The sequence below is a fragment of the Budorcas taxicolor genome, chromosome 3 (assembly GCF_023091745.1).
Source record: "Budorcas taxicolor isolate Tak-1 chromosome 3, Takin1.1, whole genome shotgun sequence".
NCBI lineage: Eukaryota > Metazoa > Chordata > Mammalia > Artiodactyla > Bovidae > Budorcas > Budorcas taxicolor.
This window is the reverse complement of record NC_068912.1, coordinates 50393861-50465949: the sequence shown is the minus strand read 5'-3', so window position 1 is coordinate 50465949 and position 72089 is coordinate 50393861. Positions and strand designations below refer to the sequence as shown.

The 72089-nt window shown below is 38.9% G+C and overlaps 1 protein-coding gene across 1 annotated transcript; it reads left to right on the top strand.

Annotated features, from left to right (window-relative positions):
* Positions 1 to 50970: 50970 nt before the first annotated feature.
* DR1 (down-regulator of transcription 1) lies at positions 50971 to 71167 on the top strand. Its single transcript, XM_052637348.1, has 3 exons — positions 50971 to 51880; positions 61121 to 61284; positions 69302 to 71167. Exons 1-3 carry the CDS (start codon positions 51661 to 51663, stop codon positions 69446 to 69448), a joined length of 531 nt encoding a protein of 176 aa, XP_052493308.1. The 5' UTR covers positions 50971 to 51660; the 3' UTR covers positions 69449 to 71167.
* The last annotated feature ends 922 nt before the right edge of the window (positions 71168 to 72089 follow it).

Sequence of the window (72089 nt, the reverse complement as noted above, 5' to 3'; positions counted from 1 at the left end):
ATAGGGGAAAAAGACCCAGCAAACCCTCCATTTCCACCAGCTTATTACCTGGAGAGTTTCTAGGCAGTGCACAAGGAGCCCTGGGGAATCAAAGCAGAAGTTATCGGTTATCCTGAATTGAAGGGACAGGATAGGAATCAGGAGAGTCTTGGAAGCTAGAGTTAACGGGGAAGAGTACTAGAGAGGAGGGAGCTGCACAGAGACAGCTCTTGAAATCTACAAACAGTTCCCATCAAGTTTAGTAGTAAGTAATGATCGGTGAACGTATATGAGAAAACTACACAAATCCAAGGAAAGAACCACCTGAACTAATTGGAGAGAGCTCAGACAAATCTGAGAATAATTTCTCTTCCCACGAGTGAGGGTGGAAAATCTCATCATTTTCAGGGCATCAGGTTGAATTCTCAGAAGTTTTGCTCCAGTAGTGGAGAAGTAAATCCTAAACTAAATGCTGCCCTGGTACCACACAGATACTAAAATTGAGACCTTAAAGAATAGAAATTGTTTCTGAATAGCTTAATCATGTTAAAAAACAAATATCAAGAATAAACAGTATTTATAGGAATAAACAATAGTCATCATTCAATAAAGTAAAAAAGAAGTAAACAGAACTGGACCTGAAAAATACAATGTTAGAACTGAAAATTTTAATAGCTTCAAAAACAGATCAGCAAACTCCTTTGAAATTAGCTAATTACAAGAAGAAAGTGAAGGTCGCTCAGTTGTGTCTGACTCTTTGCAACCCCATGGACTGTACAGTTCATGGAATTCTCCAGGCCGGAATACTGGAGTAGCCTTTCCCTTCTCCAGGGGATCTTCCCAACCCAGAGAACAATAAGAAAGAGTGAGGTAAAAAAGAGTGAAGAAAGCCTACGTGAATTGTGTGATAATCTCAAGCAAATGAAAATAAACATCATTGAGTTTCAGAAGAAGAGAGCCAGAAAGGGGCAGAAAGTTAATTCAAAATCTAATGGCTGAAAACTTCCCAAATTTTGAGAAAGATCTAGACATCCAGGTACATGAAACTTGAAGGACCAAAAGCAAGATCAACTCAAAGAATATTACCCTGAAACACATTATAATAAAGTTAAAATTCAAAGACAGGAGAATTTTGAAAGCAGTATGAGAAAACCAACTCCTTATATACTAGGGAACCACCATAAGGATATCAGCAGATGTCTCCACAGAAACCTAGCAGACCAGAAGGGAGAAGGATGATATATTCAAAGTACTGAAAGAAAAAAAAAAACAACTAATACTATACTCAGCAAAACTGTCCTTCAGAAGACATACAGATGGACAGTAGACACATGAAAAAAAATGTTCAATATTGCTCATTATTAGAGAAATGGAAATCAAAACTACAGTGAGGTATTACCTCACACCAGTCAGAATAGCCATCATCATAAAATTTACAAACAATAAATGCTAGAGAGGACGTGGAGAAAATGGAACACTCTTGCACAACAATACAACTTGAAAGTTGGTAGGAATGTAAATCGATACATCCACTTTGGAGAACAGTATGGAGACTTCTTTAAAAACTAGGAATAAAACCACCATATGACCCAACTATTTCACTGCTGGGCAGCTACCCTGAGAAAGCCATAATTCAAAGTGATACATGTACCCAAATATTCATGGCAGCACTATTTACAATAATTAGGACATGGAAGCAATCTAGATGTCCATCAACAGATGAATGGATAAAGAAGTTGTGGTATAGATACACAATGGAATATTACTCAGCCATAAAAGGAACAGATTTGAGTCAATTTTAATGAGATGGATGAACCTAGAGCCTGATATAGGGACTGAAGTAAGTCAGAAAGAGGAAAACAAATGTCATATATTAATGCATATATATAGGATCTAGAAAAATGGTACTAATGAACCTATTTGCAGGGTAGCAGTAGAGACACAGACATTGAGAACAGAATTGTGGACACAATGGGAAAGGAGAAGGTGGGACGAATTGAGAGTAGCATTGAAATGTATACATTACCATATGTAAAATAGATAGTGGGGATTTGCTATATGATGCAGAGAGCTCAACCCAGTGCTCTCTGACAACCTAAACGGGTGGATGGGTTGGGGAATGGGAAGTGAGTATAAGAGGGAGGGGACATATGGATAGCCATGGCTGATTCGTGTTGATGTATAGCAGGGATCAATACAACATTGTAAAGCACTTATCCTCCAATTTAAAAAACAAAAACAAAAAACTGTTCTTCAGAAAAGAAGGCGACATAAAGATTTTCCCAGACAAAATCTGAGAGAGTTCTTCACCACTGCCTTACAAGAAATGCTGAAGGAAGTTCTTCAAGTTGAAACAAAAGGCTACTAATTAGTAACATAAAAACTTACTAAAAGGAAAAGTAAATATGTAGTCAAATTCAGAATAATACTGTAGTGACGATGCTTTTAACTTCAGGTATAAAAGTTAAAAGACAATAGTATTAAAAAGAATTATAGCTGCAATAACTTGTTAATGGATTACTATATAAACTAAAGTGTGACATCAGTGGCATAAAATATGAGGAGAAGTAAGTGTAGAGTTTTTGTATATGACTGTAAGTAAGTTGTTATTGCCTCACAATAGACTGTTCTAACTATAAGATGTTTTATGTAACCCTTGTGGTAACCACAAAGAAAAATCTCTAGTAGGTTCACAAAAGATAAAGAGAAAAAGCTTAAAGTATAGCACTATTTTTTTTTTTTTGCTATTAAAAAAAAAAAATAGCAAAGGAAGACCAGAGGGCAACAAAGGAAGCAATTAACAAAAGGGTAATATTTCTTGCCTTGGCTTTTGTTGTCAAATCCAAATAATCATTGCCAAGACCAGTGTCAAGAAGCATTTCTCTATGTTGTCTTCCAGGAATTTTATGATTTCAAGACTTTTAAATCTTTATGGTGTAAGACGGGGGTCCAGTTTCATTCTTTATCATGTGACTATCTGGATTTCCCAACACTATTTTTTGAAGATACTATCTTTTCCTCATTGTGTATTCTTAGTGCCTTTGTTGAAAACTAACTGACCATATATGAACGAGTTTCTATCTGGGCTCATTATACTGTTCCAGAATTATGTGTCTATTTTTAGGCCAGTCCTGTACTGTTTTGATTTCTATAGCTTTATAGTGTAATTTGAAATCAGAAGGTGAGATGCTTTCAGCTTTGCTCTCCTTGCTTAAGATTCTTTGGCTCTTTGGAATCTTTTGTGGGTCCATTTAAATTTGGGGATTGTTTTTCCTATTTCTGCAAAAGTGCAATTGGAATTTTAATAGGGATTGCGTTGAATCTGTAGATCATTTTGGGCAGTAAGGACATTTTCACAGTACTAATTTTTCCAGTCACAAGCTGGAATATCTTTCCTTTTATTTGTGCCTTTTTCAATTTCTTTCATCAGTGTTTTGCAGTTCAGTGTTTTGCAGTTTTCAGTGTATAGATCTTTCACTTTCCTGGTTAGATTTATCCCTAAGCATTTTATTCTTTTTGGTGCTATTATAAATAAGTTCCCTTAATTTCTTTTTCAGAGAGTTTCTCTTATTACCTGCCTCTTCAGCTTCTCAGGTTAGGCTAATTAGAAGCCTGATCTTCAGGCTGCAGCTGGGAAAGTCAGGATTTTAGATATGCAGTTTAGGTTCTTTCAGGGCAAAATCAGGAGCTGGTTGTTTTTGCCTAACTAATCTGTGATGAGCCAGAGGGAATATCCGCTAGAAGTTCTTGTGAACCCATATAGAACTACGCCTTTGTTCTCTGTGGTCCCCGAGAACTTGTGAACGCTAAACACCATCCTGTCCCACAGGTAGGTGATCTAGGAGCCATTTCCTCAGCTGGCAGACACAGAAAGTAGACTGCTAGATATTCTTGCAGATTCTGTTAAGGAGAAGCTACAGACTTGGTTTCATTGCTGGGCTTAATGGATTTGGGGTGGGGAGGTGCCAGAAGTTCCCACGCACCCTTTCAGTCTCGCAGATGACTACTAAGTGCAAGCCCCATTAGCTCCCAGGTGCAAGCTAATCCGAAGCCTGCCCCCCTCAACCCTTGGAAAGCAATTGGGAAAGTATGCAGTCAAAGCTCTTCCAGGCAGAAATTATTTTTGCCTGTTTCCTCTGTGCTGAGCCTAGGGGTAATAACTATGAGAAATGCTTGCATTTCTGTATAAAACTGCCTATTAGTTTAGCATAGTCCCATGACATTTGTGAATGCTGAGCCCTTTTGGCTCTCAGAGCTAACTGATTTGGGAGCCAGTTCCGCAGGTGGCAGCTGTAAAAGTTGGGATGTTAGATATGTGGACAAGCTCCTTACAGGGAATAGCTGGGGACTTGGTTTTGCTCTTGGGAGTAAGCTAGGGGCAGAAGGAAGGAGATGTGCCCTAAAGGTCTTTCAGGCTCCTGAGAATTTCCCACCCAGATGCAGTCTGATTAAAAGCCAGACCCTTGGACAGCAGCTGGGAAAGATGAAGTTTAACCCTTCTAGAGGAAGACTAGGTGCTGGGTGTTTTGCCTGCTACCTCTGAATTGAGCCCAGGGGGACAGCTGTGGCAATGAGGATTATTCTTGAGTCCTAAGGTCTAAATGAATTTGTCTTCATAGGTTTAGGACTTTCTTGGGACCTGTGACGTTTTTCTTTTTCCCAGTTTCTCCTTTTCGGAATGGGAACGTTTATCCTATGCCTGTCCCACTATTGTATTTTAAAACCACCTAACTTGTCTGGTTTCATAAGTTTGCTGCTAGATGGAAATTATGCCTTAGGACGTATCATAGCTTAAGATTCCTACTTATCTGATTTAGATGTTAGTTAGATGAGACTTGGATGATGGAGTTGGTAATGGAATGGGTTGAGACTTTTGAGGCTGTTGATATGGGGTGAATGTATTTTGATTTCAAGAAGGAAATTAATTTTGGGGGGCAAGGGCAGAGAGCAGAATATTATGCACTGATTTATATTCTCCCAAAATTCATAGGTTAATGCTCTAACTCCAATATAACTGTATTTAGAGATAGGGCCTTTAAGGAGCGTAAGACGCTCATCCAGTAGGACTAGTGTGTCCTTGTAAGATGAAGAGATACCAGGAGTGCACACAGATAGAAAAAAGGCCATCTGAGGATACCACACAGTGACAGCCATCTGGATTTCCAGCCTCCAGAATTGTGAGAAAATAAATTTCTGTTGTTTAAGCCACCAACTCTGTGGTTTTTTGTTATGACAGTTAATTAATATGGTAGCTGATTAGTACAGATGGAAATAGGAGTGACTACTATTAGATACAGGGTTTCTTTTTGGAAAAATGAAATGTTCTAAAAGTGATTGTGATAATGGCTGTATTATATACACTCTTAAAAACAGGTGATATGAATTATGTCTCAACAAAGCATTTTTTAAAAGTCAGTAAAATTCATCATATTAACAAAGTAAAAACTTTAAAAACATCATCAACAGACACACAAAGCTTTTGACAAAATCTAACCTCCATTTCTAACTAGAAAAAGAACTCTAGGAGAAAGTATTTTCAAATCATATATTTAACAAGAGATTAATATCCAGCATATAGGAAGAACTTTTAAAACTCACAGCAACAACTATGATAATCATGCAATTTAAAAATGGGCAAAGGACTTGTGAGTAGATATTTCTCCAGAAAAGATATACAAATGGCCAACAAGCACATGAAAAGATGCTAATCGTTAGAATAATGCAGATCAAAATCACAGAGATAACAATTCACATCCATTAGGATGGCTATTACTGAAAACAAACAATAGAAAATAACAAGTGTTCGTGAGGATGTAAAGAAGTTAGAAACCTTGTGTGTTAGTGAAGTGAATGTAAATGGAATGGAAAATAGTATGGCAGTTCCTCAAAAAATTAAAGCTAGAGTTACTCTATTATCCAGCAATTCCACTTCTGAGTATATATCAAGAAGAATTGAAAGCAGAGATTTGAAGAGTTATTTGTACACCAGTGTTCCTAACAGCATTATTCACAATAGCCAAAAGATGGAAACAGCCCAAGTGTCCATTGATGGATAACTGGATAAAGAAAATGTAATATATGCATACAAAAATGGAATAATTTGAACCTTAATAAGGGAGGAAATTCTGATTTATGCTACAGTTGGATGAACCTAGAAATATTTATGCTAAGTGAAATAAGCCAGATATAAAAGGACAAAAATTGTATGATTTCATTTATATGTGTTACTTAGGCAGATTCATGCAAATGATGATTCTTGTGAGCTGGAAGAAGGGAATGGAGATTTATTGTTTAATAGCCACAGAGTTTTAGTTTAGGATGATGAAAAAATTCTGGAGATGGATAGTGGCTATGGTTGCACAACAATGTGAATATACCTAATGCCACTAAACTATATACTTCAAATGTTGAACTGTATTCTTCAAAATGGCTAAAATGGGGAAAATTTTTTGTTATGTATACCTTACTACAATAAAAAAGAAACTTTCAGCAGTCTAAGAATAGAAGATTAACTTAATCTGACAAAGTACATCTATGAGAAACCTATAACTAAAACCAAACTTAATGGCAGAAGACTGAATGATATCCTCCTAAGATTATAAATAAGGTAAAGATCACCACTCTCACCATTTCTTTTCCACTGTTTTCGTTTTTGTACTTATTTATTTACTTGGCTGCGTCTTAGTTGCGGCACATGGGGTCTTTGTGGCATCGTGTTTTGTTGTGGCGCCCATGCTTAGTGGTTGCAGCGCATGGACTCCAGAGTGCATGGGGTAAAGTACTTGCAACATGCGGGCCTGGTCACTTCACAGCACGTGGGATCCTAGTTCCCCAGTCGGGAATCTAATCCACTGGACCACCAAGGAAGTCCCTCTTTTCAACTTTTAATGGGGGTTTCAGATGATGCAATATGGAGCAGAAATAAAGGCTTCCAGAGTTGAAGGGATGACAATCCCAATCAAAATCACAGCAGGATTTTTTTTTCTTTTTAGAAATTCACAAACTTTATGTTCAAAACAAGGAAAGCTAAAAATGTGTTATTTAGGTAAGCATAGCCAATAGCTATAAAGAAAAGCAAGAGAATGTTTAACACAAAAATCAGGATAGTGGTTATCTCTGGAAGTAGTGAAGGAATTTAACTAGGGAGGAGCATGCAGAGAATTTGGGGGATATAGGATGACCTGGATAGTGGGTAAACACATTAGTCACTTTATTATTATTTAAACTACACATGAAAATTTCCATATAATTTTACATTACACTGTGTATCCTAGCCTATTTTTTAAAAGTCACATTCCTCAAATGTCTTCAAATTAAAGGAATATAAGGCAAGTAAACAGGATTTAAAGAGGCTTGGGTCTGCACCAGCCTTGTAGGTTTAAATTCTAGCTTCTTTCCCCAAAGAGAATTGTTTGTGAAATAAGGGGCACCACTGTGAATTTGATTGAATATAGGACCCAATGTTAAGATCCTACATAGTAAATGGACATGAGTTTGAGCAAACTCCAGAGATAGTGAAGGACAGGGAAGCCTGGTGTGCTGCTGTTCATGGTGTTGCAAAGAGTCGGACACGACTTAGCGACCAAACAGCAACGTCGTAAAAAAATCATGTTTATTTGATTTTTGCATTACTTTTCTATTGCCCCAAATTTAGAGGTTTAAAACAATGTCCATTTATCATCTCATATTTCTGCAGGTAAGGTTCTTGGCTCAGGACCTTATGGTCAAAATTCAGGTGTTGATAGGGCTTGTGACCCTTTGTGGAGGCTTTGGGGAGGAATTTACTTCCCAGGCTTCTTCAGGTTGTCAGAATTTAGTTCCTTGTGGGTCTAGGACTAAATCTGTTTTCTTGATCTATGTGTCTCTTTATCTCCAAGCCAGCAACTGGGAGTCAAATCCTCCTGATGCTTCAAAGTGACGTCCTCTTCTACCTTTTTTCCCTGCAGCATCTGGTGAATATTCTCTGCCTTTAATAGTTTGTATGGTTAGGTTAGATCTGCCTAGGTAATTATGGATACTTTTTGTAAGGTCACCCTTTTGTAAGGTCAACTAATAACCTTAATTGCATCTGCAAAGTCCCTTCTCTGCAGTACTTAGAGTAGTGTTTGATCGAATAACCAGGGGCAGAAATCTTACAGTAGGGGGGACATCGTTAGAATCCTGCCTGTCACAGTTATCATCTATGGCAAGAAACATTTCAGTAATTGAGCATTACTGTTCTTACGGCACTGTGCTGGGACATGAAGATTTTAAATGTACAGTCAACTTACTTCAAGGTATATATAATCTAGTTGTGTGGCCATTAATATAAAGGAAATGTTTGTATCGAATGTGGTTTTGTGGAGAATTTGTCTTAAAATACTTTCTCAATTGTATCATCTTGAGTTCAGCCAATTCTTCAAAATTATTCCATTCACTTTCATTTTTAAAAATAAACCCAGTACATTGACTGAGTTTATTCACTTGTCCATATTAACAGTTAAAAAAAACTTTTTAGTAAGTAAAATTATTCTTCTCTTGTTTTATGGTCTCAATAATTTGGGAGGAAGGGGATGAAAACCTAAAAAACAAAACTTACCTGAGATCTGAAACCTGAACCAGATCTTAGATGCCAAGTATTATTGCAGTGGAAGCATTTCAGTAGCTTCCCGTACAACATGCTAGTTCTCTCTTCTTTAAATGGACTAAATAGAAGTGGTACGACAGTAGGATCATTTTAACCGAATAACCAAATCAGGGAAATGTTTAGTGCTTTAAATATATTTCTCAATAATAATTTTGTAGTCTAGCCATACTTCTATTTACCTCATTAAATTTGGATATCCTCATGTATTATGATTCATTTGAGAAGTTAATAGCATCAGCATTTTACAACAGACACTGTCTAAAGTAGTTAGGAGAAGACAGAAAGCTTTTTGTTCAAGTCATTTCCCCTTGACTAGAGAGCTCAATAAGCCATTTCCTCATGTTGAAATAAAAGATGTTTAATGAGAATCCAGATCAAATTCTTTTACCGGAAAAGTGTGTATGTGTGTGTAATGAGGCCATGCAAACAGTATTTGATATATCTAAATTCTAGTAAGATAAACAAAAGATTGACACACTTTAAAGTTTCATTTTAGCTATGTTGTATTACCCTGATCAGTATTGCTTACCTATTTTGAATGGTACTTGCTTTAACCTTTGAATTCACTGCACAAAGGCTGTTTGTTTTTCTGTCACCCAAAGATCACATTTAGTGTGTTGTTTTATATCCTTCTAGCCTTTTCTGAGCATAGAAATTCTAAATAATTATTAATGAAATATAGTTGATGTACAATATCATGTTATTTCAGGTGTCAAATCACTATGACACTTGCATACATTATGGAATGATCACCACAGTAGATCTAGTAACCATCTGTCCCCAAACAGAGTTATTGTAATATTGTGACCATATTCCTTATGCTGCATATTGTATCCCTGTGGCTTATTTACTTTCTAACTGGAGGTTTGTAGTTCACCAGTATTCTCCCACATACCCGCCTTTGCCCTGCCACCCATTATGCTCTGTATCTATGAGTCTGTTTTCACTTCGTATGTTTGCTTTGTTTTTTTAGATTCTCACATATTCATGAGAATGTAAGGTATATGTCTTTCTCTGACTTATTTCACTGAGCATAGTACTCTCTAGATCTATCATGTTGTCAAAAATGGCAAGATTTCATTCTTTTTTTTGGTTTGACTGAGTAATATTTCATTGTACATAAGAGATACATATATATGTAATATTATATATACAACATATTTTTATGCATCATCTTATCAGTGGACATTTAGGTTGTTTCCATATGTTGGCTATTGTAAAAACTGCTGCAATGAATATTGGGGTACATGTGTCTTTTCTAATTAATGTTTTCTATTTCTTTTGATAAAAATACAGGAGTGAAATTCCTGGGTCATATGGCAATTCTATTTTTATATTTTTAAGAAACTTCTATACTGTTTTCCATATCAGTTGCACTAATTTACAATCCCACCAACAGTACATGGGTTCTCTTTTCCCACATCATCGCTCAGTTCAGTCAGTTCAGTCACTCAGTTGTGTCCGACTCTCTGCAACCCCTTGGACTGCAGCACACCGGGCTTCCCTGTCTGTCACCAACTTCCGGAGCCTACTCAAACTCATGTCCATCGCGTCGGTGATACCATACAACCATCTCATCCTCTGTCGTCCCCTTCTCCTCCTGCCTTCAATCTTTCCCAGCATCAGGGTCTTTTCCAATGAGTCTGTTCTTCGCATCAGGTGGCCAAACATCATCCCTAACACTTGTTATTTGCTGTCTTTTTGATGATAGCTATTCTGACCGGTATGAGATGATATCTCACTGTGTTTTGATTTGCATTTCTCTGACGATTAGTGATGTTGGCATCTTTTTATGTGTCTGTTGGCCACCTTCTTTGGAAAAATGTCTATTCAGGTCCTCTGCCTATTTTTAAGTCAGGTTGTTTGTTTTTTCTTTGATGTTGAGTTGTATGAGTTCTTTGTATGCTTTCAACATTAACCCGTATCAGATACAGTGATTGCAAATATCCTTTTGCTTTGTTGATAGTTTCTTTTGCTATGCAAAAGATTTTTAGTTATATTTAGTTCCATCTGTTTATTTTTGCTCATTTCTCTTTCCTGGTTTTCAAAGCCAGACATTCTGAGGGCTTATCTTCTCAGTACTTGACCTCCATGATAGGGATCCTAAAGTGGGGCTTCGACTTATTTCTCCTTGGAGAGGACCTCTATGATTGTGAAATTCCTTCCACGTGGGGCGTTGTTGACTTGGAGGTGTGGTCCTGAATATACTACATCTCTACCTCTCCTACCCATCTCATTGTAGTTCCTTCTTAATATCTTTAGTTGTACTCATCTTTTCTGGCAGTCTTCATATTGTTCTCATAGATAGTTGCTCTGTAAGTAGTTGTGATTTTGGTTTGCCCAGGGGAAGAGGTGATTTCAGGGTCTTTCTACTCTAACATTTTGCCTGCAGTCCCCACAATAGCTAATTTTTAATCACAGTCTGCTTTTTTTTTCTTTCCCATTTAACACTACCGTGGCTTGAGGGTCTCTTGTCTCTGATCTTCTCCAACACCATTGTCTAAGGACCTCTGGTTTCTTTGATAATTCATCTTGGGCTCCCTCACAGCTTAGTTGTTGTCATTTCCTTGGACCTGTTCTTTATGATGTGCTTATCTGAATGCCTCATCCATTCTCATGGCTTCATTTATAGATGTGTAGAAACCCTCCCTGGAAAGGACTAATTGCTATTGTTTTGTTCACTGCCATTTCATTTTTGTCAAAGACTTAGATTATTTTCAATAATTTGTTTCACAGAAAAATATTGCATCTTCCTCAATTTTAGTTTTGCTGTCAGAGCACCTTCAATAAAATTCTGTGTCAAGCCATTAAAACAAAGTGTTTTTGTTTTCTCCTAAAATTTCTAGTTATTGTTTCCTTTAGTCTTTTCTGATAAGTGGTTTTTAGGATCCACATACAGGGAATCTCAGCAGCCACTAGAGGGAGCCAGCCACTTACACAATGACTGATAAATGGGCCCTCCTCCTTCCCTGTTCTAATCAATTTCTAAGTCAGAAAAGTCTTCTTGGTAAAGGTCTTAGTTGGTTATAGTATCTGTCCTTTGTGATTTGTACTGATGTATAAACATGAAGGCAGAGACAGTTATAGCACACTTGTATTTCTCCCCAGCATAAAAATACCTTCTGTGTCCCTCACTACTGGGCAAAATGACCAGTTCAGAGTTGGATTTCTTTCTCAACTTTTCTTTGTCTTCCCCTCTGCCATGATTTTCCCCCTCAGCTGTAAAGTTTATCATATTATTGTGTTGCTCAACTGAATGGCTGTAATTATAATAACTGACTTTAAAGTGGTCCAATTTCTTTCCCCCCTTTCTCTGTTTCTATTTTTCTACCTTTCCTCTCCTTCCCTCATATATGCCCAATTCTATTTTCCTGTTTATGTTTAATTTTTCGAACACCTTACCCCTGAAAGCAATGTTACAAGAAATGGGGAAGTTGTGCTGTACAACGCTCTAGGAGTAAGAACAGTTTAACACGGGGGTAAAGTGGAGCCACATTCTGCCTGATTGGTGGAACTTCCTCTGGGCCTGGTCTTCCATAGCAGGTGCAGGTGACTGTGGTACCTCATCATCCGGACAGAAAAGAAATCTCCCCAGGTCTTTCTAGAGAGGAAGAGTAAGCAAGATGGGTGGCTCTGAAGCATCTGGGCATGTGGTTCACAACAGTGCACAATGTTAGCTAAATAAGACAATATCCATTTCCGTTACAGAGAAAAGATCAAAGAGCCTATAAACTCAAGCAAATATGAGAGTTACCACATTGATGAGACCAAAAATCCATTTAGATCAGTTTTTATCTTTGAAATAATGTCACAAAGAAAGTTTTGTGGGAAAGTATATTTCATATTGAGGCTCTCTCAAAATATCCCTGAAACATCCATTTGTTTTTATAATCCAGTGCGACTTTTCATCCCTAAAGTATTTAAATTCTTTCAGGTAGTCTTCCATTTCAGTTTACAAATCCTCTTGGAATTAGAAGCTCCTTGTGTTAGTAGTCATTTATTTATTTTTAAAAAACATTATTGTGTACTTCACGCCAGGCACTGTCTTATATATGTCCTGAGAATACAAAGATGAAAAGACAGAATCCCTTCACCCTTGAAAAGATTAGCATAGTGGGAAAGATTTCTAATAAATAAAGTGTAAAGTAGTAATCTTATCCTAAATCACCTTTTAAAATGATGCTTTCTTCTTCTAATTTATAGATTTATAGAATAAATTCAAGCAGACTCTATACCATTTGTAAGTGAAAGTACTCTACAAACACATCACTTCTATTATTGAGATGTAGGTTTTTAATGCATATAATAGTTCTTCCTTTCTTTTCTGATGTGCTGGGCACTATGCTAGGAATCAGATATGAATATGACATTGCCTCTGACTCTCCAAGTTGTTTATTTTACATCTCCTCTCTCCTTAAACCTCCTACACTTCATCTTCCCCCTTGGCTGGTGATCTCATTTTACACTGCACTGAAGGAACAGAAGTTATCAGGCAATAATCAACTTCATCTTCTCACCACCAGACACTTGCACTCCCTCCCTTCACAGTGAAGAAGCATACCCTGCCGTCTCTAGGGTGCTGGATTGCATGCCTGCCTAGTTGAAGATTAACTCCTGCCATGATCTGTTTTACTTCATGCCTTAGTAATCTCCTGAAGTAAACTCACCAGCTTATGCCCTTTTTTTCACAGTGAAAGTTATCAACAGTTGCTTATACTTGCTGTCTTCACTTCTTCGATTCTCTTTCTCTGTTCAATTCGTTCCAATCATATGCTCGTTGCATTTGTGGAAATGACCGTTGTCAAATCTGTCACCAGTGACTTTACCTTGCCAATTTCAGTGTTAGTCCTCAGTCCTCTCTAGTTTGACCTCACTGCTGGATTTGGCAGATACAACCATTTCCTTCTGTTTGACACACAGTCTACTGTTAGCTTCAACCACATGCTCTGTTTTCTTTCTGTATCACTGGAGTTGTTTCTGGGTCACCTCTTCCTTTACTCACCTCCAAAATTAAAGTGTCCTGGGTCTCTATTCTAGAGCCTCTTTTCTTCTGGACTTAAACTCACTCCATAAGTAGGTATATCTAGTCTCACTGCTCTAAATACAGTCTTTATGCTGATGAATTAGAATTACATGTCTGACTCTGTTCTCTCTTTAGATCTCCATACCTGAATGTCTAGCTGCCTTCTCACATCTCCACTTGTGTCTCTTAGCACATCTGAACTATAACAAGACCAGAACAGAATTGTTAATCTCCCTCCAGAGTTTATTTCTATCACAATCTTCTCCATCTTGGATAAAACATCCCCACTCACCCAGTTGCTTCTTCTCACCACCCCCATCCAATCCATCAGCAATTCTTAGTCTTATCTGCAAAGTGGAACCTGACTCAAAATTCTCACCACCATGACTGCTACCACCTTGATCCAAGCCACCCTCATCTCTTGCCTAGATGACTGCAATGGCCATCTGTTCTTCCTCCGAGTTTACCGTGTTGCCCACCACTAGAGAAGCCAGAGAGGCTTTAAAAGTTAATCACATCACTGGCCTTTTCACCACCAAACACTTGTACCCCCTCCCTATGTTTCACTGTGAAAAAAAAAGGGCATAGGCTGGCGAGGATGTGGGTTCTAGGGAGAGTTTACTTGAGGATGATACTAAGGCATGGAGTAGAACAGACCATGGCAGGAGTTAATCTTCAACTAGACAGGCATGCAATCCAGAGACCTAGAGGTGGCATGGCATGCTGCTTCATTGTGAAAGGAGGGAGTACAGGTGTCTGGTGGTGAGAAGATGAAGTGAGAGAAAACCCTCTGATAACTTCCCATTACCATTAGAATAAAACTGAAGTTCTTTCCAAGGTCTCTGAGACCTGCAAACATTTCTGGACTCCTCTGCTCCCACTCTTACCTTGTTCATGCACTCTGGCCACGTGGGCCTGCTCTATAGCCCTTGTGTAATGCCAAATGCATTTCTGTCTCAAGCTTTAGTTCTTGCTGTTCCCTATGCCTGGAACACTCTCCCACAGCTCTCTTACCGTGACTGACTCCCTCTGATTACTCACTTCCTAGAGTTGTCAGTGCAGATGTTGTCTCCTCATATCTCTTCACTACTCTGTCCAAAGTATTCTGCCCACCCACTGCCTATCCCCAAAGTAATTCTATACCTATCACCATTTTATTTTTTCACAAGACTTACCATAACCTGAAAGTATTTATTTGTCCACATCGTTTTGGTTTCTCTTCTCACCAGAATGTAAGACAAACAGGACTCTGAAGTGTTTTACTCACCCTACATCCCCAGTGTCTGGCATATAGAGATGCTTAATAGACAGTTACTAAATGACTCAATGAATGAATGGGAAGACACGCAAGCCAGCATATGATAACCTTCAGTGATGTGAACTGTGACAGAGATGATGAACCAAGGAAATGATCCATGAAGACAAGTAGCTACCTAAGTGCTGGATACTTTCTGTATACCTTGAAAATGTTAGATTGCATTTTTATTATTTAGGTCTTTTTTTAAGCTCCTTTTTATTGAATGAAAGATTCTTGAAGTTCTATAGTGCTTTACAATTTTCAAAGGTTTCACAAACATAATTTCATGTAATCCCATAGTAACTCTCTTTTTAAGTCCTGTGCCCCTATACTGCCCCTCCCCCTTCCCCCTACCCACTGGTAAACATCTAATTTGTTCTCTGTATCTGCTAATCTGCTTCTTTTTTGTTTTATTCACTGGTTTGTTATATTTTTAGATTCCACATATAAGTGATATATGGTATTTGTCTTTCTCTGTCTGACTTATTTCATTAGTATGATGCCCTCCAAGTTCATTCATGTTGTTGCAAGTGACAAAATTTCATTCTTCCTTATGGCTCCATTGTGTGTGTGTATGTGTGCATAAATATAATGGAACAGTCTCAGCTCAGCTCAGCTCAGGAGTGCTTCCTGCAAGCATGGCATCGGGATGTATCCATGGTGCATGTGTGTGCTCAGTCACGCAGTCTTGTTCAGCTCCTTGCAACCCCATGGACTGTAGCCCACCAGGCTCTTCTGTCCATGGGACTTCCCAGGCAAGAATCCTGGAGTGGGTTGCCATTTCCCCTACCAGAGGATTTTCCCAACTAAGGGATCAAGCACTGAGCCACCTGGGAAGCATTATTCCATCATAAAAATGAAATAATGCCATTTGCAGCTACATGGATGGGCCTGGAAATTATCATGCTAAGTGAAGTAAGCCAGACAGAGGGAAACATATGTGTTATATGTGATATATCACACATATGGAATCTTAAAAAAATGATATAAATGGACAAGAAAATAAACTTCTGGCTACCAAGGAGGAAAGAAAGATTATTTTTTCATTCTTCCTTCTGTGGCTCAACTGAACCACAATTAATGGTATTTACTAAAAAAAAAAGGTATTTACTGTGTTTCACAGTTCAACTAATCTGAAGAATTGATGAATAACCTAAAAGTATCCTAGATCTATGCCAATTTATGATATTTCATCTCAGATGGAAAAATTATTGCCAGTTTCTATAAAGTGCTTAGAACATTTCTTATTAATAGAATCACAGATGTAGAAAACAACTTACGGTTACCGAGGGGAATGGGGGAGCAGATAAATTGAGACATACACACACTGCTATATATAAAATAGGTAACTGATAAGGATCTACTGTATAGCACAGGGAACTTTACTCAACATTCTTTTGTGACCTATATGGGAAAAGAATCTAAAAAAGTGTGGATTTATGTATATGTATGACTGATTCACTTTTCTATATAGCAGAAACAAACGTAAGACATAAATCGACTATACTCCAATAAAATTTTTTTAAAAAATAACATTTCTTATCCCCAAAAGGTAATGTGCTCAATTTGTGCCCTATCCTCAGAGATTTCCCCACCACCAGTTCCATATTCCAGGGGGAGGGAATCTGATGGGCCCAGTTTAGGGCAGGTCCGATCAGTAACGGCAGAGGTGAGGTGATAGTTAAGGGGTGGCACAATCTAGTGCCAATAATCAGGAGCATTGGATAGAGTGGACATTTAAAACTATGTGAAGAAACACAACTGTGTGAAGTTGTGGTGAGAACGAAGCCCTTGTACACTGTTGGTAGGAATGTCCATTGGTGCAGCCACTGTGGAAAACAGTATGGAGGTTTCTCAGAAAAAGAAAACTAGAACAACTGTGAAAGTGAAAGTCACGCAGTCGTGTCCGACTCTTTGTGACCCCGTGGACTCTACAGTCCTTGGAATTCTCCAGGCCAGAATACTGGAGTGGGTAGCCTTTCCCTTCTCCAGGGGATCTTCCCAACCCAGGAATCAAACCCAGGTCTCCTGCATTGCAGGCGGATTCTTTACCAGCTGAGCCACCAGGGAAGCCCTACTATATGGCCCAGTAATTCCAGTCCTGGAGATATATAATGTATATATATAAAACCCCAGAACATAATTTGAGAAGATATATGCACACCAAGATGCATTTTTGTTGTTGTTCAGTTGCAACCCTATGAACTGCAGCACTCCAGGCTTCCCTGTCCTTCACTGTCTCCCCACATTTGCTCAGACTCCTGTCCATTGATTTGGTGATGCCATCCAACCATCTCATCCTCTGTTGCCCCCTTCTCCTCCTGCCTTCAGTCTTTCCCAGCATCAAAGTCTTTTCCTCTGAGTTTGCTGAGGTTCATAGCAGCATTATTTACAATTGCCAAGACATGGAAGTAGCCTAAGTGTCCATCAACAGATAAGTGGATGAAGATAATGTGGTATATACATACAATGGAATACTACTTGGCTACAAAAGAAGAATGAAAAATTGCCATTTCCAGGAACATGAGTGGACTTGGAGGGTATTATACTTGGTGTAGTAAGTCAGAGAAAGACAAATACTGTAGGTTATCAGCGATATGTGGAATATAAAAATTATAACAAACCAGTGAATATAACCAGAGAAGGCAATGGCACCCCACTCCAGTACTCTTGCCTGGAAAATCCCATGGACGGAGGAGCCTGGTGGGCTGCAGTCCATGGCGTCGCTAGGAGTCAGACACAACTGAGCGACTTCACTTTGACTTTTCATTTTCATGCATTGGAGAAGGAAACGGCAGCCCTCTCCAGTGTTCTTGCATGGAGAATCCCAGGGATGGGGGAGCCTGGTGGGCTGCTGTCTGTGGGGTTGCAGAGAGTCAGACATGACTGAAGTGACTTAGCAGCAGCAGCAGCAGCAGCATATGTATATATATGGAGAGAGAAATGGCAACCCACTCCAGTGTTCTTGCCTGGAGAATCCCAGGGACGGGGGAGCCTGGTGGGCTGCCATCTGTGGGGTTGCAGAGAGTCAGACACGACTGAAACGACTTAGCGACAGCTGCAGCCGCAGTGAATGTAACAAAAAAGAAGCAGACTTACAGATATAGAGGATAAACCAGTAGTTACCAGTGGGCAGACGGAAGCAGGGAGGGACAAGATAAAGATATGGGTGAAAGGTGAAAGTGTTAGTCATTCAGTCATGTCTGACTCTCTTGCGGTCCTATGGACTGAAGACGGCCAGGCTCCTCTGTCAATGGAATTCTCCAGGCAAGAATACTGGAGTGGGTAGCCATTCCCTTTTCCAGGGGATGTTCCTGACCCACGGATCGAACCCAAGTCTCCTCCACTGCAGGCAGATTCTTTACCAGCTGAGCCATTGGGGAACCCCCTAAAGGTACGAGATAAAGAGTTAAAAACTATTATGTATAAAATAGGGGCTTCCCTGGTAGCTCACTGTAAAGAATCCACCTGCAATTCAGGAGCCACAGGAGATACAGGTTTGATCCCTGGGTTGGGAAGATCCCCTGGAGAAGGAAATGGCAACCCACTCCAGTAATTTTCCTCCTGGAGAATCCCATGGACAGAGGAGCCTGGAAGGCTACAGTCCATAGGGTTGCAGAGTTGGACATGACTGAAGCACCTTTGCACACACACATGGATGTATCAAATAAGCTACAAGGATATATTGTACAACACGGGGAATATAGCCAATATTTAGTAATAACTATAGATGGAGCATAACCTTTAAAAATTGTGAATCACTATATTGTATACCTACAACTTATATTGTACATTGACTATACTTTGATTTTTTTTTATGGAAAAAGGCTCCAAAATTATGTCTCCTAAATTTATCAACTGAGTAACTTTCTTCTCAATATTCTTTGAGGATACCCTGATGATGTGTCAAAATTTGGTCATTGATCCAGTTAGTATCATTCCAATATAGAAACTTCTGAGGCTAAAAGCAGAGAAGGCGATGGCACCCCCTCCAGTACTCTTGCCTGGAAAATCCCATGGAGGGAGGAGCCTGGTAGGCTGCAGTCCATGGGGTCGCTAAGAGTCAGACATGACTGAGCGACTTCACTGTCACTTTTCACTTTCATGCATTGGAGAAGGAAATGGTGACCCACTCCAGTATTCTTGCCTGGAGAGTCCCAGGGACGGGCGAGCCAGGTGGGCTGCCTGTCTATGGGGTCGCACAGAGTCGGACACAACTGAAGTGACTTAGCAGCAGCAGCAGCAGAGGTTAAGAGATCATCCTGCACTTGATTTAACCCTCTATCAAGAGCAGGAGTGATTGGGACTTATACAAATTCTCTGGTCCCACCTATTTCCACAGGGGCAGGTTTGAGCATCTCTAAATAAAATAAAGGCCTAAAGTCTGAGCAGCAAGACCCACTGGGAGCTCTGCCCATAAATTTCACCAACTAAGGCTTACCCCAACTTTCCATTGATTAGGTATTAAATCCTCCTGAAAAGATGTTTCAGCCTTACCATTCCCATCTGACCAAGCTCTTGGCCATTTTGCTTCATCTGTGTCTTTTAAATGACCAGGCATTGAGCAGGTTACAGAGGATATGTTGGAGGATGAAATAGACATAGCCTCTCTTCTGATAGGGCTCTCACTCTTTATTTTTGACCAAGACTGTCATAAGCCCTACTGGTTTTGTTCTCTACCTCAATTCTCACTCATGGGAATTTGTTTCTTGTTGAAATGCTTGCTGAATTAGTCCTCAACCACTCTGTGAAAACTGGGTCAAGGGGGAAAGGAAGAATTGCTCTGTGTCTCTTCTGTATAAAGAAATATTTTTCCTGCTTCTCAAAGATACAACAAATAAACAAACATACTTTGGATCAGCTGAAACACATATCAAGTTTTTTTCATTTTATTTTTCCTGTAGGACGCCACTAGATTGTCTTATATACAGAATTCTCTTCTTTAACCTACTAATTATGTCCCTCAATTCTTAATCTTTTTAGCCAGGGTCTAATAAGACTGAAACACTATAGGAATTCAGGCTTCAGTAGTTGTGGTTCAGTTCAGTTCAGTCACTCAGTCATGTCCGACTCTTTGCGACCCCATAGACTGTAGCACACAAGGCTTCCCTGTCCATCACCAACTCCCAGAGCTTGGTCAAACTCATGTCCATTGAGTCGATGATGCCATCCAACCATCTTCTCCTCTGTCATCCCCTTCTCCTCCTGTCTTCAATCTTTTGCAACATGAGGCTCTTCTCCAGTGAGTCAGTTCTTTGCACCAGGTGGCCAAAGTATTGGAGCAAACTCAAAAGCTTCAGCATCAGTCCTTGCAATGAATATTCAGGACTGATTTCCTTTAGGATTGACTGGTTTGATCTCCTTGCAGTAGTTGTGGTACACGGGCCTAGTTGCCCTGTGACATACAGAATCTTCCTGGACCAGAGATCGAACCAGTGTTCCCTGTATCAGCAGATGGAGTCTTAACCACTGGGCCAGGAAGTCTACTCACATGGTGTTTAGACCCATCCATGTTGTTGCATGTATAAGTAGTTTGTTCTTTTTTATTGCCAGGTATTTCACTGTGTGAAAATACTGCAGTTGTTTCCTCACTCTGTTGATGGAGTAGGTTGTTTTGGGCTACTATAAATAAATCTACTGTTAAGTTTGCCTCTTTGATAACATTCTTTTCCTTGGGGTGTCTGGAAATGGAATTACTGGGTCATAAGGTAAATGTATGTTGAACTTTATAAAAAACCTGCCAAACAGTTCTCCAAAGCAGTTGAACCACTTCACACTCCCAGCAGCATGGTACTCTAGTTCCAGCTATTCCACATTCTCGCCACAACGTATTAATGGAGCAGGCAGGGCCTCCCTCCTGCCCCGCCAGCTTGTCTCAGACTCCCTGTGAACTACTGTGCTGAAGCGTTGGACAACTTTCAGAGACAGTTGGTGGAGCCAGTCTTTTATGTATTAGTCATTCTGGAGGGTATATAGTGGTATCTCATTGTGGTTTTAACTTTAATTTTTCTGATGACAAATGATATTGAGCAAGCACATTTTCAGAGTACATAGCCATTTGAACATCTTCTTTATGAAATAATGGTTTAAATTTTTGCCTATATTTATAGTTTTGTTTAACTTATTGTTGTATTGTGGGATTCTGAATATGACTCCTTTGTACGGTTTATGTGGAAGTGAAAGTGTTAGCTGCTCTGTCCTGTCTGACTCTTTGCGACCCCATGGACTGTAGCCCTCCAGGCTCCTCTGCCCCTGGGATTCTCCAGCCAAGAATACTGGAGTGGGTTGCCATTCCCTTCTCCAGGGGATCTTCCCAACCCAGGGATCGAACCCAGGTCTCTTATGTTGCGAGTGGATTCTTTACCTCCTGAACCACTAGGGAAGCCCAAGATACATGTAGTATGAATATTTTCTCCTGGTTTATAGCTTCCCTTTTCACTTTCCTCATGACATATTTTAATGAACTAAAATCTTAAATTTTGATAAAGTAATACATCAGATTTTTCATTTAGGGTTAGTTGCTTACGTGTCCTGCCTAAGAAAGCTTTAACTATGTCAAGGCACTTAGTTTTTCCCATTTTCTCTGAGGACATTTACAGTTTTTTAATTTAGTTTCATATTTAGTTTCACAATGCTGACTCAGAAGACCTTGGATTTCCACAGGTGCTGCTGAACTTGTGTCCTTGATTCCATCCTCACTCTCCCTACTGTCCCTTCTCACAGCAGCTACAGTGACCTTTAAAAACAGAATTCAGCTCAGTCATTTCTCTGATTGAGAACTCTGGCAACTCTGTTTCATTCACAATAAAAGCTAAATTCTTCTCACTGGCCCCCTTCCCCGATTTTCTCCCCTGCTCCCTTGCTGGCTCACTTTGCGTCAGTCTCACTGGGCTTCTTGCTGTTCATAGAAAGTGAACATGCCAGGTACAATTGCACGTTTTCTTGGCCTCAAATGCTCTTTTCAGATATGCATAGAACAACTCCCTCCCATCCCTCAAGTCTTTCTTCAGGTGTCTCCCTTTCCATAATGCTGACCTTGGCCGCCATGTTTCAAGCTGTACTTGCTCCCCATCTTTGCACTCCCCATCTTCCTAAGCCTGTTCTTCCTTTTCATGGTACTTTGCACCTCTTATTTATTTTGTTTAGTATTTATTTTCCAATTTTGGTCTGTTCTATTTGGTGATGTTCACAAGCCCGTAAGACAGAGCCTAGAATATAGAAGACAAATAATACATTTGACGTTTATTTGTTTGTTTCACTTTTTACTAGTAAGCCTTTCAAACATTAGAAAAGCAGAGAACACAATATAATAAACCAACACTTATCAGTTATTTTTAACCATTATTAATATTTTTCCATATTTCTATATTTTTTGCTAAAACATTTCAAGTAAATTATAGATATCATGATAGCAAATCCTTAATATTTCAGTATATATCTGTAAAAAAAAAAAAAGACAGCCTTCTACATAATTCTAGTGCCATTATATACCTAATAAAATTGATGCTAATTCTCTTTCTCTCTTTTCACATCTGATTAGATACCAAATCTGTCTCAATTTTTTAGGCCTCTTATTCCCATGTGTATTATTTCTATCTCCATTATCACTTAGACTACTGCAACAATAACTATTATTTTGATTTATTATATTAATAGTAATACAGTATCATTCTTTATATTAGCTCATTTAATTATAACTGGTCTTGGCTGCTGGGAAATTCACAGTCCAACTTGTAGTTCACCTATAAAAAGTGAACATGCTTTGTGGTGTGCATATTTTTTCCTAACCTTACACATTCCTGCTCCCAACATCCCTAACTTTGTCTTGTTTTTTTCTTTCTTTCTTTTCCCTGTAATCTGTTACATTACAGCTTGTTAGTGAATGGCATCTTTCACTGATCACATACCCATATAGTCCCTACCCCTTCAATCTAAACTAAGCCTGTGATTTGCTTCAACCAACAGCATGTAGCAAAAGTGATACCGTGTCAGGCAGCCCCAGGCCTCAACTTTGAGGAGGTCGAGGGCCTTTCATTTTGTGCTATTGGGAATCTTGAATCACCCTGTTAAGAAGTCTGGCTATTCTGCTGTAGAGACCACATGGAAAGAAGCCATGTAAAGAGGCTGTATAGCCATATTTAAGATAGACAATCAAAAAAGACCTACTATATAGCACAAGGGAACTTGGCTCAATATTCTGTAATAACCTAAGTGGGAAAAGAATTTGCAAAAGAGTGGATCCTTGTACAAGTATAACTGAATCACTTTGCTGTACACATATAACTAACACATAATTGTTAATCAACTATACTCCACTATAAAATTTTTTAAAAAAAGAATCCATGTAGAGAGAAAGAGGCCCTGAAACTACATGGATAGAGAGAGAAACTCCACTCAAGTGTCCCAGTGTCCCAGCTGAACCAAGCATTGATTATGCAATCATGAGAAATTAATGAGTTAACTATGTAAAGAATAACCAAATGGCTTCATCCTGGAACACCCAAGCCAAGACATTCTCTTGCTTTTGTGGTATTTCTTAAAATCTGGCCTGAAGACTACCTGTATTAGAATGACATCGGATGCTTATTTGAAATGGAAATTTTGGGTCCAAAACCAGAATCTCTTGGGCAAGGGAGGGGAATCTGCATCTTAAATGAGACTTCCCTAGTTGATTGATAAGCACGTTAAAGTTTAAGAATCTGCTTAAGGACTTTCTGTTGCTTATTCTCCACCCTCCTTTTTAACAGATCTACTGCTCTTCTCTGAGGAGTTTGATCCTGCTCCTTGTCCAGGATGCTGAACCAAAGTTCTAAATGCTGAACCAAAGTTCTAAATCAAATAATTTCTTATTATTGGTATTTTCCTTTCACTTACCCAACTCTGTTCTACCTGGTTCATTCTTTCTGGATCCATTTTGTCTCCGGGAGCTTTCCTGGTTTTGAAGTGCCTCTCATATTTCAGCAGAAGAAACTCATGCCTTTAACATCCTGAAGTTGTTGGCTGTACAGACTAATTCTGATTCTCACCTTATTTCAGGCCAGCCACATCAACTGTCCTCATCCTTAAAAAATCATAATGAGAGATTGAAAACTAGATACAGTAGTTCAATTTGAGGTAAGAAAAATATATTCATACAATGGCTTTGTCAGTTAGGAGTTGATTTTGTTGAATTCAATGAGATCAGTTTCATTGATCTTATTCAGGGGTATGCTGAACGCAAAAACCAGGTTTTGCAGTATGTTGATGAATGGGAGCTGAAAGTTAGAAATGTTTTACCACAGTGGGAAACACTGAGCATACTTATAGGTGGAAGAAGAGAATCAGTAAGGAAGGAAAAGTTTTAACAAAATAACGTATGTGAGAGAAAGTCAGTTCAGTTCAGTTGCTCAGTCATGTCCGACTCTTTGTGACCCCATGGGCTGTAGCATGCCAGGCTTCCCTGTCCATCACCAACTCCCAGAGCTTGGTCAAACTCATGTCCATCGCGTTGGTTATGCCATCCAACCATCTTCTCCTCTGTCGTCCCCTTCTCCTCCCTCCTTCAATCTTTTACAGTATCAGGGTCTTTTCTAGTGAGTCAGTTCTTTGCATCAGGTGGACAAAGTATTGGAGCTTCAGCTTTAGCATCAGTCCTTTCAGTGAATATTCAGGATTGATTTCCTTTAGGATTGACTGGTTTTATCTCCTTGCAGTCCAAGGGACTCTCAAGCGACTTCTACAACATCACAATTGGAAAGCATCAATTCTTCAGCGATCAGCTTTCTCTATGGTCCAACTCTCACATCCATACATGAGTACTGGAAGAACCATAGCTCTGACTATATGGACCTTTGTTGGCAAAGTGTCTCTGCTTTTTAATATGCTGTCTAGGTTGGTCATAGCCTTTCTTCCAAGGAGCAAGCGTCTTTTGATTTCATGGCTGAAGTCACCATCTGCAGTGATTTTGAAGCCCAAGAAAATAAAGTCTGTCACTGTTTCCTTTGTTTCCCCATCTATTTGCTATGAAGTGATGGGACTGGATGCCATATCTTCTTTTTTTAAATGTTGAGTTTTAAGCCAACTTTTTCACTCTCCTCTTTCACTTTCATCAAGAGGTTCTTCAGTTCCTCTTCTCTTTCTGCCATAAGGGTGGTGTCATCTGCATATCTGAGGTTATTGATATCTCTCCCGGCAATCTTGATTCCACCTTATGCTTCATCCAGTCCTGAGAGAAGATAGGATGATCTGAAAGTGATGAGAATTGATTACAAAAAAGGATACAGAGGAAGAAGGAAGGTATTACAGTTTTCTACTGCTGCATAACAAATTATCCCAAACTTAGCAACTCTTTTTTATTGTAGCTCATGATTTTAGCATCAGCAATTTGGGCAGAGTTAAGCTGGGCGATTCTTCTGCCCCATGTGATATCATATGAGGTCACTTGCCAGATCAATCGGTGGATGGATGGGTTAGTCTGAAAAGTACAAGATTGGTTCATCCATGCTTCTGATGCCTTGGAAGTGTGACTAGAAGGTTGGGCTGAGGTGGAAATGCAACCATGGTTTCTAGGGGTGGCCTTTCCCAGGCCAGTCTCAGGATGATAGTCCTTCTTACATCATGGCTCAGTCTTCCAAAGAGAATCTCCCAAATATCCTGGAAAGAAGTCGCAAGACCTAGCCTTATGTCACAGAATGTCTCTTCTGATGACTTCTGTTGGTCAAATAAGTCACTGACTTTAGTGACAGCCCAGATTCAAGGGGAAGGTACTTAGACTCCACCTCCTGGTGAGAGGAACGTCAGAGAATTTACAGCCATTTTAAATCTTCTGCTGCATAAGGGATAGGTTGGGTCAAATCAGAGAACATATAAAAAAATTGCCTTGGACGTGAAGGGAGACCACCTGTCCTGGACTTCTAAATGTTGGAGTATCCAGAGTTCTGTTCTTACATCTCTATGTATTATCTCCTTAGGGAATCCCATCAAGTCCTGTTGCTTCAAAGACCTTCATATGCTGATGACTTTCAAGTTCATATATCTAACCTCCAAATTCTCACTTGACTTCCAGACTTGTATATCCAACCCACTACTGAACATATCCACTAAGATGTCTAATAAGCATCTCAAATGTAACATAGCCAAAGCAAAGTCTTTGATTCCCAGCCTCCCCATCCTAGTAAGTAATAAACATAGACACTAAATTGCCCAAGACACATGCCTAGGAGCCCTATTGGCTCTTTTCTTTTCCTCACATAGCACTTTCAGCTCATCAATAAATTTCTACTTCACGTTCATCGATATTGGCTCCAATTTCCAAAATATCCTGAACCCAACCACTTCTCTCCTTCTCTACACTTCTTATCTGTGTCAATGCCATCATCACCTTCCATTGGTCTTCTCATTGCACTCCTGGCCCCTCGCTCTTCTTCTATTCATGTAACAGCCAGAGTAATCTCTGCAAAGTACAAATCAAAGAATATAATTTTCTAAAGACTTCCTATTGCAATCAGAACAATCTACAAACTTATCAGGGTCTGTGAGGCCCTCCAAATCTTGCTCCACCTGCCTTTTGTTCTCATCTCCCTCCACTCTTCCCCTTGTTCATTGAGTTCTAACCACTGTGATCTCTCTGTCCCACGAATATTGGAAGCTTGTTCCTGCCTCAAGCCATCCCACCTATCACTTATTCTGTTTGGAGTCCTCCTCTAGATCTTCATGTGCTTTCTTTTTTTATCATTTAGATGGTAAAAAAAAAAATGACTCAAATGTCACTTTCTCAGAGAGGCCATCCTTGACCACTGTAGCTAAAGTAGTACTACATCTCCTTAGTCACCTTCATCTGTATCCTATTATAGCTCTTTCATAATATGTATCAGTACCTGAAGTTCTTCGTTTATTTTTTAGTATGTTTATTACTTGTCCTCCTTCACTAGGACATAGACTCCTTGGGGGCATTATTACTGTCTGTCTTATTTACAGCTGTTTTCTAGTACTTAGAACAATATAGGCCACTAAATATATACACAATAAATGTTCATTTTAAATGGCTATTTCTTTATTCTGCAAGTAGGTTGAGAGAAGATAGGAGAAGGGAAATCCTCTTTTCTATGTGATATGGGACATAAAGTGTTTGGCTTATAGAAATAGGTTGGGCAGGAATTTCAGAAAGGTAATGAACCATTCTAGATTAGATTCTTCTCTCACTGTTCAAATTGTGTGTTTTTTTCTAAGAAAAAAATCAATAGCTGAGTTTATTGTTTTGACCTCTGATTGTTTCCTAAAAAGAAATTTGATTTTTTATCCTTTTAGATACCATGGGCTTTCAAAAACACTAATCTCACATCATTTAAAATTCTGGCCTAGTATTAATTTCCTTTGATTCATTTGTTGTGTTTTGTTTTTGTTTTCCTCCCTCTGTTTAAAGGATCTGCTGTATCTGACAGCACAGGACCAAACTAAGTGAAGTATGAGCATCAATGCTTTCTGTCCCTATGGCCTTTCCTTATAACCTTAAGTGAATCCTTGCATGTGCCCACATCCACACAATTATCTCTCCTTCCCAGCATTAGAGTCTAGGTGTTTCACAAGAATTAAATTCGTACCTTAATATCCATGCTTATTTCTCTCTTTCCCATCAACAATCTATATCTTTTGCAAGAATTACATAGGCATTTTTTTCTTATATGTGTTTGACATTTTTTACATTTGAACAAAAAGTTCTGTTCAAGGTATGTCTGGGCTGCAAAATTTATTTTCTTAATCAACTTTTTTTGTCTATATTTTCTTAAAATGACTCATAATATTTTTTTCATTACTTCATTTTTATTGGCTCACATATACCACCCCTCCAGGATGTTGCTGTGAACTGAAAGTGAATTTATGAAGGTGATAAAAGAGTAATTAAACAAAGAACATTTCTGACAGATGAAAGCATTGTTAATTATTTTTCCTTAGAGAAATGCCCTTATGTACACAGATTTTGAAAGCCAGATGAACAGGCTGGACATGCTCAACCAGTTCTAATCTATTCTGAAAGCAGAAAGCAACATGTGTGATTCATTTCTGAGACATTTCAGAAAGTCAAATATGTTTCTGTGTGATATCACACATTAAGAGCTTCATGCAAGCTTTTGACTTGCCTTTTTGCAAAAACCTAAATGCTGTTTAGGCTTCCCTGGTGGCTCAGTGATAAAGAATCTACCTACCAATGCAGGAGACGTGGGTTTGATCTCTGGTCAGGAAGATCCCCTGGAGAAGGAAATGGCAACCCTCTCCAGTATTCTTGCTTGGGAAATCCCATGGACAAAGGAGCTTGGCAGGCTACAATCCATGGGGTCACAAAGAGTCAGACTGTTAGCAACTAAACAACAACATAAGCTCTTTACAAGTGTGACTAAAGAACCAGATTGGACATGAACACACAACCATAACTGATCAGCAGTCAGATACACTTCTATAGGGCCTCATACCTGGCTCGAACAAGGGCTTTTAAGATTAAGCCTCTACTCTATATATGTCTATGGAGCAAAGGGTTCTAAGTTAGACATTGCTCAACCTCTTTTAGCCTGTGCCTGATATGGAATCTTGATTAGGGAGCCTACTTTTTGAGGAGTCCACACTGGGTCAACCACATGTGTAGGAGTAAAGAACACAATATCACTCTGAATGTGTGTCTGTGATTGTTCTCTTTTTTTCTGAACACCTGTTGGGGTGCTAGGAATTTCCCTGATCTATTTTCTCACCTCCAAGCAGATGTGGATATAAACTATTCCTAGACTATGTATTGGTTTAATTTATTCTTGTGAATTTCCAAAGAAGATTCCACAGCTTGCTTTAGGATTCAATAGTACTTATTCCAACCCACCAGTTGTAATCTTCATTTTCCCAGGAGGACAAAATTAGTGGTATTTGGCTCTAAGTTCCCTCTCTGACTTCCTTATAAGGACATTCAACTTCCTAACTTTTTCTCATTTTCATTGGCCCTGTGTGTTCTCTCAAGTTTTAGGAGCTTGAAATCAGCCTGCTCAAAATCAGCCTCCTCCCAGAACTCCAGCCAGGACTCTGCAGCAGTCTTTCCCTACTCCTGCTGGGGCTCTGCTCAGAATTGATGGAGGAGCAGGTAGGGATTCCCAAGCCCTCCCTTCTGGTGAACAATACAGATCTCAGTTGTAAACCGGCCCTTGGGCTAATGGGCTAACACAGTTTAAGCTTCCAAGAGTCAGTTGTTGTTGTTGTTGTTGTTTTTCAGTTTCACTGTTCTTTGTTAAGAATTTAAAACAATTTCTTCAATGACTGGGACAGACAAGCATTAATCTATGTCATAATAAGCAATTCTTCACAGACAGAAGGTTGCCTCTCTTGATTTTCTGCTACCTTAAAATGAGTTTCCTCCCTTCCCAGGCAGCTGCATCCTTCCCCCCACCCTACCACCAAAACTGTTAGAAAAAGTCTCCTGTTGGGTTTAGGAAATATAATCATTGTATTCTAGGGGACTAGCCATCAAATTCTTACATTGTTTTCTCCAGGAAGTTTTGAGGCTTTGAGACTGTCAAGTAAATAACGTCCTCTTACTCTGATATCTTAGACTTTTCCAAGTGAATTTGATGATTATACATATTTTCCCCCTGTTTGACCAAGGTGGGCCTTGTATACACAGCATCTTTAACGCTTCCTGAGCTTGATGGAACTCCCAGGGAGCTACAGTACGTGCATCTGCCTTATTCTGCATGCACCTTGTCATCCATGTCTGCTTTCCAGTAGTCGCAGCTCACTCCTGTCCTTCCACCCTCCAACCAACTCCTACACATCCATGGTTACAAAGCAGCTCTGGGATATTAAAAACAGCCACCACTGCCTGACCCCACCCCACCCCACCCCACCCCACCCCACCCCACCCCACCCCACCCTTGAGCATGCATGTGTGAGTGCATGCTCACACACATGCAGATACACACACAGAAGTTTAGAGCCCTTGGATTTAAGCTCTTTAGCAAAGATGGAGTAATATTTCCTTTGCAGGCAAAAGCAACACTTTCAAATAAGCAGAACTACTGTCATATTGTCTATTAACTGCCAGCAAAACAGGACTTTAGAGTTCACCACCACCATAATCAAGCCCTGGCATCTCTTGCCTGGACTCCTAAAACAATTTCCCTACTTCAAACACATTGTCCACACCATATCCAGTGTTCTTTTAAAATCATATCATGGCCCTTCTTTGCTGAAGTCCTTTTGATGGCTTCCCATTAACACAGAATAGAATCTGAACTCCATACGCTTCCCTTCAAGGCCCTTATCTTCTCCCTTCTCCAAACTCATTTCATGCACTCTCTGCCTGCTCACTTGGCTCAGTCATGTCAGCCTTCTGTCAGTTGCTAGGACCTAACAAGCTCTTTCCAGAATTAGGGCCTTTGTACTTGCTATTCCACTGCCTAGAAAGGCTATTCTTCTGGCCCAGTCCACAGCTGGCTCCTCCTCATTCTTCAGGTTTCAGATTAAATGTCACCTTCCCAGACGGGCCTTCCCTGACCATGATAAAGGTAATTATCAGATTGCTGCTAGTTCTGCAGTAATGGTGCGTGTGTGCTAAGTCGCTTCAGTCATGTCGGACTCTTTGCAACCCTATGGACTATAGCCTGCCAAGCTCCTCTCTGTTCATGGGATTCTCCAGGCAAGAATACTGGAGTGGGTAGCCATGCCCTCCTCCAGGGGATCTTCCTGACCCAGGAATCTAATCCAAGTCTCCTGCAGCTCCTGCGTTGAAGGCAAATTCTTGATGGCTGAGCCCCCAGGGAAGCAGTAGTATAATTAATAATAACAGGGAAGAATAGTTGTTGTTTAGCCACTCAGTCATGTCCGACTCTTTGCAAGCCCATGGACTGTAGCCTGCCAGACTCCTCTGTCCATGGGATTTCCCAGGCAAGAATACTGAAGCAGGTTGCCATTTCCTCCTCCAAACGATCTTCCCAACCCAGGGATCAAACCTGTATCTCCTGCGTCTTCTGCACTGGCAGGCAGATTCTTTACCACTGAGCCACCTGGGAAGCCCCAGATAAGAATAGTAGGTCATTTCTATTATTTGCTATCATTTATCTTTTTATTTCCTTTGGAATTTAGCTGTATCCTCTCAATTTGTTTATTCTCTGTCTCTTTAACTTGAGTGTTAGCGTCTCCACAGTATCAGCATTGTGTGTCTTGTTCACTGCTGGGCCCCTGTCTCCTGGTATAGCGCCTGGCATCCATACCATGCAATTAGTAAATACTTGTTGAAGGAATAAAATTTTAGGATTAGAAAGTAATTTAGAAGTCACCTAATCTGTCTTACTCCTTGGAAGAAAAGTTATGACCAACCTAGATAGTATATTCAAAAGCAGAGACATTACTTTGCCGACTAAGGTCCGTCTAGTCAAGGCTATGGTTTTTCCTGTGGTCATGTATGGATGTGAGAGTTGGACTGTGAAGAAGGCTGAGCGCCGAAGAATTGATGCTTTTGAACTGTGGTGTTGGAGAAGACTCTTGAGAGTCCCTTGGACTGCAAGGAGATCCAACCAGTCCATTCTGAAGGAGATCCACCCTGGGATTTCTTTGGAAGGAATGATGCTAAAGCTGAAACTCCAGTACTTTGGCCACCTCATGAGAAGAGTTGACTCATTGGAAAAGACTCTGATGCTGGGAGGGATTGGGGGCAGGAGGAGAAGGGGACGACAGAGGATGAGATGGCTGGATGGCATCACGGACTCGATGGACGTGAGTCTGAGTGAACTCTGGGAGATGGTGATGGAGGCCTGGCGTGCTGCGATTCATGGGGTCGCAAAGAGTCAGACACGACTGAGCGACTGAACTGAACTGAACTGAATCTGTCTAGTCCCGTACCCCAATCCAGGGCTTTATTTTCAGTAATGCAGAGCCTACTTGAATAGTGGTGTTTATGCTAATGGAGAACAAAAGAGAACAATAAGAAGGAGCTGTTTCCCTTTCTTGAATTGATTTTACCTTAGTTGTTCTGAGATCAGCTTTGCTTTTTACAACATAGATACAAAGTAAAATGAGTCATTTATTCTTAGCAAACCAGCAAATTACGTGGCCACTCCACTGAAGGTGGTGATAGTTGAGTGAGTTCTAAATTAATGTTCATATATTTGTTCACTAAGTCTTTAAGATTTTGTCTATTAACCCAAGTATCCCTTAATGAATTATTTTCCAAACCATGGGCTTTGACTCAGTGAGTAATGAATCTATTTATTATATTACAATGAGTATTTGAAAAATAGATTGGAAAATGTAAGAATGCATTGCACTGAAAAGATTAGTAAAGATTATTGTAAAGATAAGTGCTATCTGGTGAAAGTTTGGTCTCAGTCATATATGTGACTGTGCTTATGTGTGGGTACTATGGGCATGTAAAATATATTTCTTATTGTAGGACGTAAACAACAACAAAAAGTCTGAAAGCAACTGTCTAAATGAAAAAATTCAGTGTTTTACAATAGAAAAGAGGCTGTCTGGTAGTCCTAGGATGAATTTGAGTTTACTTTCTGAGGCTGTCTGGATTGAGGAGGATGAGGGTGATAATTCTACCATACTTCAGATAAAAGCACTATCCGCCTTGTGGCCTGAAAACACTATTAGAAAAATCTCCTAGAAGCATGAGAATTACATCACATATTTGAATATTAAAAATAAACTACAAACACAACATATAGATAATGATGTTTTTTATTCTTCATTACTTTTCTTCTCTATTTCTATATCAGAATAACATTATGGCCCAACAGATTAGGGCCAAAATGATCAGGAGTATGGTAAGAGTCTAGGTGGAGGGGAAATGAGTGAAGTACCCCAACCGAACATTGTGAGTTCTCCTTTTTGTGTCAGTTTTCTTCTGTAAAAGGCTTTTCCTTTTACAGTGAAACAGGAAGCAAGGTCATCCACTGAGAAGCAGGATGGGGAGATGCTGGAGTTTTGAGGAGAGGAGAAGCAGTGGTAGGAGACTGAATGGATCAAGGGAACGTTGTATGACTGTGGGCAGCGCTAAGAGATGGTTACTAAAGTGGGACCAGTTGGCGTGCTCTATATTCAGCTGGGGATGCAAGCATGCAGTAGTCAGAGAGTTGAATTTAACGACAGTTGCAAGGAAAGTTCTGTTGAGGGAGAGTGAACAGTGTAAACAAAGTTTGAGTGCTGGAATTACATGATGTGTAACAAAAAGAATGTTCCAACTACTGCACAGTGGCACTCATCTCACACGCTAGCAAAGTAGTGCTCAAAATTCTTCAAGCCAGGCTTCAACAGTACATGACCGTGAACTTCCAGATGTTCAAGCTGGATTTAGAAAAAGGCAGAGGAACCAGAGATCAAATTGCCAGCATCTGTTGGATCATTGAAAAAGCAAGAGAGTTCCAGAAAAACATCTACTTCTGCTTTATTGACCACGCCAAAGCGTTTGACTGTGTGGATCACAACAAACTGTGGAAAATTCTGAAAGAGATGGGAATACCAAATCACCTGACCTGCCTCTTGAAAAATCTGTATGCAGGTCAAGAAGCAACAGTTAGAACCAGACATGGAACAACGGACTGGTTCCAAATCAGGAAAGAGTATGTCAAGGCTGTATGTCGTCACCCTGCTTATTTAACTTATATGCAGAGTACATCATGAGAAACACTGGGCTGGAAGAAGCATAAGCTGGAATCAAGATTTCTGGGAAAAATATCAATAACCTCAGATATGCAGGTGACACCATCTTTATGGCAGAAAGCTAAGAAGAACTAAAGAGCCTCTTGATGAAAGTGAAAGAGGAGAGTGAAAAAGTTGGCTTAAAATTCAACATTCAGAAAACTAAGATCATGGCATCTGGTCCTATCACTTCATGGCAAATAGATGTGGAAACAGTGAGAGACTTTATTTTTGGAGGCTCCAAAATCACTGCAGATGATGAATGCAGCCATGAAATTAAACGACACTTGCTCCTTGGAAGAAAAGTTATGACCCACCTAGACAGCATATTAAAAAGCAGAGACATTACTTTGCCAACAAATGTCCATCTAGTCAAAGCTATGGTTTTTTCAGTAGTCATGTATGGATGTCAGAGTTGGACTATAAAGAAAGCTGAGCGCCCAAGAATTGATGCTTTTGAAGTGTGGTATTGGAGAAGACTCTTGAGAGTCCCTTGGACTGCAAGGGGATCCAACCATTCCATCCTAAAGGAAATCAGTCCTGAATATTCATTGGGAGGACTGATGCCGAAGCTGAAACTCTAATTCTTTGGCCACCTGAAGCAAAGAACTGATTCATTTGAAAAGATCCTGATGCTGGGAAAGATTGAAGGCGGGAGGAGAGGGGAAGACAGGATGAGATGGTTGGATGGCATCGCTGACTCAATGGACATTAGTTTGAGTAAACTCTGGGAGTTGGTGATGGACAGGGAGGCCTAGCATGCTGCAGTCCATTGTGTCCCAAAGAGTTGGACATGATTGAGCAACTGAACTGAAATCCATTAAGTTGACCCTTGAGTTCATCCACTTACATGGGAATTTTTTCAATAAATATTTTGGAACATTTTTTGGAGATTTTTGACAACTTGAAAAACTCACAGATGAGCTGTGTATAAAGGTCTGTTTAGTCAAAGCTATGGTTTTTCCAGTAGTCCTGTATGGATGTGGGATTTGGACCATAAAGAAGGCTGAGTGCCAAAGAATTGATGATTTTGAACTGTGGTCCTGGAGAATACTCTTGAGAATCCCTCAGACAGCAAGAAGATCAAACCCATCAATCTTAAAGGAAATCAGTCCTGAATATTCACTGGAAGAATTGATGCTGAAGCTGAAGCTCCAATACTTTGACCACCTGATACAAAGAGTCTACTCATTGGAAAAGCCCCTGATGCTGGGCAGGATTGAAGGCAGGAGGAGAAGGGGACGACACAGATTGAGATGGTTGGATGCATCACCGACTCAGTGGACATGAGTTTGAGTAAGTTCTGGGAGATGGGGAAGGACAGGGAAGCCTGGCGTGCTGCAGTCCACGAGGTTGCAAAGGGGCAGACCCAACTGACGGACTGAACAACAATAAAATATATGCAGACACTAGTCTATCCTTACATAGACATAAGATGAGTGATATTTATTATAAAATTAATAATATGTTAGTTTTCTTACTGCTTTATAACTTTGCTTTTAAAGAATGTGTTGCCATAGTGTATGCTTCTCTCTCTCATAATTGGAGAAAGTACATATCAGCCTATCATCACAGGTAAGTGTTTTCTGTTTTAAAATGTACCAATGTTTCCAATACTGTATTATGAATGATTGTAATACTGTATACCAAAAAATTTTATAAAGATCCCTTCATTGGTGCATCAGCTAGGCCACAGTGAAGCAGTCACACCGATTACACTGAGAGTCTCTTGGACTGCAAGGAGATCCAGTCAGTCCATCCTAAAGGAAATCAGTCCTGAATATTCATTGAAAGGACTGATGCTGAAGCTGAAACTCCAATACTTTGGCCACCTGATGGGAAGAACTGACTCACTGGAAAAGACCCTGATGCTGGGAAAGATTGAAGGCAGAAGGAGAAGGGGACGACAGAGGATGAGATGGTTGGATGGCATCCCCGACTCAATGGACATAAGTTTGTGTAAACTCTGGGAGTTGGTGATGGACAGGGAGGCCTGGTGTGCACATGACTGGGCAACTGAACTGAACTAGAAAGCTATATTGCTGTTTCTTCATTATCAATGCATGTATTATTTATTACATCTGTAAATAAATGTGAATTTCTTTTCACATTATCGTTTCATTTTTTATATCTAGTGTTAGGAATACATTTAATATTTACAGTGTTTTGTACCATATAAGACAATATTGATGTAGGTACTGGCAGACAGTTCATTTTATAGACACACAACATAATTTTACTGTATTGATAAATACAGTATAATACTGTAAATGTTTTCCTTATGAATTTCTTAATACATTTTCTTTGTCTAACTTACTTCATTTTAAGAATATAGTATATGGTACATATAACATACAAAATAATGTTAATTGATGGTGTTATTGGTAAGACTTTAGGTCTGCAGTAAACTATTAGATTCTCTAAGAACCGTTTCAGGATCACTTTCGGTTTCTGCTCACTAACTAGCTGTCTGTATCTGTTATTGGAACTGTTAAAGAGACAATCTGACTGCTACCCTGTCTCTCTCTCTGGCTGAAACTTTTTGAACCAAAGCTTTTTTCTTTGCCATGGTAGAGAAAGCAGGTGAAAAGGGTACATGGGTTGGTCCCTTGATGCAGAATATGGCCACCCAGGACTTCTCATTCCCCAGCGGCCATGGTCAGAGTTCTGCTAGAAGGAACAATGGGTATGGCGGTCACTGAGACTGACATCTGTCTCTCCTTCTAAATGTGAGCTTTTGAGGGTAGAGGTATGTTTTAGGTATTTTTTAATGCTTAAAGCCCTGCATTATTGGCACATAGTAGGTTCTCAATATATTTTATTGAACAGATGAATGGATTGATGGATGGCTATCTGGACTCCTCAATTAGATTGTTAGCTCTCTTAACTGGCCTCCAAATTTGGCCCCAAAGTTTAACACAAATCCTTAAAATTAACAAATTACAGGACTACCTTGGAGGTTATTTTAGGAAATGCTGTTTTTAAAGAAACAATTGAAGTATTAATAGAAGTGTTTCATAATTTTGCTTTAATGATCTTTATTAGTATCCATATCTATTTTTAATCTGTTACATAATAGTTCTGGAATGACCTGAGTTAAGAATTTGTCCTCTCATGCATCTTAAACACTCACCAATTAGAAAAATTTTAAATAGTAATTTAGATTGGTTTTCCTTATTTGTTTAAATAGTATCTTACAGCACCTCTCTGGGTAATGAAAATCACTTTTTACAGGTAGTAGTTATGTACTTCAGTATTTGTTGACTCCCCTGTGAGCTAGTGAGTCATTGACCAAGAAGCAGGAGTGGGGTGGGATGTACCCTGGAGAACGTAATCATCCCCATGGTAACCCAGAGCCTTCTTGCCTACTACCCCTTCCCACATCTTTGTTATATTCAAAGGAGGAAGTTATTACTTACTTTAGATTTTACATTTCAATACATTTTTCAGGGCACAAATTCCTAATTTCCGCCATTCTTGTGTATAAAACATTGCCATAGGAAAAATAAAAACTAGTGATTATGATACTTTATGAAATGAAAAATGATCTACCAATTCTATAACATGTTAAGATTCAAAATTTTTTTTCCTCAATTTTGCATCATGATTATCAAGCTGTTGGAATGAAAACATTCTGAACCAAATGGTTAACTGATGATTTTTACCTATTTTGAAAAGGCAACCACTAAGTAACATTATCGGAGAAGGCAATGGCACCCCACTCCAGTACTCTTGCCTGAAAAGTCCCATGGACAGAGGAGCCTGGTAGGCTGCAGTCCATGGGGTTGCTAAGAGTTGGCATGACTGAGCGACTTCACTTTCGCTTTTCACTTTCATGCATTGGAGAAGGCAATGGCAACCCACTCCAGTGTTCTTGCCTGGAGAATCCCAGAGACAGAGGAGCCTAGTGGGCTGCTGTCTATGGGGTCTCACAGAGTAGGACACGACTGAAGCGACTTAGCAAGTAACATTATATATTTCATTTTAAAATGTTTTCATTTATCAAAAAAAAAAAAAAAAACAACCTCCTGTTCATTGTAGCTAACTTTAAAAATAATGACAGGCAATGGAAGAATATTTAATAATCCAGTAATCCTTCTTCCCCACAGTTTATTATATTTTTCCAGTACCTTTCCACTAATTGTATTATATGTTGCTGTTGTGTTGATGGTGAGGGAGAGACCAAGAGAGAAAGAGAGAGAGAGACAGAGAGAGGGAGAGAGGAGACGCTTTCCCAATACATTTTGCTCTGTATCCCATTTTTGTAAAAACTTAATATATTATGAACATTTTTCAAATATTTTACTATGGTGTCATTTTTACTGGTAATAATGTAGATGTTTTATTGAATAAATTTACCATATTTTATTTAACCAGCTCCCTTTTGGTTGGACATTTTTAATTTTTTTCAAACTTTCACCAATACCAAGCATAAAACAAAAAAGAAAAAGTGGATAGAAAGAGAGAGAGGAGGGAGTAGGGTAGAAGGAGGGAGCAAGGAAGGAAACTGCAAAAATATATTGTGACACACATATATTTCCTTAGGATACATTTTCTTATCATTACACCAGTGTTGAATTTCTAGTTAAAAGGTATGTGCTTTTCAGACGTTTTGTCAAAGAGCAGTTGAGAACTGCTCTAGAACCCTAACAGTGATGTTGTCTTTTAAAATAATCCTTATCAATTCAACAGGCAAAAAACACACTTTAATATTGTTTTACTTTGCATTTTATTACAGATGAATACAATTCATCTTTATTGACCCCTCTCTTTTTTTTTTTTTTAACTTACTTATTCATTTGGCAATTCTGGGTCTTAGTTGTGACATGTGACCTCTTAGTTGCAGGATGTGAGATCTCGTTCCCTCACCAGAGGAGGAACCTCAATCCTCTGCCATGGGAACGGGGAGTCTTAGCCACTGGACTAACAGGTGAGTCCCCTATTGCTGTCACTTCAGGCGTGTCCGACTCTGTCCGACCCCATAGACGGCAGCCCCCCAGGCTCCCCCGTCCCTGGGATTCTCCAGGCAAGGACACTGGAGTGGGTTGCCGTCTCCTCCAATGCATCAAAGTGAAAAGTGAAAGTGAGGTCGCTCAGTCGTGTCCAACCCTCAGCAACCCCATGGACTGCAGCCTTCCAGGCTCCTCTGTCCATGGGATTTTCAAGACAAGAATACTGGAGTGGGGTGCCATTGCCTTCTCTGGAGTCCCCTATTGACCCTATCTATTTCTTCTTTTCTGACTTACTTGCCCATTTTTCTATTTGGCTATTTATCCTTTTCTCATTGATTTGTAAGACTTCTTAACCTTCATCCATTTTTCTCCCTTCTAGTTTGGCATCAGCCCTTTAATTTTTTGTTGATTTTTTTTTCATTTCAGTTTGGTACGTGCCCTTTAATTTTTTGGTGATCTCTGGAACACTTTCCACTTTCTTATGTATTTTAAAAATAAGTCTTAGCTTTATATTTCATGTGCTATAAATCCCATTTCCAAGATTATTCATAAGTATTTTTTATATTTTAGTAATTTTATGATTTGAATTTTATATTAAAATCTTGAATCCACCAAGAATTTAATTTAGCCCATGGCACATACATATGGACATCAGCAGATGGTCAACACCGAAATCAGACTGATTATATTCTTTGCAGCCAAAGATGGAGAGGCTCTATACAGTCAGCAGAAACAAGACTGGGAGCTGACTGTGGCTCAGATCATGAACTCCTTATTGCCAAATTCAGACTTAAATTGAAGAAAGTAGGGAAAACCAACAGACCATCCAGGTATGACCTAAATCAAATCTCTTATGATTATACAGTGGAAGTGACAAATAGATTCAAGGGATTAGATCTGATAGACAGAGTGCCTGAAGAACTATGGATGGAGCTTCGTGATATTGTAAAGGAGGCAGTGATCAAGACTATCTGCAAGAATAAGAAATGAAAAAAGGCAAAATGGTTGTCTGAGGAGGCCTTACAAATAGCTGAGAAAAGAAGAGAAGCTAAAGGAAAAGGAGAAAAGGAAAGACATACCCATTTGAATGCAGAGTTCCAAAGAATAGAAAGGAGAGATAAAAAAGCCTCCCTCAGTGATCAGTGCAAAGAAATAGAGGGAAACAACAGAATGGGAAAGACTAGTGGCACCCCACTCCAGTATTCTTGCCTGGAAAATCCCATGGATGGAGGAGCTTGGTGGGCTGCAGTCCAAGGGGTCGCTAAGAGTCGGACACGACTGAGCAACTTCACTTTCACTTTTCACTTTCATGCATTGGAGAAGGAAATGGCAACCCATTTCCTGGAGAATCCCAGGGACGGGGGAGCCTGGTGGGCTGCCGTCTATGGGGTCGCACAGAGTTGGACACGACTGAAGCAACTTAAAAGCAGCAGCAGAGATCTCTTCAAGAAAATTAGAGATACCAAGGGAACATGTCATGCAGTGATGGGCTCAATAAAGGACAGAAATGGTATGGACCTAACAAGCAGAAGATATTAAGAAGAGGTGGCAAGAATACACAGAAGAACTGTACAAGAAAAGATCTTCATGACCCAGATAACCACAATGATGTGATCACTCACCTAGAGTCAGACATCTTGGAATGTGAAGTCAAGTGGGCCTTAGGAAGCATCACTATGAACAAAGCTAGTGGAAGTGATGGAATTCCAGTTGAGCTATTTCAAATCCTAAAAGATCATGCTGTGAAAGGCCTGTACTCAATATCCCAGCAAATTTAGAAAACTCAGAAGTGACCACAGGACTGGAAAAGGTCAGTTTTCATTCCAATCCCAAAGAAAGGCAATGTCAAAGAATGTTCCAACTACCACACAATTGCACTCATGCTAGCAAAGTAATGCTCAAAATTCTCCAAGCCAGGCTTCAACAGTACATGACTATGAATTTCCAGATGTTCAGGCTGGATTTAGAAAAGGCAGAGGAACCAGAGATCAAATTGCTAACATCCGTTGGATTATCAAAAAAGCAAGAGAGTTCCAGAAAAACATCTACTTCTGCTTTATTGACTATCCCAAAGCCTTTGATTGTGTGGATCAGAAGACATAGAACAACAGACTGGTTCCAAATCAGGAAAGGAGTACATCAAGGCTGTATATTGTCACCCTGCTTATTTAACTTATATGCAGAGTACATCATGCGAAATGCTGGGCTGGATGAAGCACAAGCTGGAATCAAGATTGCTGGGAGAAATACCAATGACCTCAGATATGCAGATGACACTACCCTTATGGCAGAAAACGAAGAACTAAAGTGCCTCTTGATGAGTGTGAAAGAGGAGAGTGAAAAAGTTGGCTTAAAACTCAACATTCAGAAAACTAAGATCATGGTGTCCAGTCCTATCACTTCATGGCAAATAGATGGGGAAATAGCGACAGACTTTAATTTTGGGGGCTCCAAAATCACTGCAGATGATGAATGCAGCTATGAAATTAAACAACGCTTGCTCCTTGGAAGAAAAGCTATGACCCACCTAGACAGCATACTAAAAAGCAGAGACATTACTTTGCCAACAAATGTCTGTCTAGTCAAAGATATGGTTTTTCCAATAGTCATGTATGGATGTGAGAGTTGGGACTATAAAGAAAGCTGAGTGCCGAAGAATTGATGCTTTTAAACTGTGGTGTTGAAGACTCTTGAGAATCTCTTGGACTGCAAGGAGATCCAACCAGTCCATCCTAAAGAAAATCAGTCCTGAATATTCATTGGGAGGACTGATGCTGAAGCTGAAACTCCAATACTTCGGCCACCTGATGGGAAGAACTGACTCATTGGAAAAGACCCTGATGCTGGGCAAGATTGAAGGCAGGAGGAGAAGGGCATGGCAGAAGAGGAGATGGTTGGATGGCATCCCTGACTCGATGGACATGAGGTTGAGTATGCTCCAGGAGTTGGTGATGGACAGGGAAGCCTGGCATGCTGCAAGGGTGGCAAAGAGTCGGACATGACTGAGTGACTAAACTGACTGACTGGTGTCTTCCTCTCAGTTGGCCAGTGGCTCCTTCACTTATTGTATAATTTATACTTTTCTTGCTGATTAGCAATGCCTCTGTTATTATTTCTCTCCTTGGGTCTCAGTAACGTTAATGTTAACGTGAAGCTTTAAAGCTGTTTGATAGATCTAACCATTTTCCTTCTTGGTTAGCAGCTATGTGGAAGATGAAGAGATGTCAGTTCAAATGCCAGAAAGATACTAAATGAATTGTTGGCTTTTAAAAGAAAATCAAGAATGCTCTAAGTATTTTATAACATAGTTATTGCTTATATAGATTTGTGTTGTTAGGTATTTAAAATTTTTTATTGCTGTGTATCTGGGCTGAAATGATATATGATTTTATAATCATATTTTTCTCAACAAGCCAGTAATCTTAATGTATTATGTATAATATGTGCATAAATGTATGTATTATCATTATTTAGAAGCTAAATATTGTTTATGAATTTATGAAATGCTGAACAAATTTCATAAACACGGGTAACTTCTTGAAACCAGTTGATAAAGTTAAATGTATTGATTCGTTTTTCCAATACAATCAACATAATTACAAAACAGAAATTGACGTTAACTTTGCTATCCTTTATTTTTTTTTTAAAGGGGGCGCTCCCTTGCCCTGTTTTTAAAAATTTGCTTCTTTATTTAGTTTTTGGCTGTGCTGTGGCTTTGTTGCTGTGATCGGGCTTTCTCTAGTTGGGCTGAGCGTGGGCTCTAGGGTGCTTCAGTAGTTGTGCATGGGCTTAGCTGCTCTGCAGCATGTGGGATCTTCCCGGACCAGGGATCAAACCCGTGTCCACTGCACTGGCAGGAGGCTTCTAACCGCCAGACCACCAGGGAAGTCCAACTTTACTATCCTTTATATTGAAGCTGCAAACACATAGAAAGGCATCTGTATAAAATATAGGCTTATCTTTGTGCTTTAGATGTCCTTGTTACCTAAACAAACAGTCACAAAAATATGTGTTTCTAATCAAAACAGTAATCTTTAGTTTTAGTAAAGATGAACGTTCTGATGGTGAACACGGTAAACTGGGATTTACTTGGGAACTATGACTTTCTCAACTACTTTGCCTATAATTTAGCCACAAATTAAGCCACTTACCACGAGGTGCTTCTGAAAATACTATATTTGGTCAGTTAATCCATTTCCATGTGTAGAATTTTATGTTAGGTCATTCCAAGGATTAATATATGTAATTCACTTATCTTCCTCCATGTAATTCCTTAGGCACTTTTAGAATTATTTTCATACATTGGTAATTGTTAAAGATACTTGCTATCAAAAACCAAGATTCAATCCTGTATGTGAGCCTGACTGAAAAAAGAGCTACAATAGTTATTAACAAGAAAATGTTCTGTGAATTGCTTGGGCAGAATCTCTAAAGCCTGTTATTTTCCCAGTGCTTATTTACAGTTAAGAAAACAAACCCAGGTGGCAAGGGAATTTAGCCTGAAAAAAGGCTTATATCGCTACCCCCCTTGAGAGACAAACTCAGTTTTATCTCTTGGCTCATATTACAAAGCATGGCTGTTCTGCGAATCACAAGGATAATTTTTTTTAATGTTTCTCATTTCCTTCTCTTTAATCATGCTTTCTACAGTGTATAGAGAATATCCATCACTTGATTTCTACAGTTTCTCACAAATCATTTCACCTATTCCAATTTTCTGTTCTATGACAAGAACCCCTTGGACAATTCTGCCCACTTGTCTTGTAAAATCCTGATTTACAAGCTAGAAAAACAGGCAGTATTCTTTCTCTTGGGAGTTTTCTTGATTTCATGTCAGATTCTTGTCTTGCTTTTTTACTCTTGATTGTTCCAGGCTTAAATAAGTCTTTCCTGATCAGTCCTTTTCTGCTTACAATCATCATTATGGTCCCATATGTCAATCTCCATGTTCATAATCCAGGGCAAGGGAGCAATCATGTGGACTACACATCCTTATTTTCATTTTATGGGTTGGTTTAGATACTATTAATTGGAATATCCATGAGCACAGGAATTATGTCCATCTTGTGCAGCACTGTACATGCAGTGCCTGCCATAGAATGCTCAGATTTTTATTGAATTAATAATAGCCACCATTTAATAAATCTACTTATCAAATGATAGGTATTGTGCCATGCACAAAGGTATGTCCATTTTATAAATGAAAAGACTGAAACTTAGAAAAATTAAATAACTTGTTCTTGGTCACAATGGCTAGTTAAGGCTGAAGAACTAAAACCTGACCTAATCGGAGCTATGGACGTCTCAGTGCCCACATGCAATCTCTACAGTAACAGTGCAGAGGCAGGATAACATAACCATGAGGAAAGCTTGACTTTAAATCTTGACTCTGAGGCTGAAGAGTTAATAAACACTCTGTGCTTCAGTTTCATTATTAACTAGACACGGTTTATTAAAAAAACATTCATTGGTTTCTAGTCACTCCACCTTAGAGTTGTTCTGTAATCTGCTACATTGCCTTATTTAGTTTAACACAATTGGCACTGAAGATCAACAAAGGCTTCATTCAGTTCAGTTCAGTTCAGTCACTCAGTCGTGTCCGACTCTTTGCGACCCCATGAATCGCAGCACGCCAGGCCTCCCTGTCCATCACCAACTCCCGGAATTCACTCAAACTCACATCCATTGAGTCGGTGATGCCATCCAACCATCTCATCCTCTGTCATCCCCTTCTCAATCCCTCCCTGCATCAGAGTCTTTTCCAGTGAGTCAACTCTTCGCATGAGGTGGCCAAAGTACTGGAGTTTCAGCTTTAGCATGAATCCCTCCAATGAACACCCCAGGACTGATCTCCTTTTAGATGGACTGGTTGGATCTCCTTGCAGTCCAAGGGACTCTCAAGAGTCTTCTCCAACTCCACAGTTCAAAAGCATCAATTCTTTGGCACTCAGCTTTCTTCACAGTCCAACTCTCACATCCATACATGACCACTGGAAAAACCATAGCCTTGACTAGACGGACCTTTGTTGGCAAAGTAATGTCTCTGCTTTTTAATATGCTTTGTAGGTTGGTCATAACTTTCCTTCCAAGGAGTAAGCGTCTTAGACCCCTACAAATGATGGCTTAAATTATCCTAGTAGGCAACGTTCTCAGTCAGTTGAGATATTAGCTGCAAACAAAGAAGTGTGTAATGGATTGTCATGCCCACCAGTTACAACTTCAACAGTAGCAGGAGCATATGGATGGAAGGTCTGAAGACTGAAAAATTACCCAATTTTTTTCCCTTTTAAAATAACTGCCACTGTTTTCTTCTCTTTCCTTTCTTTCTATAGCAACCATTGAGGCTCCTGAATCCCTATATGATTTATAGAGTGTACTGGTAGTTATTATACTTACCATTTAGTCCTTAGATTGCAAGACCATGAGCAATCACAGATAGATGAGAACTAGAATAGGCACTTTACATCCAGAGGTCAGGACTAAGTGAACAATAACATCCCACTAGCTGGATTGGATGTACTTTTGGTCCTGAAAGAGGGCAAGAGCAGGGGCTGTTGTAATAGAATGACTGGATCAAGTAGGCAGGCTGAAGACATTTTTGTCATCATACATGTGGGGAAAGGCAACTAAATAATAAAATAAAATGGATACCTCCGTCTTAGGCCAAACACAGGGCTCACAGTAATGTCTCCCTCCCCAGCACAGGGACGGAACAGCAGCGCCATCCAACACATGTAACTTGTAGTCTAAACTGCATGGCTGAGTGACGCAGGTGTGGATATCTGACCCAAACTGGACAAACAGACTTGCTCTCCTTGGCAACTGGAATTTTGAACTGAGATGCAAAGAGATAGGGAGTTGTTTTTAGCCCATGAGGAGGACAGTTTATGGATTCCTATTACTGAGTTTCCCTGATTATCCAGCAATTACCAACATTCTGTGAGATATGCCAGTATCCTTCTGGTAAAGTCAACTTAACTGGCTAGAGTTGTTATTTACTCTAAATAAGTGGAAGAACCTTAAATACTATACTTCCCTGAAACACTTTCTCTCAAGCTACTCCATGTTCCTTTCGCTATACTCGCCACCAAAGTATCACAGCTCACCAAGAATTCCATGATGTTCTGTATCACTGAGATTTTGTTGTTCCCCTGCATGAAATTCCCTTCCTTTTCTTCCTGAAAACTTTTTCAAGGATTATCTTCTCTATAACACTTTCAATCATCACCCCATATTTACCTGTTGATTTGCAAGATCCTCCACTATTCATGGGTTTCCCTCGTGGCTCAGCTGGTAAGGAATCCGCCTGCAATGCGGGAGACCTGGGTTCAGTCCCTGGGTTGGGAAGACCCCCCTGGAAAAGGGAAAGGCTACCCATTCCAGTATTCTGGCCTGGAGAATTCCAAGGATGATATAATCAATCAGTCCATGGGGTTGCAAAGAGTCGGACAGAAAATGAATAAACCCAGCCAATTCCAGAACAACTACCCAACTAACACAGAGACTCCTAAGAAATAATAACTGGTTAGTGTTTTAATCCACTGACCTTTGGGATAGGTAACTTGCTAGGCAACATTTTATTGTGGGAATAAATAATTGGTACAATATCTGTGGGTTAGATTTCACATGGGGATCACCAGTTTGAGAGCTTTTCTAGCTGAACAAAAGATTTAAAATCCAAAGACTGCTTTTTCAAGCCCCATTGTGTATGTGAAGAATGGATACATTTACAAATCAACAGAAAAAGAAATTTCTCACTACTTGCTAATATAAGACATTTAAAAACTTGAAAAAGATTTTTTTTTAACTTTAAAGAAAAATCAAAAGTAAAATCACCAATAATTTATCTATTTCAACACAGTTTTCAATGTTTCTATTCAGCTATTTACATATGTATTTTCATATAATTCTAATAACAATACTGCTATATTTTGCTTTAATATTAAAGGAAAAATGCTATTTTCATACCCAGTAATTTTAATCACTCCATAAAAATTCTTCAAACAGGTATACTATTTCTGTATTATTTTAGATTCCCTTTTTTCCCCTGTTACCAAGAAGTGACAAAATATAGCTTTTTTCTTTCTTTGGTATTAGTGCTTTAAATATGAAGGCTGGGATGGTGTCTTTCTTACCTACTGCCATTGTCCCAAGTACCTAGCAAAGTATACGGTAGACACCCAATAAACATTTACTGAATGTTTATTCATTCATGCAAGCAAGAATGAACAATTGGATTTACATAAGGAAAGCCTTCCTAATTCCATCTGCTTCAAATCATTTTAAACTAGCACAATCAAAAAGTCATTATCATTTGAAAGAAAAACATATTTGCATCACATCTTGAATTTATTACCTTTAGATAAAGGAATCCATTATTCACCTTAAAATTTGCAGTTACAAAGTTGACCCATAAAATAGATGAAAGAATCCCAAGGTTTTTATTCGTGAACTGCTTCTATAAATATCACTAGATGAACACCATCTATTCTCAGTTCTTATTCCCTTCTCTGCAACTTTTGACACTTTTGGCTACTTCTTAAACTCCATCATGTATCAGTTTCTGCAGTCACTGTTTATAATCACTCACTTATAGTCTTATCTTCAGGGTTGACTGGTTCAAGATGGCAGGGTACAAGGACATGTGTCCCTCTCCTGTGAGAGCACCAACTAGCTTTTGAACAACCATGGACAGGAGGATGCTGGCACCCACCAAAAAAAGGTATCCCACATCTAAAGACAAAGGAGAAGCTACAACGAGATGGTGGGGGGAGGGCACAATCACAATAAAGTTAAATCCCATACCCGCCTAGTGGGCAACCCACAAACTGGAGAACACTAATACCAAAGAAGTTCTCCCACGCTTGTGATGGTTCTGAGTGTCCTAGCCTGGGGACCCAGCAAAGGGACTAGGAATCCCCAGGGATTCTGACTGTGAAGGCCAACAGGATTTGATTGCAGGATTTCCATAGGACTGGGAGAAATAGAGACTTCACACTTGGAGGGCACAAACAAAATCTTGTGTGTGCCAGGACTGAGAGGAAAGGAGCAGTGACCCTACAGGAGACTGAACCAGACCTACCAGCTAGTGTTCGATGAACTCTTGCAGAGGCGTGGGTCAGCAGTGGCTTGCTGCAGGGATGGGGACACTAGCAGCAGCAGTCCTAAGAAGTGCCCCTTAGTGTGAGCCCTCTTGGAGGTCACCATTGTTTTTCAGTCGCTAAGTTATATCTGACTACTTGCAATTCTATGAACTGCAGCATGCCAGGCTTCCCTGTCCTTCGCCATCTCCTGGAGTTTCTCAAACTCATGTCCATTGAGTCAGTGATGCCATCCAACTATCTCATCCTCTGTCAGCTCCTTTCCCTCCTGCCCTTAATCTTTCCTAGCATCAAGGTCTTTTCCAATGAGTAAGCTCTTCACATCAGGTGGCCAAAATATTGGAGGTTCAGCATAGTCCTTCCAGTTAATATTCACGGTTGACTTCTTTTAGGATTGACTGGTTTGATCTTGCTGTCCAAGGGACTCTCAAGGGTCTTCTCCAGCACTACAATTTGAAAGCAGCAGACAATTGGATTAAAGTTTTACTGAGAACAGCCCTGCCCACTAGAGCAAGATCCAGTTCTCACTGCCAGTCCCTCCCATCTGGAAACTTACACAAGCTGCTTAGCCTCATCCACCAGAGGGCAGACAGAAGCAATAACTACAATTCTGCAGCCTCAAGGAGGAAAACCACAATCACAGAAAGTAAATAAAAATGAAAATACAGAGGACTATGTCCCAGATGAAAGAAAAAGATAAAACCCTAGAAAAAATAACTAAATGAAGAGGAGATAGGCAACCTTCCAGAAAAAGAACTCAGAATAATGATAGTGAAGATGATCCAGGGTTTCGGAAAAAGAACGGAGAAGATGCAAGAAGTGTTTACCAAAGAACCTAGAAGAACTAAAGAACAAACAAGGGATAAACACTGTACTAGAAGGAATAATCCTGTCTTCAGTCTGTTCTATGAAACATGCCCAGATCTGTATATCTAATCCTGATCATTCTATTTGGACCTTTCAATCTCATCCACCTCCATTTCCTTAAAGTCTTACCTTGCTTGTATTGTCAATCTACACCTCTTTTCCTTTGAACTACATGTATGTGTCTCCGAGCCTTTGCAATTTTTTCTTGACCCTGCTTCTTCCTCGAGTGTCATTCCATTGCCCCTTTCCCTTCACCACCCAGATTTTGGAAAGTGTGTTCTGTGCTCCTTGCTCTTTTCTGCATTTCTCTCCTTAACTGTTTTCATGTTGACTTCTGCTTTCTCCTATTGACCTTTTACTTCAGTGACTGTTTGATCCCCTTCCAACAATGCTTCTCTGTGGCATCTCACACCCTTCCAACTTAAGCCTGCACACCTAGAGAAACCAACAAGAAAAACCACCACAATGATAAACCCCACACACAGCAACTAGAGTAGCCCCCACTCTGGGCAACTAAAGAAAGCCCACTAGCAACAAAGACCCAAGGCTGCCAAAAATAAAGAGCACAGTAACCTACTCCAGTATTCTTGCCTGGAGAATCCCAAAGACAGAGGAGACTGGCAGGTAGCAGTCCATAGGGCTGCAGAGTCGGACTTGACTGAAGTGACTTAGCACACGTGTGCACACATGAACAAAAAAATTCCCCTCATGGCTTCCTTTGCACTATACCTTCTTGGTTTCTAACAGGTATCCCCTGGCATACTTTCTTCTTTTTGTCTTTGGACTTCTTTTTTACTCTGCTATCCTTAAAGGTCCTCATTCACCTCCAGAGTTAACAAATATTTGCCTATTATGTAGCAGGATCTGTGCAGGCCCCAGGGATACAGGGATGAACAAACCAGAAGCTCACTGCATCTGTAGTACTTCCTTTTCTAATTTTTTAAAATTATTATTTATTTTGGGCTATGTTGGGTCTTCCAGGGAGTGGACTTTCTCTAGTTGTGGTGGTGGGGGGTATTCTTCATTGAAAGCTGGACCCTTTAGAGTGGGAAGAACAAAAATTGGATTTCCAGAAGAATATTATGAAGTTATGTAGGAAACAAACAAGCATGTATAAAGGAAACAAGATACATACATAGGAAGGAAACTCCTTCATAGAGGCCTACATCTGAGCCAACAGTTTCACATTCCTATTTTGAAGAAAAAGTTTAAAATATCATTTTATCAGACATTTTATTTTTACTAAACTTAATAATGCTAAGAAACAAATGTCTACACTGTAGAAATTAAAGAACCTGCAAGTGTACTAGAGAAAACGCTAAATGAAAAAAAAAAAAAAAAGAACAAGTATGATTTCCTCAAGATGCGACATCTAGGGTCGTACACCAAAATACAAAACTTTAAGAAAACACTTCACACAAGCCAGTTGCTGCCAGTGTACAACAACTGTATATGATTAACTAAAGTGCCTAAACTGATTTAAATTTTATCTCTTTTACTTTTGAGAAATTGCAACACTCTGTTTATAACAGCCTCTTCTTCAAAAAGACGTTATGGCAAATTACTTTAAAAAAATGCAATTTTTGTAAAGAACTTGCCACACGTTTGCTTCCCGGGAAAGAAGAGAAAATCAGTTTCTTAACATACTTTAACCCACTTTCCCCTACCTTATCAGAACCAATACATCATGGAAAACGTCTAAGTGGGAATCTTGTAATTTGGCTCATTGTACACTACGCCTCTCCACTACGCTGGATCTTATTTTTAGTTTCCAGCTTAGCTGTTAATTAGTAGTGGCTGTCACTTCTCTGTTTCATTCCCATAAACCCAGAAAAATGGATGGAGGACCATAGAGATCTTTGGTCCGAATAAAGTCTATTAGATATCATCAACAACTTTTTCCTCAGGACGATGCAGACCCAGGAAAACGGAGTTTTCCTTTTCCCACATCCCATTCTCGAGCCTGGACTTCGTTCCTCTTCCTTTCAATCTCAATTCGGGCTCCTCGCAAAGAGTCGGACACGACTGAGCGACTGAACTGAACTGAACTGAACGTTAGCAAAGCAAGTTCTTTAACGAAATCCAGCGTTCCGCTCCTTTGTCTCCAAACGTGGCTAAGAAGGCCTCAGCTGGCTGAGAGAAGGTAGTAGCAGCGACCCACCCTCGCCAGTGCACCCACCCATCGCAACCCGCCTCTGGTGCCGAAGCCCTGGCGCGTGCTCGGGTGTCTTCGGTACCGCGAGGCGCGCGCTCGCCCGGTTACTATCCCTGGGAAGGGGCTGGACCCCAGAGCGCGTGCCGGGACTGCGGCAGGCGGAAGCTGCTGGCGGAGAAGACCGGCGGTTCCCGCCGACAAGGGTGGGGGAAGGGCGGCTGCCACACCCGGAAGTTGGTCTGGAAGTGGGGGGGGGGGTAACGTGTGGGGGCGAGGCTTCCGGTAGCGCAAAGGGTATCGGGAGAGGCTTCCTGTAAAGCTTCTCTGGCTTCTGGAGGGACCACCGTTGCGGCGGCTTCGGCTTCCACCATCTGCGTTCGGGCTAAACGGTCACAGCAGACGCCGCTGCCGGTCTCCTTGTGCCTGGTTCTGTCCGTATTCGTTCCCAGGAGACCGCCTCGGTTCCGGCAGCGGCTGCGGCCGACATGTTGTGAGGCGGCGGCGCGGGTGTCTGAAGGATGGTTTGGCAGAGGCGGCGGCATCGGCTGCTGGCGGCGGCGGCGGCAGCGGGGGCTCCGGTTCTGTAGAGCCTTGCCCGCTGAGTGTCCGCCCTGTTCCGCGGCCAGACCAGTGCCCCCGGACCTTGCCTCTGCTCCGCGCCGTTGGGGAACGGTTAGACGACGGCGCACGCCCCTCTGAGGAGACACGAAGGGGGTTTTCTAGTGCTCAGATTCCGGACCACCTTGTCTTCCCCTCTCCGACCTGGGCAGTGCTGTCCCCAGAATCCTCAACACCCCCCCCCCCCCAACTTTGCTCCCAATCTCGCCTTAAATCTTTCTCACACACACGGGTGTTCCCCTCTCTCTCCAGCCACCCCTGGCCCCTTAATTTTCTGCACGCTCATCTCAGAGGGACTCCTGGATCGCTCTCCGAGGGCGGCCTTTTGAAAAATCGTCGTGGACCAGAGTTAAGGAGTTTTTAAAAGTCGGGGCGCGAGAGAGAAGGTGCGATGGCTTCCTCATCTGGCAACGATGATGATCTCACTATACCCAGAGCTGCTATCAATAAGATGATCAAAGAGACTCTCCCCAATGTCCGGGTGGCCAACGATGCCCGGGAGCTGGTGGTGAACTGCTGCACTGAATTCATTCACCTTATATCTTCTGAAGCCAATGAGATTTGCAACAAATCGGAAAAGAAAACCATCTCGCCAGAGCACGTCATACAAGGTAAGTGGTATTTGTGGGATTTTGTTTCAGAGAGGGGCCGGGGACATCCTGCTGGTCGCGTGACGCGTTCATGTCAAAGCCTTCAGTTCTGTCTCCTAGTTAGTACTGGTAACTGAAAAGCCATTGCGGGCAAGGAGGCAGCCGGTGCCTTCAGACCTCTGTGTAGTATTCTCGTGGTCCTTTCCAAATACCAAATGCAGGTGAGAGTTGCAGGCGATTAAGTCGGCTAACATCCCCCCAAAGAAAGTAGTAGTAGCGGTCTCAGGTTACAGCCAGGTAAACCTAAGCAACAAGAACTTTGCCTGCCTAAATTGAAACCTGGATCATGACAACTGAGAGAGGAAGCCAGAAGTTCTTGGAGAATTAGAATTCAGACAGGAAGTTCAAGCTTGAGTGGAGAGGGCACCTCTTTCCCACCTGACCTTTTTCACCAGTGTAGAAGAAAAGATCAATTTTCAGAACACGAGTAAAAATATTCTTAACGTAAATGTTCACAATTGTAAAGTTTATTAGTGTTGACTGAAGTATATTTTCTGCTTTAAAAATGGTTTCATGGTCCCTACCGTTCATCAACAAGTTGCCAAAGCACTCCAGTTCTGTTCTGTAAGAAAGAAGCAGTCAGTGTTCTTTAACCTTCCTTCCTTTCTTCCTTCCTTCCATAGCTTGCATTGTGCCTTAGAGGTAGGTTTTTAAAGCTTGGGTTTAAAGACTGTGAGATTTTTTTTTTCGTGGAACATTTCCCTTTTGTTTCCTGCTGTCGTCCCCGTTTAGATGTATACGCTTAAGCGTTTATTGAACACTTATGAAAGTTTAACAGTCTCTTCTCTTGTATCTTGGAAAGGATTTAGTTCAGTTAATAGGGCTTTGGGGGACCATATTCTGATGGTTTGTTTCAGGAATGGGGAGACATTTACTAGTCATAATGTTTTGGGAAGCACTTTCTGTGACTGGTGCATATAATCTTAGGGGAAGGTTGTGGTCAATTTTGAAGTGATAGCTTGCCTTCTATAATAACCCAATTAAAATTCTAACAATTTCTGGATCGCTTTTGAAGTCAGAAAAAAAGATTAATTTTAATTTAATTTTGGTAGGCAGGCAGTTATCTACCATTTTATTGTTATAATTTAACTTTTTAAAAGGTGACTTTCCTGTTATACTGAAGTAGAGGACACGTCTTCTCATAGTCACCATATACAGTATTTTACAGGAATTATTGACAGAAGTATTTTGTCATGAAATGACTTCTGTAATTTCATTTTTGATTCTTATTGATACATAAAACATACTTTGACATTTCCATTTCAGTACATAAAGAGAAAAAGAAATCCCTAGGAAAAGGTATATTTGACTTCAAAGCTAGTCTTTTACTTGTTTAGAGTACTCTGGCAAGTAAAATGAAAGCCAAGTTGTCTATTTTTCCTTTTGTGTTTTTATTTTTACATTATATGTGCAGTTGTCACAGATCTTTCACAAGATTGTCCAACACAAATAGCTGTAATTTCCTTTTATAATTCATAAAAGAGAAAACAGATCTTTTATCAACATTGCCTTTCTAATGAAAATTGCAAAAGATTTCCAAAGGATCTGCTTAAACATTTGTTTACACCACGGTAGTGGGGATCTTTCCAAAAATCTAATAACGCCTTACAATCTGTCTTCTTGGGTAGAGTTTATTCTTTTCTAGGATATATTTAGATTTCTGATTGACATGATGGAAGAAAAGTGCAGCTGTAGCTAGCAGTATGCTAGTTAAATAGCTCAACTTTGGAATATGCTAAATTCAGTTTAACGTATGAGTCAGAAAGTTCCAGTGAAAGCATTTTCCTTATGTACTGAGGATGATTTATTAATTTAAAAAAATAATGTATTGACCTGTTACAGCTTTATAAAATTACTTTTGTTTTCTTGTAACATTGCTGTTCTTAAGTGTTAGATAAGGATGTACTTAACCCCAAATTCTCCCGTTAGAGGGATAGACTTTATATATTTATAATCTCATATTGCTTAATCATTTAAAAAAATTTTTGTCTTGAGTGATTAAAATTCTTTAAAAGAAAATCTTAAGGTGTGTATTTTTTTAGGTGTTTAAAGTGTAATTTTATAGACTGACTCTGGAAAGCTGATTATGACATTTTTTTAATGCTGTTTTGTCAATTTGATTATTTAGGAATGTAAGATACATCCAAGTGGAATAATGTACATTTTAAAGTGATTTGATTCTCACATATTTAAGTTTGGATTTTTTTAGTAATAAGTTTAATGAACTAGACTTTGCTTCAGGACATTTCGCTTGCCACTTTGCTTTGCCTTCTCAGAGCAAATTTTGAGGCAGTTTTGTAAAATGCAAGCTAAAGTTGAACAAATTTTATTGCCAGTAAATCTGAAATTGTATAACCTAGTTAAAATTTTTAAAAAATTTAATACAAATATTTTGCTTGAGTTTAAGAACATGGACTTGGCATTGAAGATAACATAACACACAAATAGAGGGAGTTCTACACTTAAAAGATGTTTTTATTTTGTTTCTGGGTTTCTGTGAACACATTCTTAAATGAGTTCTAACATGTTCTGTTGCATTATGGAAAGAACTGACATTGAGTGTTAAGAACTGCAAAGTATACTGTGAAGGGTTTGGCCTTAGGCAAATCTGTTAACTAAGGTTTCCCCATTTATGTATAAATAATACTTAATGGTTTCAGGTATAATTAGCAATTACTGAGAAACAGTCAGAATTGAGAAACTTATGTGAAATACATGCTACAATTATAATTTAAAAACTTTATATGATACTGATTAAAATGTAAAGCTGAAGGTCTGTTATGTTTAACTTTATGTCATGATGCCATTTGTAAAGAGAAAATGTAAATAGGAATATTTTAAATGATATTATTTTTACTTCTGCATTTTAAATCTGTTGCTACTTTTTCTTTCTTACTTTCGTGAGAATTAGTAACTGCAAGTTAGTGAAAGTTTGAAAAAGTCTCTGAGGATTCACTTCAGCAGTTGTATTGCTCCAATCCCTCTCATGCTGGTACTTGGTAAAATACAATAAAAATGAATCACTAGAAAAACAAAATGAAAAATTTTGATACTGCATTCGATAGAAATAAAATTGCTTTCAAATTGCTATGAAGTTTCTTTTTTTCCCCAGCTTTTTGAACTATAATTGACATATAACATTGTGTAAGTTTAAAGTTTACAACCTAATGATTCGGTGTGTGTATATGTTATAAATTAATTATCACAATAAAATTAGTTAACACAGCCATCACTTCACATAGCTACAGTTTTGCTGTGAAAGCTCTTAAAATGCTTAGTTTGAGTTTCCGTACGTAACTCATTACAGACAACTATATGATGATACAGTTATGATACAGATCCACAGATCATACTTTAAGTATCCTTGTTCTAAAGCTTCAACCACAGTCTGTTTTGGAAAGTGGATTTGAAGTAGTTTTGCAATCAGGGGATCTGAGTGATTGCAAAGAAGTTGTATTGTAATAATAGTAATAATAATGAGAATAGTATTGTATTGCCTAGATAAGCATCCATACTGATACTTTTTTCCTGAAGGGACACGTGTAATTTGCATTGAACAATTTATCACACACAGGTACTTTTCAAGTTAGGACTTTACTGTCTTCTTTAAAATCAATATGTTTTTTGTTTTTGTTTTTCTTCTGCCACCCAGCAGTTAACTTTTGAATTGGCACTGTGCTAGATACTGCTAAAGATATAAAGATGAATGATATTTGTCCCGGATTCCTAGGAGTGGTGATACCATAGAGAAGGGATCCCCAAGCCCTGGTTAGAACTGGGCCACACAGCAGGAGGGTGAGCAGTGGATGAGCAGGAAGCTTCATCTGCCACTCACCATCACTTGCATTACCACCATGGAAAAATTGTCTTCCACAAAACTGGTCCCTGATGCCAGAAAGTTTGGGGACCGCTGCCATAGATGACATGAATCTTAAGGGTGTTTGTTAGGCCATTAAGCCAAGAAATCGCTTTGGCCTACCTTCTCTTAATGTATTTTAAGTGAACTACAGCACCTCCCTCCCTTAACGCACAAACAAAAGAAAGTAGAGAAATTAGTTTTGTATTTTAGTTTTTTTAAATGAAAAGCATACACTGCATTTGAAGGATAAAATAATTCACACAAATTCATGTTAAAACTTTTGGGGAGTACATCATTACTGTAAAATATAAGATATGCCTGTGTTAAAATTGTTGTTGGGTGTACATTTTTACCTTTTTTTTATATATAATATAACTGTCTGTCTTTCAAAGTGAAAAAATACTGCTAAGGGTTTTTTCCCCCCTAATATGCTGTGTGCTTTTCTGGATACAGTTTTAAGGTAGATGTCAGCAGACCTCTAAGAAACAAGTGATATGTGTTTTATCCACAAATTTTAAAATAGATGTACTATTATTCATTTTATTTATTTTTATTGTTTTAGCTTTTACTCTGAGATCCTTAGAGCCAGGGCCATCAGCAGTCCATAAAATCCCTTTGTACAAATTAGAAAAAGAAACTCCGTCCTTGAAAACCTTTATTACCATCTGCCAGAAAAAGTGCCATAATAAGAATTTAAATCTGTGATGTTTACAGTATGATTGGCTCTCCCAGATACGTTGCTGTTGTGCACTGAACAACCTGCACAGCTAAGGTGGTCCTGCTTAGGAGACATTTCCTTTGTCCTTTAAGATTCTCCTTTATGTAAAATGGGGGTATTACTACTGCATGATAACAGATTGAAATATCCCTGTTTAGGAAATGCTGTATCCAGTTAATCATATTTGTTAGCCAAAATGTGTTTAAAATTAGGATTAGCCAGTACAGTTTTGAGATTAAATTTATGGCTGCTGTTGTTGAACCATTTTTTTGAGAGTACAGTGTGCTCAGTGTTGAGAGCACAGCTTTTTCAATAAAATTTAATGTTAATCTTGGATTTACTTGCAGTTTTCTTTTGAAAGCATTGTTCTCAACCTTAATGATTTTTTAAATATAAATTTATTTATTTTGATTGGAGGCTAATTACTTTACAATATTGTATTGGTTTTGCCATATATCAACATGAATCTGCCACAGGTACACACGTGTTCCCCATCCTGAACCCCCGTCCCACCTACCTCCCCATACCATCCCTCTGGGTCATCCCAGTGCACCAGCCCCAAGCATCCTGTGTCCTGCATCGAACCTGGACTGGCGATTCATTTCACATATGATATTATACATGTTTCAATGCCATTCTCCCAAATCATCCCACCCTCGCCCTCTCCCACAGAGTCCAAAAGTCTGTTCTATAAATCTGTGTCTCTTTTGCTGTCTCGCATACAGGGTCAACCTTAATGATTTTAATAGCGATTCTTTTTTTTTTAACCCAGGCCCTCCATGGTTTAAAGTAGATTGGATTGGAGTTTTTAATATCTAATTTTGAACTCATGACATTTTGAAGAGTTGTCTCTCTATTGCATTGATTCATTAATTTTGTGAATTTAATATACCTGTTTAGCTAGAATTTAATGGGGTGGTAGTAGCTGTGTGGCTTCCCTGGTGGCTCAGTGGTAAAGAACCTTCCTGCCAATGCGAAAGATGGAGGTTCGATCCCTGGGTTGGGAAGATCCCCTGGAGTAGGAAATGGCAACCCACTCCATTATATCTTGTCTGGAGGATCCCATGGACAGAGGAGCCTGGTGGGCTATAGTGCATGGGTTCACAAGGAGTTGGACACAACTGAGTGACTAAACAACAGCAACAGTGCATAGCTGTACATTTATTTGGGTCCTGTACACTTACTAGTGTACGCTTTAAAATGTAAGAGAAAAAATAAATTTAAAAACTGAAGATGAATAATACAAAGTCCAAGTTAGGTAAGGAACTCCTCTGTGTTGGACATTGTGTTAAATGCCTTCAGTTAATTACTTGTTGATTCCTCCAACCCTTAAAGTAATAAAGTACAATAATATAATAATGAATGCTTTATTTTGCTCCTCTGTGGGCCAAACTCTGTTCTTAGCTCTTTGTTTATATTAATTCATTTATTTTTAGTAACAACATGATCTGATGAAATGTAGGTACTGTTATTCTTGTTTTCTAAGAACAGGGGTGAAGGAACATAAGTCACACAGCTAATCTAAGAGCTGGGAGTCAATTCCTGGCAGCCTTAGGGGCTGCATGCTTAACCATTATAGTGCTTCTGATTGTAGGAAGATATTATAAAATAGACACTTTGTTCTCGTTTTAGAGATGGAAAATTGAAGCATAGATTAAGCGACATATCCAAGGTTATACAAATACAGTGAGAACTAAGTTTCAAATTCTGTTTTCAAAAAGGGGAGATTACTTCTGTCTAAAAGCAAGAGAATTCCAGAAAAGCTTCTATTTCTGGTACATTAAAGCCTTTGACTGTGTGGATCACAACAAACTGTGGACAATTCTTAAAGAGATGGAATTACCAGACTACCTTACCTGCCTCCTGAGAAGTCTGTATGCAGGTCAAAAAGCAACAGTTAGAACCAGACCTGGAGCAGCGGACTGGTTCCAAATCAGGAAAGGAGTATGTCAAGGCTGTATGCTGTCACCCTGCTTATTTAACTTATATGCAGAGTACCTCATGCGAAATCCTGGGCTGGATGAAGCACAAGCTGGAATCAAGATTGCTGGGAGAAATATCAATAACCTCAGATACACAGCTGACTCCACCCTTATGGCAGAAAGTGAAGAACTAAAGAGCCTCTTAATAAAAGTGAAAGAGGAGAGTGAAAAAGTTGGCTTAAAACTCAACATTCAAAAAACTAAGATCATGGCATCTGGTCCTATCTCTTCATGTCAAATAGATGGGGAAACAATGGAAGCAGTGAGAGACTTTATTTTCTTGGGCTCCAAAATCACTGCAGATGGTGACTGAAGCCATGAAATTAAAAGACGCTTGCTCCTTGGAAGAAAAGTTACGACCCACCTAGACAGCATAGTAAAAAGCAGAGACATTAACTTTGCTAACAAACATCCATCTAGTCAAAGCTATGGTTTTTCCATTTGTCGTGTGTGGATGTGAGAGTTGGACTGTAAAGAAAGCTGAGTCCCAGGGAATTGATGCTTTTGAAGTGTGGTGTTGGAGAAGACTCTTTAGAGTCCCCTGGACTGCAGGGAGATCCAACCAGTCCATTCTGAAGGAAATCAACCCTGGATATTCATTGGAAGGACTGACGCTGAAGCTGAAACTCCAATACTTTGGCCACCTGATGTGAAGAACTGACTCATTTGAGAAGACCCTGATGCTGGGAAAGATTGAAGGCAGGAGGAGAAGGGGACGACAGAGGATGAGATGGTTGGATGGCATCACCGACTCAATGGACATGAGTTTGAGCAAGCTCCGGGAGTTGGTGATGGACAAGGAAGCCTGGTGTGCTACAGTCCATGGGGTCGCAAAGAGTCAGACACTACTGAGCCACTGAACTGAACTGATTTCTATCTAGGAGGATCAGGCAAGCTTAATTTGAAGACAGTTTGATCTGGATTGTGAGTGAATTACTGTCAGCATGAATATGGGAAACCAGTGCCTATTGGGAAACACTGAGTGGTCAGGTTTAGCAAAGTATTCAGGGATTTAATGGCAGAAATAAAGCTGGAAAGGTAGCTGGGGCTAGATCCTGGAGGATCTTGTAGGGCTAAGGAAATAAAACTTTTCTTTAGATTCTAGTGGAACACCATAAGTCATTTACTAGTTTCTTTTGATATTATTTCCAGCCAGTATTATTGAAAATATACTACTATGCTTGTGCCTTTAAAAAGAGAAAATACGAATGAAAAGCTTTGGCTTCTAGCATTAACACTTAAAAAATAATGTCTGTCAATTCAAGTAAAAAATTTAGGCTGCCTAGTTTTCACTTAATTTCCTACTGTACTCCCAAGCTCCTTGAGGCCAGGAATTAGGTGGTAGTTAATTTGGTAATTTGGTAAATAGAATTCAGAATAATGTCTTATTGAAATTTGGGGAGGGTCAAAAGATGGGATCTCTTAAGTTAAAATTCAAGTAGTAGCAGTCTACTTCTTGACATCAGGTTATTTCTAAAGATGGTTGATGAAAACAGCTTAACATGACGAAATAATTTAAAACTGTAAATCACTCAAGATGCCTTTAAAAACTTCAGCTTACATGGGAATGTACATTTTAAAGGTATATTTGGTTTCTCCCTGAAAAGCAGATTCAGTGAGAACTTAGGGCATCTTTAGTGAGGGAGTCTGGTTCATCATAACTGTTGAAAATCTGTAAAAATAAGTTCATTTACTATGTTTTTTACCACCTGTATTTCATTGTTGGTTCAGAAGGCAAAATATGAGTTTGGGGCATTAGTCAACATATAGAAAACTATATAATTTTAAATACTGTGAACCAAAAGGAAATTTTATGCTTTGTCTTTCTAGATTACAGAGGCATTATTTTCTTATAAATTTTTCTTTCTAAATGTGAAAAAATAGAATATTTTGTTGATGTTTCTTTTATCCTTATCGTCTTTCTTTATCTCAGTTTTTCTGCCACATCACTTTAAATATTTCTGCAGTATTTCTTGTAAGTTTGATTTTCAGGGTCTTTGACTGAATAAATTCCGAATTTTATAAGTTATTTCCATCAGTATTTCTTAAACTTGGCAGGTTGAGTGTCTTTGCTAAAAATAGTTTCCTGTTGGTATATTAGACAAAAGAACTTAATTCCTCCTATCCTACTGTAAGTTAGATAAAGCTTATATTACCAGCCTACTTTTTCTAAGCCGTTTTATTAACAAATATATTCCAAATATTTCCTTTTTTGTATTCTTTGAGAAAATCACTGACTTAATGATTTATTTACTATGGTATAGGAAAAAATGTTTTCTTGGTAAAACCACATGTTCTTACATTGGGCCTTTTTTTTCTTTCCTCACAGGAAATGCTTTAGTTTTTAAAAAACTAAAAAGAAAAGGAAAAGTGAAGCCCTGTGCCTTGATATGTTCCTTAAGTTTTAACTAATTTGCAATCTAATATTAAGAAAGCTGATAAAATATTTTGTCTTAGCCATATGGATGATTATTGTGCACCGTAAAATAGGTAAAATTATTAGAAGACAATAGTCTTCCGCTCCAAATACCTCCCTCCACCACCCCCACCACCCCATTGGCAAGCTTCACAAAATATTCCGCTGGTGAAGAAAAAGTGGTGTTTTATCACTTTCTGATATTTTCATATTTTCATTTTCCCAGCACTAGAAAGTTTAGGCTTTGGCTCTTATATCAGTGAAGTAAAAGAAGTCTTACAAGAATGCAAGACAGTAGCATTAAAAAGAAGAAAGGCCAGTTCTCGTTTGGAAAATCTCGGCATTCCCGAAGAAGAATTATTGAGACAGCAACAGGAATTATTTGCAAAAGTAAGTAACACATATTAACTTATTTCATGTGAATCTGACCCTTTTTTGTACACCAAAATCATACTGTTTTCTAAAATAATTTCCCAAGTCAATATGCATGTCCAAAATTTTGTTTTTGTGGCTGATTGTTTGATCATAGAGTCTGATGTTAGATCTGGCCAGTTTGACTCTATTTGGCCGGCTATTTACTTTACATAAAAGTAAATATTTGCAGCAGCCTGTTTTCTGAGGAGAACAACTCCAAATGACTACTGAGACTTTACTTTGATGTTTTTTTCAGGCAGAATGACCATTTAAAAGCATGAAAAGTATACCTTAACATTCGTAAGATTTAAACTGATGGACTGGTGAGAAAATATTTTATCAAATTTTTAGACGAATGGCATATAAAAAAAATCTGACTAACGTTTACTTTTTAGTTAACTTAGGTCTTTACTGCACCTTTAAAACACTCTGATCTTAAAAACTTTGAAGGGCCAGTGGAACAGAGAAAGGCAGAAAATTTTTCTCCTTTTTCGCTTGTTCTAATGTCCCGTCTGTGGAAGATTAGCAACAAGAACTATTTGTTATTTCCCTCTATTTTTAAAGAAAGGAGACCACCGGGAGCTGGAATTGAGTGGAGTTTGTGACTAGCCTCTCAGAATTTCTCCAGTGTTACTGCTCTGCCATCTTCTTGGCCTGCCTTAGCCCATTGTCAGAATCCTGGGTGCCTTCTTCATTCCCTTCCAGGTCCCTTGGTGACAGTAGAAACAAGCTCTGTAATATATTTTGGATCATCCCTCTGTGGAAGATCATATTTTCCAAAGATGACCACTATAGTATCTCTTACCCTTTGTCTCCATGACTCACTGTGCCTTCGTATTACAGCAGAGGCAACAAAGGCTGGCAGCCTTCATTATCTGATAAAAATACCTAGGGATGAGGATTAGGAGATGAAGAAGCCCATGCAGCATGCAACACAGTTTCCATGTGGAGTGAATAACCCAACAACTAGTATGCACATATACCCCATGCTGATGCAAAGAAAAAGCTTTCCATCAGTCCTTTCCACTCAGGCATGGGATGCACTGGGCCTGGTCCAGAATACCCACAGGCAAGAGCAAGAAGAAGAAATTGAGAGGGAAAAATTGGCCTTCCCTCCTCCTCTGCCAGGTTCCTTGAAGCTGGGGAGCAGGTAGTTACAGTGTACAAAGGTTCTTTTCTTTTAAAAAAAAAAAGTATTTATTTATTTATGTTTGTGCTGGGTCTTCATTGGTATGTGAACTTTTCTGTAGTTGCAGTCAGCAGGGGCTACTCTCTAGTTGCAGTGCAGGAGCTTCTCCTTGCGGTGGATTTTCTTGCCATGGAGCTCGAGCTCCAGGGCGCACAGGCTTCAGTAGTTGCAGCTCCTGGGCTCTACAGCACAGGCTCAGTAGTTGTGATACACAGGCTTAACTGTTCTACGGCATGTGGGATCTTTCCGGGTCAAGAATCGAACTCGCGTCTCCTGTGTTGGCAGGCGAATTACCATTGAGCCACGAGGGAAACCCTACAGTGATTCTTGAATGACTGAATATTCACTCCATGTAATACTGAGAGCTTAATAACCTGGTTGTTAAGAATGCAGATCACTGACCAAGGCTAAATTTATCATCAGGGACTGAGATATCTTAATCATATTTTCACTTGCTCTTCTCTGTACCTTCTTCCTGTTTACCCTACAAAGGCAGGAGCAAGGAATTACAAACTTGAAGATTTACAAGAACAGCTTAAAAAATGGTCCATTCCATTTCTGGGTACTACTGAAATGCTCAGATTGCTCAAGCAGACTGTCTATAAGTACTGTCTATAAGTATAATAAAGCATTGAACTCACTTTCCAGTGGGAAGATCTTGAAAGTTAGACCTAAATCATTGGGTCAGAGGTGATTCTCTGGTAAAGAGGATATAAAATACAGTGTTTCAGTTCCGTAGAGATACTTATTTCATCATAGGAATAGTGCTTTGTGGTCCTTTATAATTGTCTGTCCCTGCCCATAGTTTGTAAGCTCGCTGACGGCTGGACCTATTATTAATTGTATCTTTAGAAAATCCCATGGACGGAGGAGCCTGGAAGGCTGCAGTCCATGGGGTCGCTGAGGGTTGGACACGACTGAGCAACTTCACTTCCACTTTTCACTTTCATGCATTGGAGAAGGAAATGGCAACCCACTGCAGTGTTCTTGCCTGGAGAATTCCAGGGACGGGGGAGCCTGGTGGGCTGCCGTCTATGGGGTCTCACAGAGTCGGACACGACTGAAGTGACTTAGCAGCAGCAGCAGCACCCATCTAACATGGTAACTAGCACAGGGGGAGTATTCAATAAATATTTGTTGAATAAATGACTGAGTTAAATTGATGAGTCAGGGAAGCACAGAACTCTAGGGGTGGAACAGACTTTTGAAATCATTTACTTTAACCTTGATCTTCTAAATTATGATTCTGAAGTTTGAGGAGGTTCAAGAATCTATTCACCATTATGAAAAAAAAAGGAGGTGGGGAGAAGTGAGGCTGTTTTTTCCCTACAAAGTTCTGGCTTCTCACTTGAAAATGGAAGACAGATTTGGTTTGAATAGAAGAGGTGAGAACTGCTACAAGTTACTATAATTACTATTAGAACTAGGAAATACCATTTTAGGTCTTTTCCAGATTAGCTCCATAACTGATGTCTTTATAGTCATTAACAACCAGTTTGGTTTAAGTATTTACATTTTAAGTTATCAAACACTAGACACCAGATACCATTTAAACTGATAAGGAAGATAAAGCTTACCAATGTTTATTGAGTTCTAACCATGTGTTAATCATGTGCCAAGTGATTTACCAGTATTATTTAATCCTCACAACATAGAAAACAGGTACTTAAGTAGAAAAGCCTTTGAGGCAGGCACGACCACATGCAAACAGTGTTGTAATCCATATGAATAGGAGGTACCAATGGAGGATTGAAAGTTTTTTTAAAAAGCTAGTGGCTATTATTTATTGAGTCTCTACTATGGGAGATCACCTACAGGGTGCCAACGTAAATATTTGATAAAGGGAAAGATGCTCTGCTAAATACTTTATATACTTTGCAGAGTTTTTAATGAACAAAACAAATTTTACTGTATCCATTTACACTTTAAGAAACAGACTCAGAGATGGAGAGACTTTCATGAGATCATTTGTTCTACAGATATTTGTTATTAAAGTCTTCACTATTTACCAGATACAGTGCTAGTTGCTAATCTTATAATAGTGTAAAAAAAGACGGGGTTATGTCATCATGAAGCTTAGTTTACTGGGAAGGATTGACTTAGACAAATGAAATGGGTAAATATCTTCTGACTTCAAAACCTGTGCTCTTTCTACAATACTGTGCTAATACTCTAGCCACCATTTTGTTTACTTAAATTTTATTTTGGAACTTTTAAGTGGAAGGAATGTACTTTATCATTTCTATGACAAAAAATTGAATGAAGGAAATAATCTACTGGCTGCAAATTCTGTCTTCACTTTTCTGCCCTTGTCATCTGGGTTTTTTTTTTTTTTCTCCCTTATCTCCTTTCTGTCTTGCCATGACCTGTGGATAAAAAATACCCTAGTATTTCTTTGCTCTTGTGAGAAAAATCAGAAGAGAAGTAAAATTATTGTAGCTGCTTAGTACTTTTCCTAGAGCGCATAGTATTAATACCTTAGTCTAAAATATGAATGGAACTGATAAATTATTATACCATCTTTTTCTTAATTTTTATTTCACATAATCATTTAGACTTTATTTTACATACTAACAAAAAGCAGCCTCTTTTGAAGCTGTCTTTCAGTGCTAGCAGCAAATATTTGAAAAGGAGGTACCACTAATATGTTGAGGTTAAAGTTAACTGTAAATTGTAAATGAATCATATTAGTATGTGGGAGTGAGAGTCTTAAAACGTAATGAAAATTTCCAGAAGAAGTGGGTTAGCAAGTAATGCCTATTTACTTCTCTTTCACGTTTCCATTTTAGAAGGAAAACACTTTGGATGGATTGGGTAAGAAGCAAAATGGAAGGAAATAAGAATAAATACCACTGAAAATTTTAATTTATAGACATGAATACAAATAATATTTATCAATCAGTATTGATTTTAAAGGTATCAGAGTGCTTTGTGAAAGTATGGGTGCTGATATGGGGCAATGGTACCTAAAAAAGTCAGTTAAATTTTAAGTATAACCAGTACATGTCTTTGCAGATCATTGAACAAACTAGAATATAATGAACAAACTGAGATAAAGCAGCTTTGCAATAAAACCTGTATAGAGACTTGAGATTATTTGAATTTTTTTTGTGCCACAAAATTATACCTATTTATAGTTGATTAGACCACAGAGTAGATATTTTTAAGTTGATTAAATTGATATATTTGGTTTGCCCTACAATTTTCAAGTATTTTCTGTGAAGTATTCTTAGTCTGTTTTGAACTCTGGGTATTCCTGCCATAATAGTAAATATGCCTGTGTATTATGGAAATATTTTCCATATTTCTTTATTAAAATAGGTAGAAGTAGTTACTAGAATACCTGGTCTTTAATTTCCTAAACAAACACAAAAAACATTTTTGTCCCAGAGGGGAAGTATAATATAGATACCTTAACATCTGTTATATGAGGTTGACTACTCATGAGGAAGGTATAAAGAGATCTCCAAGTACAGATTTTAATGTAGAAGTGTGCCAGTTACTAAGCAGTTGTTTCAGCATGAAATCCCCTTCCTGTGCTAGCTTTGAGAATGGACCCAGTAGTCTGTAAACCGTGTTTCTGCTGTTCTAGCTGACTTCCCTAGACTCTGCTGCTAATGGGGGCCTCTGAAGGGAGATTACATGGCCGGGTGGAAGAAAGCACTTGTTCCTTTCTTTTACTTCCAGTTGGCTTCAGGTTCCTTTGAGCAACACAGCAATGCTTCACCCTGGCTGCATCAGTTTTTTCCTGTAGCAGCAACTGAATCTGGTTTGCAATTTCTCTAATACTTAACAGAACCAACCCGAACATGCATCCCCTTCCTCAGGTATGTGGGTCTCAAACCTTGGGGCCCTCTTCTAAACTTAAGAGATGGTAGTACCAGCCAAATACACTCCTTCTTCAGAAGTCTGAGTTTCAGTTCTGTGGTTGGCTCCTCAAACCTAAGTTTTAAAAATTTCAGCCTCTTCCCTTGTTTCAATTTTAAGGTTGATGGTTGCTTCCTGTAGTTGCCACACACAAATCTTAGTGTTTGTTTCTTGCCTCTTCAATTACCTAGTTATCACCTTTATACTTGGTTAATGATCTTTTATATTTATATTCTTTCTGTTTCCCTAACTAGTGTGACTTAGTCTATCTCCTTCAGTTCAGTTCAGTTCAGTCGCTCAATCGTGTCCGACTCTTTGCGACCCCATGAATCGCAGCACGCCAGGCCTCCCTGTCCATCACCATCTCCCGGAGTTTACTCAGACTCACATCCATCGAGTCCGTGATGCCATCCAACCATCTCATCCTGGGTCGTCCCCTTCTCCTCCTGCCCCCAATCCCTCCCAGCATCAGAGTCTTTTCCAATGAGTCAGTTCTTCGCATGAGGTGGCCAAAGTACTGGAGTTTCAGCTTTAGCATCATTCTTTCCAAAGAAATGCCAGGGTTGATCTCCTTCAGAATGGACTGGTTGGATCTCCTTGCAGTCCAAGGGACCCTCAAGAGTCTCCTCCAACACCACAGTTCAAACGCATCAATTCTTCGGCGCTTAGCCTTCTTCACAGTCCAACTCTCACATCCATACATGACCACAGGAAAAACCGACTAGATGGACCTTAGTCGGCAAAGTAATGTCTCTGCTTTTGAATATACTATCTAGGTTGGTCATAACTTTTCTTCCAAGGAGTAAGCGTCTTTTAATTTCATGGCTGCAGTCACCATCTGCAGTGATTTTGGAGCCCCCAAAAATAAAATCTAACACTGTTTCTACTGTTTTCCCATCTATTTCCCATGAAGTGATGGGACCAGATGCCATGATCTTCGTTTTCTGAATGTTGAGCTTTAAGCCAACTTTTTCACTCTCCTCTTTCACTTTCATCAAGAGGCTTTTTAGCTCCTCTTCACTTTCTGCCATAAGGGTGGTGTCATCTGCATATCTGAGGTTATTGATACTTCTCCCGGCAATCTTGATTCCAGCTTGTGTTTCTTCCAGTCCAGCGTTTCTCATGATGTACTCTGCATATAAGTTAAATAAGCAGGGTGACAATATACAGCCTTGACATACTCCTTTTCCTATTTGGAACCAGTCTGTTGTTCCATGTCCAGTTCTAACTGTTACTTCCTGACCTGCATACAGGTTTCCCAAGAGGTAGGTCAGGTGGTCTGGTATTCCCATCTCTTTCAGAATTTTCCACAGTTTATTGTGATCCACACAGTCAAAGGAGTGGAGTCTAATCTCCTTATTGACCCCAAATAATACTGGAAGGAATCAGGAACAAACCTACTGGGGAAAATAGTATTTCAGAAGTACTTAAAGAAAGAGAGGGATTACAGTAGGTGAAAATCAGATTTCGAAAAGATTGACTATCAGCATGAGTAAAGGTAGCAAAAACGGGAGAGTATGAAGTATAATTGGAAAACATTTTATGTTCTAGGTGGGGTGTTTTTTTTTTTTTTAGCACTAGGGAAATACTTTGAAAGAAGATTAGAGAAAATATAGTGGAGCAGACCGTAATTTGGAGGGTCTAAATTCTAGGCTGAGAAATTTGGACTTAATTGGTAACAATTAAATGATTTTTTAATGTATTATAATTACCCCCAGGGAATGTTTGGATAATAAATTCATAACATTATTAAGAAAAGTTAGAAATGTACATGGTAAAAAAAATCTTAATCTTAAGGTTATGCTGAGCATTATTGTTTTCCCACAAAACATTCATTTATTCAGAAATCCTTGGGGCCTATATGTTGGGAAGGCAGCAGTGAATATGGAAACGTTTTCTATTCTCAAGTCTAGAGGAGAAAAAAGATAATATACTCAGGTAACTAGAGAACAAAATAGATAGCTATGGGAACGCATAGAGAATTATAGACTATGAAATAGAGCAGAGAATGTGACCTAGAAAAATCAAGAAAACTGATGTGTCTTTTAAATACTGGCAAGCAATTGGAATCAGGCTAAAAGATTAATTCTGAAAAAAGGCAGAAATGGAGAAACAACATTGTTTTGGTAAACTCTTAATGGGAAATTATGTGATTTTTTTTCGAGAACAGATTCATTTTTCCCTTCTTGGTGTGGTTTTTCTGCTAAGAGATGAAATTAAGTTGGGAAGGAACCATGTAATGCATGTGGATGTACCTTGGTTTCTCAGATCCAGTGGTGGTTTTTATAGAAGTTATTTAAAATGAATGGATTTTAACTATCCTACTTAAATTCAGTACTAGATAAGTAGTTTCACTAGTTTGTATGTGGGAAGGGTATGTTCTGTGTGTGTGTGTGCGTGCACGCATACATATGTGTGCATTTATAAAGAGGGGAAAGGGACAGAGGAAGAAAGAAATGTATCCATAGGGTAGGGAACTAAGATAGAAACTTAAAAGAAAGATCAAGATAGGTATTGCTTTCATGTTCGGTACTTTTCTGTAGCAGAGGTACTATACTAGTGAAATTCTAAACCACAGATAAAATTTTTAGATTGCAAGTATTTACGTCAAAATTATAAGTTGAGAGGGCAGAAGAGTCAGGTGAAACAAAAGAGACACAGACACAGGGAAAAGAAAACCAAAGAGAGAATGTTGTGATTTTTCTGTGAACTTTTTTAGGTTCTTCAGTTGAACCATTATGTGACATAAAAGAGAATTGAGAAGAAGCAGTCTCTCATTATATTTTCTTACAGAGTTCATGTTGTCCTGATGTACAAAAACTACAGTGGTTGGAAAATACCCAATTTAATAATGACTAAGTTTATGGTTGGCTTAATATACAAAGTGTGCATGTTACAGGTTTAAAAAAAATTTTTTTCTATGTCTTTTGTGTTTAGGCTAGACAGCAACAAGCGGAATTGGCCCAACAGGAATGGCTTCAAATGCAGCAAGCTGCCCAACAAGCCCAGCTTGCTGCTGCATCAGCAAGTGCATCCAACCAGGCAGGATCTTCTCAGGATGAAGAAGATGATGATGATATCTGAAATTCACCAGCTGAGTTTCTGTTTCCTTTAAAATGTTTTTCCCTGCACAAGAAAACAGTGAAAAAAATGCTTATCTGTAATTTTGCATCTTGGTGGACTTGCCATTGGTATTCTAGGGATATCTGCTGTTAAGTTTCATCTGTTGTGTGCTATTCATGTAAAATCTGTCTCTTTGAACTGTTGAAAATTTAAGGTTCAGTATAATATCAATTTTGAATTTTTAATGGTGTTTATGAAATTTTAGATAGCAGTGAGTCTGTTTGATCAATAAACAGTGTTACAGAAAACTTCAAGTTTATAAAAATACAGTGAAATTTATACAGAAGCTCTAAATCTTCATTTGCATTTCCTCTGCCCTTTTAACTAAACTAAAAATTGGGAATTTTAAATTATTTGGGGGAGGTGCTGTGTGATATAGTAGACATTAGATCAGGTTGGTGAAAAAACAAAGCTCAGTTTTGCAGTATCTGGATTTTCTCTTTTAAAATGAGTATATGCATACAGGCAATAAACATACATGCTCAGATAAATATACTTGTTTAAAAAAGATCTCAAAACAAGGCATTCAAAAACTAGAAAGGAGTATGTTCAATAGTAGTTGTAAAATTTGGTAGGTTATTTTTTCAATTTTGTTTTTATTTTATGTAGAGCTAAAAACTCGTTTTATTATAGCATAATTCATCTTCAGCTACACTATTACATTTCAAAGACTGCCCAGTTTTGAGGACTGTCATGATTCTTAGTATTTCACTCCAGTAATCATTAATAGTATTACTTGCTTAGTCCATCTTGTGAAACAATTGCTTAGGTTGCATTGGTTGGTTCACGAATATTAAGACCTTTGCTAGGGGAAAGAAATGACAGTTAATGAGCATGCTTGTTATAAGAGGGGATTCTTTTTGTAATTTAACTTGTAGTTATAGTTTCCTTGTTGTTTGTTTTTAGCGTTACTTTTACAGTTTCTTGACTAGATGGCCTAGAATGTCCAATACTTCCTTTGAAATGGCATCATTATCTCCATCATAATTGAGTGATAGCTTTAAAAAATGTTTTGTTTAAGAAAATGTGTCATAATTGATTAGCCCTATATGAAACATAAATAATTTTAACCTGCTTATTAAAAGGGAAAAGCTTTAATTTGGTTCTAATAAGTAAAGTATGATAGTGATTTTTATAGGAATCCAGTGTTTTGAAGAACTGGCCTATTGTGTTTATATTTTGAAAACAAAATGGAAAAGCCACTTGAAATAGTATGAAGTAATCTAAATTACTATGTCAGTTGCCAAATCATTTAAATTTGTGTATTCACCAGGTCTAAAGATAGATTGTGGCTGCTAGAATTCCAGTTTTAATTGAAGAGCTAAAAAAGTCAAATGTTCAAGTATTAGATTTCTTAATGATCATATTTTGCAGTTTTATAAAAAGTGAAATATTGTTATACATTTATTAAATACACTTCTTCCATGCCACAAATAGGTTAATCCTGCTGAACGTTTGAGTTAAAGGTGATACTGTACCCATGAGTGCGTTTGAACAAGATAGAAGGGATTGTTTTTTTAAAAGTTTAAGTACCAAAGGTAGTCTAGTCTAAGAAATAATAAGTTAATAAGTGTTGGCTTTTCTAATTTGTACTGTAACATCCTTATACTTTCTATTTTAAGTGTATCTGTTTCTTAGGAAAAAACATAGATATTTTCCATACCTTTTTTTTGATGCAGAGTTCAGGTTAATTAATATTTACTGCATCTGATAATGTATTATATGTTCAAATCCTAGTGACTTTCATTTTGACATTCTTGTGATTTTCATATGCTGTATTCTTCAAGCAATAAAATCTGATGTGTTTTATAAATTGTTTTTATATTTAATGATCTGTAAAGATTAATGGCATGAGATTTCTGTTATTACCATTTTTACTAGTTTCAAGAATCTTAGGCCCCCCAAAACAATTTTGATCTTTTGGTATATACTACTTGACTTTCTCCTTTGTTTACTGGTTTCTTAGAAAATATGGTTTTACTTGTATTTTTGTAATTTACAGTCTTAGGATGCAGGCATAACAGAGCTAATTCAGCAGTGTTTTAGTTGATTTTTTAGCAGTTAACTATTATATTCTGTCTTTTGTTGAGATTTTTAAAATCTTTTGGAGAGAGAAACAAAATTTTTAGTATTCTTGAGAAATAAAGTTATTGTTTGGTAAGTATTTTCCCCACCTCCTTGAATATGTCTGTCTTTTTCAGCAGGCTATCAGATTGATAAGTGTTGAAAAGGCATCAGTTTTTAAAATTACATATACCATACATGTAGAAGAGTACATAAATAAGGGTTTTCACAGATTAAATGTATTCATTTTGCCACCTTCAGATTAAGAAACAGTATTGTGAACATCCCAGAAGCTCTCCTCTTCCCCTATCGCCACACCTTCTTCTTCCTCCCCAGAAGTAACTACTGTTCTGACTTCTAAAATCAGTTTGCCTGTCTTTTATTTTATGTAAATGCAGTTATACATAATATACTCTTTTTTTTTGCTCATTGTTTTATTTTTGAGTGTATTGATTTCCTGATGCCATTGTAACAAAATACCACAAACTTAAGGGATTTAAAACAACACAAATGTATTCTCTTGCAGTCCTGAAGATCT

Coding starts and splice junctions, on each gene's coding strand:
- DR1 (XM_052637348.1), top strand. CDS start 51,661: ATGGCTTCCTCATCTGGCAACGATGATGATCTCACTATACCCAGAGCT. Junction 51,881..61,120: donor GCCAGAGCACGTCATACAAG/GTAAGTGGTATT, acceptor TCATTTTCCCAG/CACTAGAAAGTTTAGGCTTT. Junction 61,285..69,301: donor AACAGGAATTATTTGCAAAA/GTAAGTAACACA, acceptor TTTTGTGTTTAG/GCTAGACAGCAACAAGCGGA.